This window comes from Leptosomus discolor, chromosome 4 (assembly GCF_034619465.1).
Source record: "Leptosomus discolor isolate bLepDis1 chromosome 4, bLepDis1.hap2, whole genome shotgun sequence".
Classification (NCBI taxonomy): domain Eukaryota; kingdom Metazoa; phylum Chordata; class Aves; order Leptosomiformes; family Leptosomidae; genus Leptosomus; species Leptosomus discolor.
In genome coordinates, this window is record NC_141394.1 from 47,167,443 (window position 1) to 47,239,531 (window position 72,089).

General features: G+C 41.7%; 1 protein-coding gene across 2 annotated transcripts; it reads right to left on the reverse strand.

Moving 5' to 3' along the window:
* Positions 1-599: 599 nt before the first annotated feature.
* Positions 600-31,689, reverse strand: ACSL1 (acyl-CoA synthetase long chain family member 1). Of its 2 annotated transcripts, XM_009953664.2 has the most exons (20): positions 31,489-31,689; positions 24,878-24,992; positions 24,435-24,499; positions 23,037-23,138; positions 19,126-19,225; positions 18,780-18,958; positions 15,946-15,978; positions 15,717-15,768; positions 14,835-14,908; positions 13,713-13,790; positions 10,603-10,737; positions 8,885-9,019; positions 7,841-7,936; positions 6,744-6,816; positions 5,962-6,050; positions 2,584-2,700; positions 2,077-2,220; positions 1,448-1,549; positions 1,298-1,369; positions 600-1,092 (listed from the first exon to the last, which is right to left on the reverse strand). In XM_009953664.2, the coding sequence occupies exons 1-20, from the start codon at positions 31,681-31,683 to the stop codon at positions 952-954; spliced, it is 2,097 nt and encodes a 698-aa protein (XP_009951966.1). In that variant the 5' UTR covers positions 31,684-31,689; the 3' UTR covers positions 600-951. The 2 variants fall into 2 exon arrangements, with proteins under 2 accessions (XP_009951966.1, XP_009951967.1); XM_009953665.2 differs by lacking the exon at positions 23,037-23,138.
* Between the last annotated feature and the right edge of the window lie 40,400 nt (positions 31,690-72,089).

The following is a 72,089-nucleotide window of genomic DNA, read 5'->3' on the forward strand; positions in this document are numbered from 1 at the left end:
TTATAGAGGACCTGGCACATTTTTTAAAAATGCATTTTAAGTACACAGTTGTTACAGGGAAACAAGTGGCTAATACAGGGGCAGTGTTTATCTGTTAGCATAGCCCAGCCTCCTGGGTGGTCGTGGTTTTAGGTCTCTTAGTGTTCTTGCCAGAGTTAGGATCTGGTCACTTACAGGGCTGGCATTACTCTGGATTTGTGTTAATGTAGCAAAGGCTACACTGGCTGGATTAACTGTGTCTGCACTTGTAGTGCGGAACCACCAAATGCAGACTTACTCTGAGGAACTCGTACTCATCAGTCTCCTTTGTGGGGGGTTCTGACTTCTACCTTATAAAGTACATCTCAGAACTGGCTGCGGATATAGAAGGGAGAAAAAAGCCCCACTTGGAAGCTTTGCCCCGGTTAATACTAGGATTAATGCAAGACGTGATACCAGCTACACAACTGTGAGGGGTTGGGTTTTTTTGGTGGTTGGTTTGGTTTGTTTTGTTGTTTTGTTGTTTTTTTTTTTTTCTTTTTTGAAGAGATTAAGTAATCCTTCTGAGGGTGCAAGATGCTTAGAGGCATTTCAAACTTGCCAAATCCCCTTGTGGAATTGACAACTGCAAAATACACTGCAGACAGCAAACGTGCTGGCAATAAGAAAACCTTAGCTCCTTGATGAAGGAGAGTCCCATTTTTGGCCGAGGAAGTCTTAAATAACTTACATATAGTTACCATTTATAGTTAAGGCTCTTTTTTGGAAATTGTAGGTCACCATAAAAACAGTATGCAACACAACTTGACAGTAAGGCAGTGTTCCATTTCTTCAATGTTCCTATGGCAAGTACCCATTTTAGTACAAGTTAATGATTGCACAGTTTCCTTCCCTATGTTTGCTGTAGTCAAATTACAGATATCAAGGCCAACAGTAGACAGACATGTGCCACTTTCCTCATTCCATCCCCAGTTACATTTTGGCATTAGCATAGAGTTCATCTATCTGTGACTGGAAATATTTTCGCAGTTCTGGTCTCTTCGCCTTCAGTGTTGGTGTCAGCAGGCCGTTTTCAATAGAAAACATTTCAGTGTGCAAGACAATGTCTTTGACCTGGAAAGTAAACAGTTACTAGTTAAGCTGCGTTCCCTGAAATAGATACGGCTATTAAAAAATTGCCCAGACATCACAACAACAAAAAAAAAAACACTTCAAAAAACTTTCCAGATGCAAGTTAAAAGCAGTTTCTGGGGAGTCAGATTATATTGGTGTTGAGAAGTTTAATGAATTGGGTGTTTGGTTCTCACATGCATCTTACCTGTTCAAATGACTTCAATCCAGATTCTTTCCCAATCCTCACCATGTCTTCCAGAATGTGTTTTTTGAGGTCCTGTGGATACAGGAATACATTGTATAGCTCGAAAAAGCTGATGCCAAACAACTAACTGTTCAGGTAGGTATGACTCACCTTGTTTTTGCATAGCTCTTCATACGAGCCTTCAAATCCCTTTTTCTTGGCCCAGTTGCGCAAAGTCTCAGGATCAGGTACCACAACAGCTACTAAGAAGGCCTAAAAAGGAATTTTTATCAAGCTTTTTTCTTTCAAAGTCAACTCTTTAGTTCCTACACATTTCTCACTAGTCCGTGTTAGGTTTTTGGACAGCATTTCTTATCCTGCTGAAATTCATCAGCTTTCTGCTACTTGAACACAGGAGTGCAGCTCAAGGTTGCACTTGAGAGAATTACTCTTGTTAAGACTCACATTTCAGTTTACACTTGCAGAAACCTCCACATCTTGGTTTGTTTTGGTTTGGTTTTTTTTTTGTTTGTTTGTTTGTTTTATTTTCCCTGCATACTGTTAGCAATTTATGTACAGTCATTAATACTCAAATTAATCCAGCTCCACTACATGGTCTGAAACTAAATCCAGAAACATGCTGTATTAACTGCTGGAGTCCAAAGTACATTCAGAACCAAAATGTGTAATGTTGAATTTTTTTTTTAGTATTTCAGTCCCAAAGTTTGGGGGTGGGGAAGGATGACTTTTCTGCAGTGGTCTCTTGCATTCATTTTTAAAGTTACCTGAAGAATGCTTACCTGCAAGCTCTCTCCATGGACAAACACCTGAGCGACTGCTTCACATCTCAGATACACATTTTCTATTTTCTCTGGTGCTATGTACTCTCCCTGGGCTAGTTTAAATATGTGTTTTTTCCGGTCAATGATCTTCAACGTACCATTCTGTTGACAGAAATAACTTCCACTCAGAAGAGGCACTTCAAGTGAAAAACCAATCTACGTAGCTTAAGCATGCCACATTAGTACAGTAACACAGTGCTAGAGCCTGAGTATGGTCAAATTAACATCAGAAGGAAACAGGCTCTGCACCCAACTAATCTAAACTAGGGAAAGCCTCAGGATTGGCACTGCTAATACTTTCTTAGCCCCAGGCACACAGATTTATCTGCAACAGTAATTATCCTCCTCCTAAAATTACTTGTCTCACCTAATTCATTGTGTTCAATACCAAGTATTTTCCATTTTATTTGTTTGGTTACTGCTAATAACTACAGAAGTACATTTCAGCTATGTAAGTTAACTTACCGGTAGCCATTTCCCAATATCTCCTGTATGAAGCCAGCCATCTTTGTCCAGAGCTTCTGCTGTTTTTTCTGGATCTTTCAAATAGCCACGAAACACACTTGGCCCTTTTACACACACCTGAAAACAGCCATTTGTTAACATATGCTACTATGAAGGGAAGTCAAACAACACTATTTGCAATGAATGCTTTCTCCAATGGTTCTCAATAACCCCCCCACAAAAGATTAAATTTATGCGTTAGTACAGAAATATCTAGTCATGGTTTTTTGGAGGCCTAACACTTTCCATTGGTATAAAGTATAAGAAGCAATTGGAAGCATCTGTTCCAGTCTATCAGCATGTTCCTACCTGCTATTTGAACGACCTGAATTTATCAGAGGAAGTTTATTTTTATTTATCCAAAGAAATTCTACTGAATCCAGAAATATGACCCCTAAGCCTGGCAACGTATTTGTTTCAGCTTTGGTAAGCAGCACTAGTGATGAAAAAGCTGTATATACAGCAAGTTATGCGTTTGTTGTCCAAAAGTAAACCAGTTAATACCTTAGAGCACTCAAGACTTATCTGTAAGGGAAACCTGCATTTTCTTTAAATTAAAGGTTATCTGGATTTGTGTATCAAGCAGAAAACCAGGAACAACTTCTTTGGATGTAACTGGATGCATAGGCATTATTAGGATCAAAAAAATGTGCTTACAAGGTATGAGAAAAGAATCAACAAGGTTAGAGGTTTATTGGTGAAGAGGTTGCAAGAGAATCAGGTCAGACCTTACGAGCTAAATTAGAACAGTTAGTAGTTCATCTGTCAGTAGAGAACACAAAAGTAAAGCAACTAGTCAGGAACATGGAGTAGAGCCTGAAGCATCCAAAGATGATCCCAGATTTAAGTATTTTCTTCTCTATATAACACCCAATGTTGCATAAGTTTTCTTTGGTGGGGAAAGGGAGGACACAGGATAGGACTTCTGTTATTTAAGGATCAGGAGGATTATGAAATACCTCCGTAGAAGTAAGGACAGAAAGAAAGGCAAAATAAACAAGGTTGAAGCAAAAAACTTAAAGACGCCTGCTGCACACAACTTTTGTGGAAGCGGGAGTCCAAAACCCCTGAAACTCTACACAAAAGTCCTCAAAAACAAGAAAGGATTCAAACCATTGCACCAGCTTGGGAGGGGCTTCGCAATGCACAGGTGACAAAAGACAATAAGAAGGGTCTGGTCTGGGCAATATTATCAGGACTCTAGAACAAATCTAGAAGAATGGGATAGAAAATCCAGTTTTAAGTTAAGGCCAAATGGATAATAAATATCAATGGGGCTGATAAAATACTAGGCCAACTATTGGTCTAGGGGATTAGTACAATTGTAAAGTGAGCCAGGAACTCTTACTAAAGACTCTTCAGGCGCTAATGTAAATTCTCAGACTAGAAGAAATTACTAGTAGTTTGGAGACCAACTCTTGAAAAACTCATCCCAAGTATTTTCAGTGCTTACCTCAGCATAGAAATACATGCATGCTGGTGAACTATAGTACAATGAGCAGCAGATGTTGCCAACAGGAGGGAGATCAAAGTATTAGTGAGGGTTCTAATGACCTTGAAGGAACAGTATCAAGCTCATGATCAAACCAAGGTCATGTTTTAAGAACCAAGTTATTTCTGCTATAAAACAGAGCTTATCTGGAAGGATAACAGTAGAGGAAGATTCCACATGTCCCAGTCAAGTTAAAGGCTGACTGATCAAAATGTTTCATTTTTCATGGCTCCTGCAATCACAGGATGGCTGTAGGTGACAGCTTTTCCCAGTAGAAACAGCAAACCATTTATCTTTTTCCTGCTCACTGGCACCAAGACCTCATCTGCATATAAGCATATATATTCTACTCACAAATTTATCCTTCTTGAACATGAATAACTGGCAAAAGTGGAAAGTAAGGCTGACAGAACACAGAACATTGAAAGCTTACTTTCAGAAAGGAGGACTAGAAGTGTTTAACCTAGCTGTAGGGCAGACAGACCATGAGGAAAAAGATCTATTTTAGGCAAAGGATGAGAGCAAGTTCTATAGCTATGGGCTTCAGTTCTGTGAAACAAGTTACAACACTTATTTGTTAAAGTCAGAATAGCTCACACTGAGGAAGCTAGGACTGAAAGACTAAGATAGGTCCTGATATATTAAGGAGCTACCATATTTATTCAAGTCCAAAGTAACTCCTAATGCAGCAAACTTTCACAATAATTGGAAGCAAAACATTTTTAGAAGTTTTTTTCAAGAACTACTTAACTTTCTCATTATGAGAATTTATACTCAGTTCCTCTAGCAGACCAAGCCTTAAAAGCATATTTAAAGCAAAGAAAAAATTTTTGGTGAATACTGAACATTGTGTTATACACAACACAGGAAAATCTTGACATTGCAAGTGGAGAGCAAGCAGTTTCCCACCACAAAGCCCAACTAAATCCTTATGTATTTCTGGCAATTAAAGCCCAATGATTTGTCTCTATAGTCTCATATGAATTACAACCAAAACGAAGACTATATATTGTTTGCAGTCACAAGTTAGTTACTCACTTAAGCTACTTTTTATTTATCTATTTCTTACACCCCAACTGCCCTCAAGGCCTCTCAAAAGCATATGAAAGATACCCCAGTTAGTTTGCTTCCAACGTTTGGGGAAAATAAATTATTTCATGGACATCTGTTTAAAGTGTATACCAAAGTTCAAGCTGTATATATTTTACTTTGAAAAAATATTGGAAGATATAACATATAGCATTACATATAAAGATACAAATCCGAGTCCTCAAAGTGCCATTTGTAAAACATACGTGTTCGGTTTGTGCAGGCTGCAGAAAATGTTTCAGAAGAATTTGCAGGCAGTTGTCACAAATCATTAGCAGCCTTCATGGCATTTTGTCTCCATTTCTCTTAACAGTGTTCCAGCCACTTTGAATTACCTCATCTCGCAGATCACAAGCTGGGTAACAAGCTACATGCATCAGCTGTCCTCCAGCACTTGGCAGTGGGGGTGAGGGAGGAGCCCTCTGCTAGCTTTTACTGAAGGATAAATGCAGGAGGAGATAGCTAGCTTCTCAGCTGTCCCACAGCTGGAAGATGGCACATTGGTCACACAACCATAAATACTTAGTAATCTGTTATCCCACAGTAAGCTGCTTTTTCTCCCCTCCAATACACTATTTTCTGGTTTGCTTCTGTGAATTGTTGGCTGACATCTCATGCAGGCAAGGCAGGCATCTTTGATTTTAGACAGTAGGCCATGTTTAGCATTTCACTAAACTCAGACAGTTGTTATTTTAGGAACAAAAAACATTTTCCAAGATTTCATAAGAGGCTCATGTTGACCTTTGGAAATTACTTACCTCACCCTCTCCTTTGGCAGCCAAGTAATTCATTTCTTGTACATCAACAAGCTTGATGATACTGCATGGCATTGGTGCTCCAACATGACCTATTAAATAGAATAACACTTCAATAGCCTGAACTGCTTTTTACTCAGCTCCTTAAAACAATAAGCTGGTTACATGCTAAAGCAAAAAAAGATTGAAAACTGATTTCTGGTACCGTACTACACCAATACCAGCACAGTAATAGCTTACATTTGCTGGGACTGAAACATTAAATTCTCAGATATCCCTAGAATGTCACAAGCTGAACTATGTACTCAGGCTTGCTTTTTCTTACAATCAGGATCCTCACTCTATGGACACATTTAAGTAGCAAAAGTCCCACTATAGTTTCAATTATCAGTATTATTTCAGTTAGGGAGCTAGAGATGTAACAGCTGACAGAAATGCAGACTGTTTGCTCCAACACCAAAAAATGCCATTTAAATTTCCAGCACTGTGTTTATATACAGAAGACTCATATTCTGTACAAGATACAAGGGTTGATATTATGACTTCCCCTCTCCTAAATCCACTTCAATTTACAAGGACAAAGCCTATCAGAAGTTTAGATTACTGAACATTCCTAGCTATTTAGGGGCAGAAACTTCAAGTGATCCCTTCAAAGCTTTTTTACTTCAGTTGAAGACAAACAGAATTTTATGCTTCATGATAGATACTGAAGACTAAGTAATGTGATAAGAGACCTCTATAGCATCCTGAAATTTAAAAGACAGGTAGACCCTTAAACTCCATACCCGCTGTCCAGTCACCAGGCAGTGACAGTGAGCATCCAGCTGTGCATTCAGTCTGTCCATAGCCTTCATAGAACTAGGACATGAAACCAAAACATTTAAGATTTACTTTTCAATATAGTTTCTTCAATAAAATTAAATTACTATTTTGCTTCTTTTTCTAGTTGTTTAAATTTGAGTTTAGCAAAATCCCCAGCATCTTCTAAAAAGATTATCACTGCGTTAGAGTTTTATCACAATATACAATTTTAAGTGCTAACATTCCACCTTCAGTTCCAACATTTAACCTAAGTTCACATGCTATTTGACAGCTGTATAGATCAAACAGAAAGGGAGCAACAGGAAGAAACTAAGAACAGTGGTACTAGCAAGGACTTCATTCACATATTTTAAGGACAGGTTTGTCCAAGACAGCCAGGAATGGAATCCCTACACCCCATCACAGCTCTGTGATTATTACACACAAGACAGGCTTCCCTTTTCTGTGCAGAATGCATTGCTACACCAGCACACCATTGAAGAACTTCAAGAAGTCACAGAAGCCTCACATTTTAGAGTGTTTTTCATGTTTTCTATCCTTGAAATTTATTTTAACACATTTGCTCCATCCTGTGCCATTGTTCTCCAGATTTCACCTCAAAAAGCATATACTTTGAAGAGGCTCTGAAGATAAATGCAGTGTGTGCAACCTTATTCTCCCCAGTCTTATCTTCAAAGCAACAACGCCACAGTATCATCATCTTTATGACATTCTCTACAGTAGTTTTGAATACATCTGTAAGTAAGGCAAGTCACAGATACTTAATCCAAGAACATTAATTATTGCTTACAGCAGCCTCCCCCCCAAATCTTTCCCTTAAGACAGTTCAGCTGGATAATTCAGTTATTATAAAGACTGTGATGAATACAGAAATCTCAGGGGACTGAGAAACTCTGGAAAGGAGTACATACTTGTGTAGTCTCCATGAAGAAAGCCAGGAGTTATCCCTATAATCAGACTCCTAGAAATGTTCTAACAGACTCCTAGAAATGTTCTAACAAAGCTGGAACCAGGTATTAAAATCTTTTTTTTGTTTTAGGATTAAGGCCAGGAAACTCACCTGACAGCCAAGAGCTGTTCTCAAGAAGGTCAGTACACTTGCAGATACAGGTGCTGCCCCTGTAACCATCAGCCTTACTTTTCCTCCCAAACTTGCCTACAACAGACACAAGATACTGTGGACACCAAAAGCATTTTAGAGATATTTCCAGAGTCTTTTTCTGTCCCACCCTCAGCCACTATTCACCTACAGTGCCACCCACATATGTTAGAGATTAAGTTTAGTCTCCTAGTGCAAGCTGTCTTTCTTGCAGTATTTTTCATCTCATTAATGGCTGGAAGAAACGGTATCTCAAACATACAGTATCTGCAAAGACTGTTGTGGTGTAACTGCAATGCAGACTCTGCCAAAAGCCTGAAGAGCTTAAGTCATGTCCTTACAGCAATGGCTTTATTTTTAACTGCCTTGTATCAGCTTCTCATACATCCTGAATGCTATAAAAAGCAGCCACAGGGGCATGTTGTACAACCAAGGTTAAGGCCACAGCAAGTGAGTGCCAGATATAACAGCAGGAATAACTTACTAGTGACCAACAGTGAGGAGACAGTAGGGGCTACAGGTGGCACTGTGTCACATTTAGCATTCCTCCTTCGGAAGGACAGTGCTTGCTTTCAAAGTGGTAAGACAGGAGCACCAAACTGTTTTAGAGTAACTTCCCTAAGATAGTTAGCTGATACTATTAGAACAAAGGGAACTGAAAACACAAAGTTGGAAATAGGTTCTGCATTAACATGGGGAAAAACTTCTTTACTCTGAGGGTCACAGAGCACTGGAACAGGCTGCCCAGAGAGGTTGTGGAGTCTCCTTCTCTGGAGACTGGATGCGTTCCTGTGTGACCTACTCTAGGTGTAGTAGGCAGGGGGGTTGGACTAGATGATCTTTCGAGATCCCTTCCAACCCCTAACATTCTGTGAATAGACAGCTTTGATTTTTATTCTGAGTAGCCATGTAGTCTTTGATCAGTGATGAAAGCCATACCAGATACAACCATTCATATGAAATTCAGCAGTTGCAAACTTAAGACTCAAAGGCTTTCAAGCATACCTGTATTTTGCGGAAGATTACTTTATCCCAGAAACTGTTATTTCTAACTATACCACTTCTGAGTTCTGCTTCTTTCCTCTTGGAAGCAAAATCCAGCATCCACCTCTTTAATGAAGTATCTGCCTGTCCAAAAATCTATTAGGAAAGATGATCTGTGGTTAGAAGCCTCAGACTACCATTCCCTTTTTCTTACAGAAGCATGCATAGAGACTCTTTAACAGAAAACAAAGTAAATTAAACAACCTTTATTAGCAGGCATCTTAACTCTAGTAAGAAATACTTGTGGATTTTGATTTTGGCCTCTACCTCAGTTTAAGATACGTGCATCAAAATTAGCACTTAACTAATCCTTGCTTCCCAAACTGTGTGATGCTGTTTCAATGTATAGTTTCTTCATTAAAATGAATGAATATTCCAGTATGATCAAAATTAGAGTATAATCCTCAGCGTACGAAAAGCACACGACCATAATATGTGATGTAATGCAGGGTTTTCTGAGGAGATGCAGGTCCCTTCAGAAATATAAAATGGAGATCTGTCTTGTACATATAAAATTTCTTTTTAGATCACTTTTCAAAGGCTCCTAGTTATCCTCAAGAAGACAGAGCAAACCCAACAACAGACCACAGATTAGTATATTCACTTGGAAAACCCAGCAGCTTTTCTGCATTATGGCCTCCCTGCCACCCCAATTTCCTACTTGTTAACTTCACATGCTAGGTTGGGTGCAAGGTTGGGTGAGGTTGAAACAGTACCACAGAAGTGTGAAAGCCTCAAAGCACCAGAGTTAACAAGCAATAGGACATCATGAAAGGAGAAGAGAGTCCCCCAGCTTTGGCTCTGCTTCTCAAATTCCAGTACAGAATGCATGAGCAGAATGAGGGGCTATGTTTTAAGCACTACAGGCTGGTCTCAGGATTTCCTCCCCTCCAAATCTAACAGAGTTGCACTATTTGTTCCCGGGGCCAAGCAGAACCTTGTATTACTTGCTGTTCCTCTAGTCTCATGATTAGAACACTGTCCTGGCTAAGACAGCCTAGACAGCTCTGCCATTTCTTTAGCAGTCACATGACTTCTTGTTATATCCTTCAACTCCTCTGGCTGTATTCCAAGAAGAGTCAGTCATCCACATGGAAAAGGATGTTTAAAATCTGAAGTCCAAGAAAGAAAATCTGCTTTTGAATTCCCATCTCAGATGACCGTGAGAAGGCAATCAGCAAGCACAGGACCGACTAGGGCTGCTGACACACCCTCTCCCCAGCACTCCTGACTGGCTGGTTTATAGGTCTCCCTGCTACAACACACTGGCTGCTGCGTAGGAAACTGCCATGCAAACATAGGCAAACACCTGACCTTGGTTTGCAAATTCCACTCCATGAGTCAGATGCTAAAAGCGTGGCATGCAGCTACTAAGCCTCATGTTCATGTTGTATATGGGACTTAAATAACTTAAAGCAAAACTGTAAGGCATTAACCAAGCTAGAGAGAACCCAGTCCCCTAGTCAGACTTTTAAACACTAGTATTTGCTGCCTGAAAATGTTTTAATACAACCAGTACTACTCCCTTGGCACTTTCAGCTCTTTTAGAAAGAGATACACAAATTTGTTAACATGCCAATTTAACACCCCAGAGCACAGTTACTCCTGCCCTGGCAGCACAAACTTCATAAAGCCTTTTAAAACCCTACACAGGTCTAGACTCATGCCTGTAGACTTACCTTGTCAAACATTCTGTTCAACAGTCTTGGTACTACAGGAAATACAGTTGGCTGCAGTGTTTTTAGGTCATCCATAAGCAGTCTGATGTCCCCTTGAAAGAATCCTATCCGAGCTCCATGGCACAGAACCACACACTGTTAGAAAAAAAGTAAACACTGAAAACAGAGGATGTATAACATGTTCTAGCTGTATACGTATGACAATTCTAAGCAGAGTGGACTGTCCAGGATCCACCTTAAATCCTCTTGGCTTCTGGACTACAAGATGGGACTAGAAAGACCAAGTAGCAAGATATGCCTGGTGTACACATGTCAAGGACTTTGACAGAATAAAATACATCACAAAAGCCTCTATCCAAAAAGGGCGGTTGGCCAAATAAGGCAATGCCAGTGACTCAGAGGTAGCAAAAGACTGAAAAGCACAAGTTCTTTACTGTAAATACCAGTATTTTTAAATAGACCCTTGTTTGTTTCCCTGCTATATACTAAGCAATTCTGCACTTAAAAGTCAGCACATGCTATTTGCTGGTCCAGCAGGGATTTCGGTCTTATGCTACTTGATTTCCATTCTCTTGCACTCTGGTTTTCCTTCCTGTTTCACAGGTCTGATGTGAGCAGAGGATTTGTTGTTAGGTGATCAAGATGCTCTTTAGAAGATTCTAGCAGAGCCACAGCTTATTTCTGCATCTACACCAAGGAAGGCAGACCTAATCCTCTTGCATTCTATATTCTGAGTTTAGAAGCTCGACCCGCCACACCTAAACACACCTTTTTTTTTCTTATTCTGTTTGGGTTTCATTTGCTCTGTTTAACAACATCTCTACTCTTCTTGTGTTTATCTATACCTGTTTGGTTTTATTTCTTCTGCTTCCTCCGTAACACCTCTTCCTTCATTCCCTGCCATCCATTCTCATCTTTTCTGCACGAGACACGCTAGAGTGTCATTCTTCCCCTTCACCTGTTCTTTGCCACCATCTGCTAGAAAGCAGCAAATATATCAGTCCAGATGGACTGAGCAGCAACTGCCTTTGCTAGGTGGGAACACATTTCTTCTGCCAAGCTCACTGACCGTCTAACTCCCCTAGGAAGTCAAAAATCAGAAAACATCAACTCTACAACAGGAGTAGGACTCTGAAGACTGCTTCTCACAGCACCTATGTTCATACATACTCCAAATAATAACAAATCTTTTCTCCTTTCTACTAAAAATATTCTTGCTTATCTCTTTATGTAAATATACAAGTATCTTAGAATGGTTTGGGTTGGAAGGGACCTTAAAGAACATCTAGTTCCAGCTCCCCTGCCATGGACAGGGACACGTTCCACTAGACCAGGTTGCTCAGAGCCCGATCCAGCCTGGCCTTGAACACTGCCAGGGAGGGGGCAGCCACAGCTTCTCCAGGAAACCTGCGCCATTGTCTCACCACCATCACAGTGAAGAATTTCCTTATATCTATCTAATCTAAATCTACCCTCTTCCAGTTTAAAGCCTTGTCCTATCATTACCCTCCCTGATCAAGAATCCCTCCCCACCTTTCCTGCACACCCCCTTTAAGTACTGAAAGGCTGCTAGAAGGTCTCCCCAGAGCCAGGGGAACAAGCCTTCTCCAGGCTGAACAACCCCAACTCTCTCAGCCTGTCCTCATAGGGGAGGTGCTCCAGCCCCCAATAATCTTCGTGGCCCTACTCTGGACGCCCCAACAGGTCCATGTCTTTGTGCAGGGGGCCCCAGAGCTGGCACAGCACTCCAGGTGGGGTCTCATGAGAGTGGAGCAGAGGGGGAGAATTACCTCCCTCGACCTGCTGGCCACACTTCTCTTAATGCAGCCCAGAATGCAATTGGCTTTCTGGGCTGCAAGTGCACATTGCCAGGTCATGTTAAGATGCTCATCGACCAACACCTGCTAATCACCTACTTCATAAAGACCTCAAACAGCAGGAGGAATATAGACATCCAAACGCGTTCTTATTTATCTTTTAGAACACAAGTTCCCATCCTGTTTCTACTGCATAATCAAGAGCAGAGCTGTTACCTACAGAGCTTGTACCTTCTGGTGCAAGACAGATCAGTAAAACAGAAGCTGAAGTAGAACTGGTACCAGGTTACCAGGAGAGTGCTGAAAGTCTAAGGGCACCTGTACACCTCAGTTAAGCTCCACTCCCAATATTCATAACATACATATACACACACACATATGCATATATACATTTTTATATCTGTATATAAACACACTTTCACTAGAAAGCTCAGGCTTCCTAACAAAACACAGGACAATTTCTGGCTCCATGTGCCTTTTCACACTTGCACAGAGGCAGTTTATTTCACTGCACAAACTGGGACATGACTATCTTCAACATACATATTTGCAGTCTCACCTTTGGGAGAGGTGTTAATTCACCTTCAGTAAGTACAGTAATTAAATACCCATACCTCTATTCTATCTAAGAAATTTGAGGAATTGCATCCTTTCAATAATGCATACTACCCAACTATGGGCTCAAAGGTCCTTAAGACTGCCAGTATTAAGATAACCTGAACCCCCTCATCCTCAAAAATGAAGCACTAGGTTTCGCTACATGGTAGAACAATCTATCCAAGAAAACTCAAAAGTTTGTCATTAAATAGCATGAAAAGTCATTTTCATTTCCTAGAAGGGATTTTCAGTGGAGTTCTCTTCCTTTTTATTGAAGTTTTAGAAACAATGGTAAGTTTAACCAACAAAATTACTTTAAGCAAGCAGGATACCACATTATAAAATAAATTTTTAAAGTTTGCAGACTAAAGAATAGCATGATTTGTTAACAATGCACTGATTATATTAGAGGAAATTTCTAGGCAGCGTACATGTGCTAAAGTATTGTATCATGTTTCAGTAAATCAGTTTCTTATTAACCCCAGCTTTAAGGTGAATGTCTATATTTCAACATGAAAACCAATTGTCTAGTACTCACTGAAAGTTGTTTATGGGATACTGTTTTCCTTCCTTTCCTTTTCATACACATGTGCAAGAGTCAAAAAGGAACAGTGTGTATCATGGGGATTCAAGAGACATGCATTCTTTAAGAAAGGCAAGCTTCTCAATAGTTCAGTACAACAAACAGATGCTTACCTCAACGATTCTCTCAAACATATGAGCCAAGGGCAGAAATGATATCAGAATGTCATCAGGGGAAGGCATAAATGTTTTCTGAAAGTGTTAGCAAAATTAAATTCTCATGGGTTCTCCATTTTGCCTAAATTAAACACAACAATGAAATCTAGCATTGAAACTCTAGAGCATGGCCCTTGCTTCAGTTTTGTTATGAAGCTGCCTTGTCTTTCATTCATTAGAAAGATTACAGCAATGACTTCTAGCATGACTAAACACACACTGCAGAAATGGTAATCTTTTAAAATTGAGTACAGTGACCAGTTTATTACAGCTTATCATTCGTATGACTATGATCAGAATTTGTTTCTATTAGAAACCACAGGAAGTTCCTTTATGTGCCTTGGGAGGAAGAAGGAACAAAAAAGGTTAAAGTAGTATGCCTTAGGGGTTTAAAAGAGACACACTTTCATCTTGGATCAGAAGTTTGCTTGTCAAATTTACCATAAGGCTTATATCGAAAGTGCCTTACATGATGTAATTGTGAGACCAGTTGCTTAATTTAAAACCAATTCTATCTGCAGAGTACTTGGCATAATGAGCACAATTGTATTTTTAATTACATGTGTATATATTAGAACTTAGAATTGTCTTCTTAGCTAGCCTGCAGATGAACTGTAGTCTACTGTAAACTAAAAGTTAACACTGTATCAAGTAAAAATACAGTCGTGCTTCTTGCTAATTTATGCAAGGGCTTTAAGTATTTTGGGGGGTTAAAATACATTATAATTTCTCCCATCCTTAGTGGAAAAGGTTAGCTTCTGCACAAACCCTCTGATAGAAAGCTTGCACTAGTGACAAACACCATAAGCCCATGGCAGAATATAATGCAGATCCACATCAGAATTCACATAACATTTTGCTTGTATGAGACCAAGTTTTAAGTTTGTCAAGTTCTTGACCCTGACAGAAGAAACCAGGAAACACTGGCTTCTGACCTAGCATGGGCAGAGTGCTGTCAAGTTACATTTTCACTTGGATCTTACTAAGAGTTAAACCAAAGTTAATGATATTTCCATGTTGGTTTTACTCCCAAGATTCTTCCCTTCATGCAAATCCACAATGTTAACCTTTGCCATTTACCTCTGTGGTTTTCACAAAAGCTGAAGCATTGCTGACTATGTTTTGATGAGTGATCATAGCTCCTTTGGGGTTTCCTAAGGAAGAAGCACATCAGGATGCAACAGTGAAATTTTTAGATCCTTTAGTCACCAAGCAGTGTTAAAACTAATCTAATAGCATTTCAATCGATCAAATCCCTACTTTGATATTAATACCTTTCTTTGTATGTCAATTAAAGAAAGGCAGAGAACTTGCTAACATGCTGTCAAGAATAGCTGGTAACAATTAAGTAGGTTTGTGCTGAAATCCTCAATTTCACAAGGAAAGGAAATCCTTAAGAAATTGCTGTGTTTCTTGGATTAGCTTCTCTCATTCAAAAAAACTCATTTCTGTGAAGATCTAGCTTTCAAATCTAGACTAATTTCCGTTCTCACATCTGCTTTAAAAATATTAACTTCTTTTACTCTTCCCTTTTGCTTCCTGCCAGTGGTGCGTATTTACTCTCAAACGTAAAGTGTGTGACATCTAGCCAGTCTTCCTGTTTTGGTCTTACAAATTTTGCTAATACAGTACAAAAAAAAAGACTGTGGAAGAACTGGAAGTCTGAGGACTGATGCAGAGCCCTTATTATAATGGAAATGCAGGTTCAGTACTTATTTCCAAGCCCAAAAATGTAACACCTCCACCCCCAAAACTGCAACTCTGTATTAATCAGCTGGGAAGGAAAAAAAAAATTTAAAAAAATAAATCAAAAGGGAGCCTTACCATAAAACTTCCCCAGCTACTACTTGCCAAAAAGATGCAGCAGCAGGGGAGAGTCTTGAAAAAAAAACAGTAGGAGGGCTTCTGAATTAATTTTGCACATACAGGATAATAAATTCTGCATAATGTAATGAGGTGTACCTGTCGTTCCACTGGTGAAACAGATGACTGCTAGATCTTCTGGCTTTGGAGGCTATGAGAGTTAAGAAAGTATTAGTATGGTTAAGATAGCAAGGAAAAAGATTTTTCTGGACAAAACACTGAAATACTAGTGTTACTTTTGAACTACAGGAGATAGGGAGATTTGCTAGTTTGATCTACAGAATGCTATCCAGCTTCAGATTGTCACTTGAACTAATTTCATACTTACCATAGGTTTTTGCCTGTGTGCTCTTCCCAGCTCCTACAGAAAGGAGAGAAAGGGGAGAGAAACAGTTTAAACATGAGCACGTAACTTGTTTTGCTTTAAATTTGAGGCAAACATTACCAAACACCATAATACTCCATTATTTAGACTGTCTTGTTAAAGTATTTTAACTTTTATTATAAAAGTAACAAAAGGCTTTAAAGGACATTTTAAAGATATATAGACTAACTACCATGTTCTACAAATACAAAAGTGATAACTAATCTAAAATTCACTGGTTTTTTCCCAGCTAGTAAACCAGAAGTCACTCACTAAAGAAGCTCAAGGTTAAGCAGTATAAGGACAAGCCACAGCAGGCAATCATTCCTATACCTCATGCAGAAGACATGTGCCCCTGAAAATCGTTGAACAGATGAAGCAAGACTCATCTCAGTAAGCACCTTGCACTAACATCACTGCTTGTGAGAAGGAAGACCAAGTTTCCCCATGAAGGATCATTTTTGGTTTGTACTCCTTTTATACTGAAGAGTGGAGAGCACAAGATTCTGTCCTCCAGAACCTCTTCTTCCCTGTCTCTCCTTATGATTATTTAGGCCTGGCCATTCATGATGGCATAGTTCTTTAGGCAGAAGGGAATAGATACCAAGACAATGCTTTTATCATCAAGGATATAGTGATTAAGAGGAAAGATTTGAAAGCTGATGTTCAATATTTATGAGCTTTAAAGTTCGAAATCAAGACTTATTACTGTCATGTCTATTTAAAACTCAAAACAATACTAGCTTAAGGATTTACACAAATTAAAGTGGACCTTTTGTTAAGTATAGCTCTGTAAGCACCTTATGAGGGCAGACATCAGCTTCACCATTGCCTTTACATTCGAAGTACACAATAGCACTATGCATTCCTTTACTGGCCCTAGACTTCCTTTAGTATGATGAACTTCTTAGATTACCCAAAGAGGTTTCAGAAAAAAGGAGTGTCTGGAAACATAGTTACGATTCCCATACCTGTAAGTTTGTCCTTCTGAAACAGTGCCATTATGCAAAGATTTGCCACTATGACAATGCAGCTGCCTGCTCAAAACAGCATTTGCATTTCAAGTACCACCAGAAGCTAAATACTTCCCTCCAGCCTGTTTTGAGCAAGAGCTGTTATTTACTGAATATACAGCTAAGATCTCCACACACTTCCGATCTAAAACAGAACTCCAACATCTCTTCCTATTGAAGAGACATTTATTCACAGCTACTCATCTCTAAGTAACCACAGCATACATACAAATATTAGGCATCAGAAATCAAGCATATGGCATCTGGGAGATGCACAGAGGAACTGGTCACATAACATTTAAAGCACAGCTGAGCAATAAGCTCAAGCCAGAAATCCAGAAGACAAGCACTTGAAGCTAGAAGAGGTCATTCTATTCTAATCTAAGGTCCTCAACAGTTGATAGTTGCCTTTAGTAGACACTAAAAGCCTTTAGTAGACACTAAAAGCCTTTACCCCTAAAAAAACCAGTAGTGACAAAACTTATTCCTGCTTATGGAAACATTATTAGAAATATTTAAAGCATGCCTAACTTCTGAAATTTAGACAAAAGGCTGTTGGAGCACCTAATACTGCATTAATTCAAACATCAAGTGTTGCTCAGTAACAGCTACAATGAAGTCACACTACTGAAGCATCTAAACTTCTAACTTAAGGTAACATTCACCTCCTGGTTTTGTTTTTCTGTAGCTAGAAGATCCAGTGGAAAGCATCTTCCTCTGCCAAAAACTGGAGCTCAACTCAAGGAAAGAAGCCAACTTTAATGTACTAACTTGCAGTTGGGCCAATCTTTTTCCAAGTTTAACCCAACCCTTTTGCTGGTGAGCTATACAAGTCACTCTGCATAACATTTACAGCCCCATTTCAGCCTGGCAGTCTTACTGAGGCTAGTTAGCTACGATACAGTTAATCATCTTTTAAAAGACATGCTGGCATTTTTGTGTCTTTACCAGAAGGTGGCCCTGTTAACATAGCAGTTAAGACAGCTGTGAAAACAAGTTCAAGGAAATGAAGTATTTCACACTAGTTACTGACACCTGCACAAGACAAGTATACTTATTTGGAGATACTCAAGCCCTAGTGAGCCAAGCCTTTACCAGAACTCTAGCTGGAACCAGGCTAAACCTAGTTTCATAATCTCACAGTAAAGATGTACTCCAAATAATGAGTGGAGTTATGAAATAAACTTGCATAAGAGATCTGTGCAGACAGAATAACTACAAGCAAAGCCAAGACTCAAACATTAAGTGGCTAATCAAACTGCTTTCTACTTCCAACACCTAAAAGTCTCATTCCCCCACATTACCATAAGCTTACCCTGGAACAGTTTACTGCCATTTTCCTCCTCCCCTAGAAAACATTTTGTAGATTCAGCTTACAGGGAAAGATGCCATTCTTTTTGCAAGACCAAAGCTACACAGGCTCTTTTTGAAATAAGTATTTCTGAAGTATTAGTCATGGTATATAATTATCATGTTACTGCTTCACAGGGGCAAGCCTTAACACTCCGATCTGATGTTCAGTCTGGACTATGTTAACAAGCTTTCATTCTGTCATCTTGACATACACACGTCTACATTTTCAGCACTGTGATATACGATCAGCAAGTTGTCTTCTTCCTATTTTTTTTTAATAATTTTTTGTATAAACATCTATCCAAGAGATTAAGTATTTTGAAACTAATCCACCACATTTTGTTCAGTCCTAAAAATCTGTTCAACAGACACTGTCTTCTTCCTCCACGAGTAAATGTGATGAAAGCAGTAAAGCAGGTTAAGTTTGCTTACCTCTATTTCTCTCATGCTGAAGACTTCCACCCCACACTTTTTGCCACGTTCCACAAGATCCATGCCAAAAGACTCCATGATAACAATGGTGTTGAGTATTGGAGTTTCACCCTTTTCCACACTGGTTAGCAGAAGTTTGGCCTTGTCAGGTTTGTCACAGAAAACCAATGACAAGTCAGCTGATGAAAGAGAACAACATTATCAATAAGAGAAGTTGAGTTTAGACTAGATCCATACACACTGCAGAACATGCTAATGGAAGACTTTTCTGAAGAAGGCTACAGTTCTGCCCTCAGTCTGCTCTGCCATCACACATTCAGTTGCTGAACTACTGAAAGTGTCCTACCTTTGTTCACAATGTACGTAATTGCTTCAGTTCCCAGTGTATCATAGAGTGGCACCACCACCATGGAGAACGCATAACATCCCTGTTCAATGATAACCCACTGCACAGAAAGAAGAGATGCAAGTCACTGTGTTTGTTATCGTAACAGATCTCCAAGAAAGACTCATATTTGGATTCTAACAAGGAAGCTAGTAGGACAGACCTCATTTGGACAAGTCTTTCTAAAAATCAAGTGGCAGTTTGTATCATTTGTTTACTTCAAAAACCTACTAAATTTCCACCTGTGGAAGGAGGAAAAAAAAAAAAAGGAGCTATGGGAAAGAATCCAATCCAATAAAGTTAAACTCTGCCCTTAAGAGTAATTTTAAGTACCTTTGAAAAACATTAACTGTCCCCTTAGTTCACCTATTAACAGAAAGATATTTGAATAAGAGTACAGTATTTTTTCTTGTGTTTAGGTTATTGAGGTAGCCAGCGCCTTCAATATTCTATGTTACCATGACACATGAATCGGTGAAAGGCTTGCTCATGTCTTGACACACACTGAATTTATACACACACAGTATTCTTACCTCTACATTGTCTGCATCTCATTAGATGGCCAGACATGCAACACAGTTAAACCAGAGGTCCTTTGGAAAGCCAGGCCCAGAAAGTTTCTCAGCATTTCCCAAGACTAACCACTCTTCTTTAAAGGAATCTAATCTGAAGACTTCTATTAAAAAAATGCAATTGCATCCCTGCAAGCTGCAATAAGACAGATTTGCCTGCTAACAAGTGCAGTACTCAAAAACCATAACGGATGTTGCAGCTATATTGTGCATGATGCAAGCTGACAATACTTTACAGCAAGCCTGATTTCATCTGAAGTACTATCAAGGTAAGATAGTCAGATAGTAGCTATTTGGTATAGTTTGTAAACCACTAGCTACACTGAAATACTGATTACTGTGCCGCTCCTGAAATAGGAGCCTCCAAACATGTGAAGACGACAGTGGAACTGGAACATTTCAGTTTCTCCCACCAAAGAAGAGTGACAAAAATTCTCAGACACCATACCTTTATTCAGTTCCAGTTACAGGAACAAAACATGCATCTTTAAAAGTTACCAGATCTTACAACTCAACAAGGATTGCATTAACAAGGGTGCTTGTTCCCCTTCCCCATTCCCAAACTCTGTCACTTTCTAGTGCTTTTGCAGGACGTTGGCCAGCTACCTCACCCCTGTATGATGACAATTTTAAGCATCATTCAGCTTGTTAGTCTATGTAATATCTAATATAGAGGCTATGTTAACAGAGTTGCTAAATCTCAGGTTTACGAACTGTTTATTAGGGGCAAATTTCCTGAAGTTCTCTACTGATTGAGACAGCCTTAAAAACACAGGGAATTTTCTTGAACACATTTATGCAATAGGTAAGTTGTACACCTCTTGTCCAAAAAGATCTCTTGCAGAACTACTACAAGGCCAGCTAACAGGTAACTAGACTTTCATGCAGACAGACATACTGGTAAGCCTAAGCAGGCACACCTATACCAGTCAGGAAAGGGTCAACTGAATATTTCTTCCTAGATAGCATCCACCCGTACATGTAACAAGAGGGCAGCTGTATTGCTGTTCAGCAGCCTGAAGTTTAGTAGTTGTTTTAATAGGGTGTGGGTCTACTACAGTAGACTTCAGAAGCTGCACACAGTGATAAGAGCTGGTGTTGCCTCCAACAATTCTTGCACACCATCATTCTCACTACATCAACGAGCATCTTTACTTTCTGGACTACAAGACATTTTTCTTCCATTTTAGCTTCTAAAGCCAAGAGTATTTAAATACAAGCATCAAACCTTGACCTCAAGTTCTCTCTCAAAGCCCAAGCAAGCAACTAGTACTGAATACAGACAACAGTCTGAAAGTTTCAATTTGTTTTCTGACATGGCTCTGATCTTCTGTAAAGGAACACTGTATATTTCACTGCCCTGTTTTCTCAAGCTGAAACACAACTTGCAGAAGAGATCATCTGTTTTCCAGTTGCTCAGAGAAAGTAATATTTTTATTTATAAATCCAAGTTTGGTTTTTTAGTGAATATTTAAGCAAGTAACATACTAGGATTTTCCCCATTAGGGGATTTCCCCAGCAGTTGTTCCCTGAACTGACAAATGCGAGTCATTTCACACAAAAAAAACTTCACATAATCTCCTGTCTGCATTAGTGATTATGTTGGGGATGTCACAACACCCATCCATTGGTTTTCAGCAGGGAAAATCCCAGATTTAAAATTGCTGGTTTAAACAAGTCTTTCCAGCTCATTCCTGACCCAATTCAGAGCCTGCTGGAGCAATGCAACTCAAGCACATTTTGTCTCTGTCATCCAAGAGCAGACCACACTACAGTGCTCTCCTTCAGAGAATCCACTAACCCAGCAGTCAAACACTTTGCACCCAAAAGTCTAGAGAGAAACAGTTCAAACTGGCACAATACCAACATCTGGCTCCTTTTTACTTCCAGTTATAATGTTACAAGCACAGGACACTGAACTGAAGAGTCTGTAACACCATGTCATTTAACAGCTTCCTAGCTGGAGATATCGCAGCCTTTTTTATTACAGAAATAAAACTGCAGCTGTTAGAACCAGAATTCCAGCAGAAAAATCCAAGCAGCAAACTACTGCAGATTTAAGAGTCTGGAAAAATTGTTTTTTCTTCAGCTGTACAAGGCTAGAGTTAGGATTTTTATTTTTTTTTGTGTTGTAAGTTGAGAGAGGAGGAAGGGGGTCAAGGTCACTTGTCACACAGCTTGCATTTTAATGACACCAGGGAAGGCTTAGCAACAAACTGAAGACAGAAGAGATCCAACAGCAAGCTGTTGTCCAGCACGATTGAGACCCAGACACAACTTCTAACCCTGTCAACACTGTAGATGGCTCTAGACAATGGCATCCAGCTGAAAGTGTTTAATCAAGAGGGACAGCATATTTTTGACAAAACTTAAGGACTGGTCTCCTGTCTTAAAACAGGTTTGGTTTGAACTAGCTTAATGCAGCAAGCACAAGCTCAAGCTACCAGGCACACAAACATATGTTGGAGAAATTCAGTCCTATTCAATAGCTTTAATAAACAAGTCTAGATAATAAGTATTTACCAAATATTTAATAATATTTTTAGAAACAGCAATCTAGAACCACTTGTGGGTTAAATGGATAGACAACAGCTAATCAATCTAAATATCCCCATAGTTGTCTCAGGTTCATAACATAGTTTCGCTTCTTCAGGTGCTTATCTTTAATTATGTCACTTTTTTTAGTCTTTCTGCCCCTTTATTAAACTACAATTAATTTTCAATTTTTGCCTTCATCAGCAGTTCTCCCTCCCAGAATCTTTATCTCCCAGGACATCTGGCAGAGATAGAATTAGCCATCTTCTATTTGTCCAAATATTTAATCCCTAAGTGTTTCTTCAGGTTTTGAAGGGTTTAAACACCATGTGACTTCCAACCAATTTCAATCACCTTGTAATCCAATGTCACTTTTTAAGAGAACGCAAATGGTGATTACATTCACTAAGTATTACATCAGCTTCCCATTAAACAGGCCTCCTCTATAAACTGGGAGGAGAAGAGAATGAGTTAAATTCTCCTGGATTGGTTCTCCTCCTGCTTTCCAGCCTTCTGTATTCAGCTCTGGGAGCAAAAAACAATACAAGGCACTAACAGTTCTGTCAATTATTAGTTTGGATTCTCAGCTAAAGATGCCATATCTATGGCTTGTGGGTCTACAATGTCAGCCTTCAGCCTTTTCCCAACACCAAATGGACTCTTAGTAGGGAATCTCAGTTACACTGCCAAAGAGCAACAGATATAAGGGCGGGCCACTTCAATAACAGCTAGACCACCAATACTAGATACTGTCAGTCAAATTACCTCAGGTCTGTTTTGTGAGAAGATTCCTATATACTGAACTTGAGATGGTTTGAAGCCTCGGTGGAGTAATGCAGAGCCCACACACTCAGCTCTGTCTGAAACCTGGAAAGGCAAAAAAGAAGGAGAAGATAAAAAAAAAAAAAAAAGAGAGCAAGCTCATCAGTATATACCCCTCAACATTATTTTACCTTGTCTTACAAAAAGGCGGCCAATAACTGATATGAAGTAGACAGAAGTTTTCTAGGCTATTTTGGATGTCCTCTGTGACTTTGATAGCCTAAACACTGCAGTGCCATTACATCACACTGATCGTAGATACTGAACTCGCACCCAATATGCGGCAAAAGCAACACTTAATCCAGTTGGACTGGAAAGTGTTAAGTGTAAGTTTATATGTTAAGCTCATTTGTTGAAGAGGCCATTTGTTGTATCTGTATTGAACCCCAGAAGTGACCTGGAACGATTCAGCATTATATTCCTGCTCAGTCACAAGCAGGATGTATGCCACCCTTCTCCTTTATTTGGTGCCTATAGGAATAGCATTTCTCCCTTCAAAAAGCAAGGGAATAAATAGGCAAACCCTAGCTAGTTCCACAAAGTTTGGGAAGCAGTTTTCTAAATTCTTTCCATATAGCACGTGACCTGAATCCATGTTAGTCACATGACTCAAACAGCAAAGCTTTATTAAAGAGAGGTTGCACCTAACAAGCGCCCAGCAAAATCACCTTGGGAAAAGCGGTCTGCTACACACAAAATGTGTTTAATGACCTCAACAGCATGCAATAGGGAACGTTTATGCAAATTTGAAGACAATAACTGATTAAATCAGGAATGACCTAAAAGTGCACAGCTGTTAAAGATTTGCATAAAGATATTTTTAGCAATCATGAAGGTGCAGACTACTGGTTCGAAGCATATCTGTTAACACTCTATACAACTATCATTCAGCACTATGGAGACAAGTTGTCAAAACGCACAAGTAACATCCGTAGCCTGGACTTTTCTTAGTGTAAAATGAGCCTCTCTGAAGCAAGCACCTAAAGTAGTAGCAGTCCAAGTCCCTGAATAGTACATCAAAGCCCTTCAAAGGCTATGTCCAAGTTCCAAGCAATTCAGCAATGAAATACTAAAAGCTGCCAGGATAACCCCAAGAAAATTCCAAACTAAAACTGTTAATAAACCAAGTAAGTGCAGGAGGTACTCTTTCCTCCCTTGCACATATTTGAGGCTGTTCCTTTAAGATATTCTAATAGGAACTAGAACCTTTCTGCAATATTCTGCTGCTACTATAAGACATCTATAAGTAACTGAGATTCATTATATCATATTACTGGATGTTGTATCAGTGGTCTCAGCAAGCAAAAGTAGGTCTAGCACTAAGCTGGAGAGACTACTTACCTCTTTATAAGAGATCCACTCATACGGCTGGTTTGGTTTTCTAACACCTAGACATGGACCATTATCTAAAAAAAGATAATCAAAAGTTACTCAAAACTTAACCCCAGACTCCTCTGTCCTGACACCACACTAACTACACTTTTGGTGTTAAGCCTCCGGATTCTTTGCAGACACCCTCAGAAGACAAACTTTAAGAGGGGGAGCAGGGAGGGAAGCTGGGGAAAGACACACAAGCAATAAGGTTGGTTTAGGCTAAGTAACACAGCACTGACTTTATTCATACAATTCTGCTTCACAAGAGGTCACAGCTAAACTTGCCTTCAAGAAAGCTCACATCATATCATACTGCTACATAGACATCCCCTATGCCCAACTGCATTTCAGAAGAGCCCAGACATTTAGTTCTTGACATTGTTGAAAAAATTCTTTAATTTTAGACTTACTTGATACTTGCATACCCCTTTGGAAGATATCATAAACTGTTCTCACATCATCATAGTAGTAAATCAACAGTTCATCGCTGTTAAGAAGAGAGGACCTTCGAGCATGCTCACCACCCTAAGAAAACCAATTAGAAGGGTTAGACACACTTCTTGGTTATAAATGAACAGGAATTTCCTGAAGGAATAAAAACATCTCATCCATTAAGTTTTGATGTGAGACTTGGCAAATTCTGCTTCAGGGAACTTCAGTTCTTTTCACCACCAGGGGAGAGATCTGCAAGGTTTCCCAGGACACTGTTTAAAGAGTCAGACTGCTCCCTGCATTACTAAAAACCTGTCAGGCAAAAATCTTATTCCTCAGCCACCTACGATAGCACAGAACAAATGAGAATGTCAAAGTGCCCTCTGACACTCCTTACTAGACAGGGTTTTTCTTAAGAAACATTTTACTCTATTAGTACAATATACAGCATAATTAATTCCATTAAGCTTTCTAAATCACTCCAGCCTCAGAGCTCACTAGATACAATATTAATGCTGAGATCCTAATCTACTTTTCTAATTAAGATTACAAAACACAATCACAGTTCAAACTGTGGTTTCAAAACCTAAATGATTTTAAGCGTGGTCAACAACACCCTAAACAAGTGTTCTTATAGGTAAAATACTCTGTACCAGATAAAAGTTTCATCCTTTAATCCAATTTGAAGTTCCATCTTACATAAAAAATTTCCTCCTGATCTAATTAGAGGCAGTCAACACACTACTACTTGGACTATATTAAAATCAGTATTTTTCAGGAGGTGATCATTTACATAGGCTACAATTGGAAGAATTATTTAGTAGTTCATTGTTTAAATATAGGGGGGTTTTAGCATGATCGATTAAATAATCTCATTTTATATCAATCAAGTTTCACAAATTGCAGTTATACAGGTACTACTGGGCCACATTTATTAGTCCTGCTATGATGACAGACACCTACAAGCAAGTTCTTAGCAGGAAGAGCTTAGCTGATTAAACAGAGGGTCTTGGGTAAACACTGCATAAGATTCTCTATCAGTGGCTGTAGTCAACTCCTGGCTCTTCTATAAAGTCAAATCCTGGACTAACTCTGTGCCTGAATTGTGCCATCATCCACAATGTCAAAAAAAACTATTCATATGCAATCATAGGCTCTTCCCAGCCATTGGTTTATTTTCCTGTTTTCAAAGTACCCTGGAAGATCAGAGAACATTTGTTCATATATGTTAGATAAACACAAGTTTATCTGCAGAAGGTGTCATATTGCCCATGCACTCAGAAAGGAGCTAGCACGTTAAAGGCAATCAGAGGAAAATATATTTTAACACTAGAACAAGTCTAACCTGTTTTAGCAAAACGCTATGCGTAATGCAGTGCTTGCCACTCCTTTGACAGTAAGCAGAAACTTACACTGTGAACATGACCCAGAATATGTTAATGAGTGGCTTACCTCTAAAAGTTTGTAACATTAGAAATCCAAAAGCTACTTGCTTGCACTCAGACCAACATCTACTTTATAAGAAACAGGCAGATCCCTAGCACATGTCTCTGCCTGGGAAGAAAAGTAAGCCTGCTTGCTTTATTGGCACTGGTTCACAGATCTCAGATAACCAAGATCAGCTTCTAGATTTTCCCAGTTTTGCCACCTCTGGAGCTAACCTAAGGAAGATCACACAATGTAGTTTATAGCCACAATCATGGGTAACATCAACAAGTGCAGTGTATCAGCACCATGTTTGACGTGCTACAATTCCTGCATCAGGTGAAATAAAATATCCTAAGCCATTCCTTGGCAACAGCCAAGAAGTATTTGTTTTCTCCTTATCTGAGCTACTACCGTTTTGTTTACACACCCTATTACTCAGCACCACAACAGCAGTTTTTGCAGGGCCTGAGGGACTAACCAAATTGGAGGATGAGACTTATCAGACAGACAGCACACTGCTTAGACAGAAGACTGACTGCACTGTCCTTCTGAAAAAACAGAAACTCTGTAACAGACTACTATCGAAAACACCTCCTCAGTTCTCATATTTTCAGTAAAGGAAAACATAACCAATTTATGGTTCTGCTTACTTTATTCTTCCCCCCCTCAAAAGTAAAGTGAAATTAACAGAGTTTAACAGCCCTAGAATAAGACTTTTGCTGAAAAACACCCAGCTCTGTGTGAAGACCATCAGGAGTTCGATGTTATTTTTCAGAGATAGAGTGGAATACATCTGGACATGCTGAAGATCATTTAGATCTTACCTTACGCTCCCAGTTTGAACTCATCTACTAGGAAATATTATGGTATTCATTTACATTTTGCTTGAGTAGCAAGAACTACTATTTTAAGAGCCTGTCCAAAGAGTCTTTGTCCAGGATATTCATGTAATATCAGGGAAAGTTCTGCTTGCAGCAAACTTTTCTAAAAATCACTGGTCATTACAACCACCAAACATCTGAATCTCAGGACTGGACTGTCTAGCTGATTTCACACTAGTTATTTGAATGGAATCTAACAGATCTGTCCAGTACAAAGGTAAGCACACAAAAGGGTTGTCAGTTTTACCATAGCGTTCTTAAGCAGCCAGGCAATAAAGTCTAATTAATGTGAGAACAGCCTCTGGTTACTCATGTAAGGCAGACCTTGCAGCAGCTCAGGGAGTTGCAGGAAATTGACCCATTACACAGCAAGTACTGGACATTAAGTAAAACCTTGGCATTCGTTCAGAATAGCAGCAGCTGAAGGAAACAAACTTACTCTACAACAGAGGCACATATTACTCTATCAATGCCTATTTGGGTCACATAAAAGATAGCTGCTTTTGTTCAAGCCATGGGTTTGCTTCTTGTTGACACAGGCTGCTTAGGATTAGCAGTAATGTCAAAACACACTGTTGGCTCCACTATGCCTGAGGCAAGAGACCCAATTTCCATTTTCCTGAGAGGGAAAGTATACTAGCAAGCGGTGCTTAGGTCACCGTCATGCATATTCTGAGCAGCAAGAAGTATAAACTAGAGTTTGCAAACCAGCCATCTAATTTTAAGCATGCTAATCACTAGGTGAGCACACAACAGCTAAAATTCATCACTTAATAGGGAAACAAGCACACGTCTAATCAAGTGATTCTTGAAAGATAAGGCAAGCTAGAATTCTGGTAATGTATCAGAAGAATGTAAGTAGGTTTAAAAGTTTTCATGAGCTGAATATCTTTCTCCATATTTGAATATCTTTATAAACAAACACATCCTGGTGTTTATTTATATCCTATCCTTATACATGCTCTAGCAGAACTTGAGCCAAACAACAGTATTTGGGGTTTTAAAGCAAGATTTAATATATTTGAAAGCCATATACCTGCACTCAAATCAATAGCCAAAGTTATTCAGCTATCAGTCACCAATGGAAAGAGCAACCTACAAGCAGACAGACCCAGATGTGCCTACCACTACAGACATTCAGGGTGCACAGGCTTTGCAAAACGCAGGACAAATGTCCTATTTCTACCACATAGCACTGAAATTCTCAACAATATCTTATGCATGATGGAGTATAGCATGAGTCTCAGCAATGCAGTCTCACACTAGTCAGACTTTATATTTAGAGTTACTCTTCATTAATCTTGTCTCCTCTCCTACAGACAAGTGATTCAAGTGGATCCTGAAACTTTTTCACCTATACCTCTGAGAAGATTCCCTGAATTGAGATCAGGTTGGGAGCTTTGAAGACAAGAGGGGTTTGTTTGGGTTTTTTTCCCCAGTGAAATGTAACTGTAGTATGCATAATTTAAAGATCAAACTCCACATCTTTTCATTGTGGGATCTACTCTAGAAGAGCTGATACTTTCAGTAACTTTTTGTACCAATACTCAACTAAGTGTGCAATCTTTATGCTCACTCAGTGATGGTTAAAATGGGTCACTAGGTGCTGGCCTACCAAATCAAAGCTTTACAGAGATGGGAAGTGACCTGGAACAACAACAAACAGGATCTTTTTCTTCCCATATAAAGTTACAAAGACTTACCAGAACATGTAGAAACCCTACTCCAGTCACTGACTTCATTTAACTTTGTTAAAGGCCAAGGAAATAAGTCACAAGTAAAAATTAAGGAGACGCTTGTTTATAGTTCAGAGTTGTTATTATTAATGAATAGGTAGATTAGATACTAAAACAGCAGAGAAGAAGAATTGCCTCCTGCCATGTGTTTTTTTAGAGCACATTGCTTACTCCCTAGACCTTTTAATATTGTATTGCTTAGCCAGAAAAAAATATGTTAAGACATAATTTGAAAGCAGTATTAGATATTTTTCTTCTGTGGAAGTGACAATCCATCTTAACACACATGTGAGAGAATGGAGGAAGTGAAGTGAAACTATGCAAAATCTAGTGAGAAACCGCACCCACAAGTATTACACTCTTGTTACTGTTATAAAAATACCAACTCTAACAGACACTTGAAACTCATTTCAAAACATACATTCTCAATTGATTACAGTTTGAAACAGTTTACAACATTACATTAAGGGCTGTATCTGAACTATCAATAAACAAGACTGGATAGATCTTGCTCATTTCAACATGTTCCCAAAGTTTGAGCTCTTATCACCAAGACATTCTAACACTCAGCTGTTTTCATGTAAGTTTTAATACTGTTCAGTCTTCCTATTAAAATGTACTTTCTGAAGACTCAATGAAAAGTAGTGCCATTATACCTATCTTGTTCTGATCAAAGAGCTGATGTTAATTAGTACAATATGGATCAATAATGCATCAAGTAGTTTAGTAAAGTCTCATACTACCAAACAATTATTTCAATCACAGAATCCAGTTTAGCTTGCAGAGGCAAAGGCAGTGAACTGAGACTGCTGTCACAAGTCTTAAGCAATAACTGCTTGTCACTGGTTTTATGGCTAGTTAAGAGCAACTGTTTTACCATCATCCAAAGCAAAGCCCCCCAAATCTGCTGAAGTCTATACTGACTAGTGAGGCCCTCCACAGATGGAAAGCTTTCGCTGCCACCAAAACACACTGCTCTACAAGACTACTCCACCCACTGAGTAGCTGCTGTCAGGATTAGGAAAGCTCACCAAGAGAACCAAGATCTAACCTCTGGATCCTTACTCGACACATGTTCCTTAAAAAGAGGTATTTTTGGCAATTCCCACATTGCCACAGTATATTTTTGTTTCCCTTTATGTACTTCTAATAGCAGACCATTACTTGCTATAACATAACATGTCAGTAAGCTTACTGTATACCATACTGGGAAAAAGATTAGGAAATAAATGGTACTAGCTAAACTTTTGAATGGAGGTGCCAACTAATGCTTCATTCGTCAATCTCAGCATCATGAAACACTGAAAAAAAAAGTGCCTGGTTTGAGGCCATCACAGTAGTTTGCTTTGCTAAAGTTCATGAAAGTTTACTTACTGTAAATTTCAAACTGCTCTGCCACATTTGTTTACATCAGTTTGTAGTCACATCTACTCTTAAGTATAAGAAGTCATGTTAATTGCATTTGATAGGGGACAATTAGATGCAGCCTATCCACACAGAAGACCATGGTGTAAAGGGAGACTTCAGATGCAAGTATATATATATATATAAAAATCTATAGTGGTATTTTCCAACTATTAAGAGCAATGCAAGAAACTGTTAGCCTTACAATCTTACATTTTGGAAGTATCTCCCTTGAAGATCACAACCTTTCAAAGCTGTCTCCCTCCTTCAAAAGGAGAAAACACCTTGTCCACCCTGAAGAACAACAAAAGGCACTCTTGAAAGAATTAAATAAGTGGCAAAATCTTGACTCTGTAGTGAACAGGAGAACTGATACAACTGCTGCTCAGGAAACCCCAGCCATGTAGTCAGTTGCCTTTATTTGCCTCCAAGCAACAGTTCCTCTCAGTCAGACTGTTTCCATATTTGACTTCACTATTAAAAAACACCACCTAACATTAACTCTGACTGCCTCTAAAAAGCACAAGAGAAAAGCTAAGCTAGGATATCCAGAGCTTATAGCAGGTGGTTGCTTTAATTTCAACTTACTCTATGGCTGGGATCTCTTGGCAGGACTAATATATTTTTCCACAGATCATCTGAGGACCATCAGTACCCTCTTCATGCTTGTAACCTGATACAAAGTCTCATCTGTCAGCTATTATGGACTAAATATTGTAACAGAAGAGTATAGCCTAATCAGTATACACCAGCATACATACTCTGACCTCAAGACCCAATTTAATAGGTCATCATTAAACACACGGCCAGGACTTTAAAACTACACTGCGTCAATTCTAACACGTGCAAGTTTCCTGCCACCAGTCACATCAGAAGCTCAGTTTTCTCAGCACGACGTCTTTTTCTCCCATGCTAGTTACAATCACTATGACCTCAACCCTCAAACTGGTTTTCAAATTCAGAACACCAAAAAACTGAGTTCAAACCATATTTCAGAAAACACACACAAACAAGCATGCCCTGAAATGTATATCCCCCCCAGTTTAGAAACACTTATGTAAATCAGTGTTTAGTCCCTCTCAATGCTGCCTTTAGGCTTCAAAATTCAGTGAATGACAGCATCCATCAGATGACACTTACCTCTACTTCCACAGACTGCATTGCTAAATCACATGGCGGTTTTAGAGCTTTCGGTCTTGTTGCATACCAGTAGGTCGTGAGAGCTGCGAAAGCACCAAAGCCCATCAGCGTATTTGTCGGAAGGGTGCGCACGTACTGTCTGACATCCCCAAGTTCTGGCATTCGTAGGTGTCTAAACAACTCATGTGCTTGCATCGCAGTTCAGCGCAGTTGTCCCGATGCTGGAATCTGTTGATATCAAAGAAAGTTACACACAAAGATTTGAAGTCCTCTTTCGACTTACTGTTGTTGTGGGAGGGCGACATATGCTTTGTCCTACTGGCTTCCCACTACCAAAATAATTTTATCTGCCACTAGGTAGGCAATACCTTGAGACATCTGTGCTGCAATTAAGCAAGCAAGCAATTACTGGTTCATACATACTCCAGAAAAACCCCAGCCCTAGCTGGGGCTGACAGGGGGCAACTTCTTCAGGATTTTAATATTGCTTTTAACAGACACTGCGTTGTAACAAAACTTTTGCCTTTTTTTGGACGGCATTTCACAAATGCAAAATAGTTATTTGCAAAGTAGCTGTACTGTAAGATTGTTTGAAGACTAAGTATCAAACAGGGAAGTCTGGGAGAGGAAGGGCAGGGTTGTAAGATGTTAACTTGTCTGCATTAACGTAACAGAGCATCCTAATCTTATAGTGGCATAGCAGAAGAAGGATTTTTCATCTCCTAAATCCAGTAAAATAAACTCTCTCATTTCTACTCTCCCTTCAATCACGCAGAAAGCTCACTACAGCAAGCTGCCTTCAAAGCCAATATCCTCCCATAGCTCCTCTACACTAGCAAGCTTCCCATTTGTCCCAGCACCACGCCAGCAATTTATCTCTGGTCATGAGGCAGCCTAAAACGGCATCTAAGGAGGCCCAAGGCAGCAGCACACAGCCATGTAATCAAGCACAGGAAGCACATTTGATTTGTCACGTTCACACAGAAGAAAGAGCCGAAGGAGGCTGCTCCCCGCCGGCGCTCGCTGACAGGGCTATTCCACTGCCAGAACCAGCCGCGGAATAAAAAAGGGACTGCAGTCAGCTCAGCTGGTGCTCCCCTCCACAGTCAAGGTCTCCCGGGACGTTAGTCACATGCCGAACCCACCGGCTCCTGCCCATTAGGTGAGAGGTAAGCAGCAGGCAGCCGGCCTGCCGGGGCCAATGGCAGCCCGCACCCCCTCGCCCCGCCGAAGGGGGCCCCTGCCCGACCTGCCCTGCCCTGCCCTGCCCGCCGGCGGGCAGCCGCGCTCACAGGCGCCTGTCACCAGCTCAGCCTCCTGCCACCCAGGGACGGCTGGCGGTGGCGGGGGGGGTCGGGAAAGCAACGCCTTCCTGCTTGCCTGAAGGGCTGAGATGTATTTACTCAGATAATTTAGGTCCAGCCATTTCCTAAGGGCAATAAAATTAAACAAAGGACCTAAAGAATGTCAAAATACGTGTTTAAACAGCTAGAACATACTGTGTAACAATACACCGCAGCGGGATGGCAGCGTAGGAGACGCGGGAACCCAAATAGGCAGATTATATATGCTTATTAGTTTTAAAACCAACCATATCAGACTAAGATTTCATATTTCTACAGGAAAAATCTCTAGTTTATAGTCGGCCCTTGAAATCTTTACTGCTGTGATCAGTTATTCAACCAGGCGCAGAAAAGTTGTCTAGTTCACAAAGTCTAACCAGCATTTGGACAAGAATTTGCTAAAGAGAGCAAAAAAAGCCATAAAATTAGTTCAAAGGGCCCATGGTTTCACAATGTTAGCAGAAGGACAGGCTGAAGTAAGGTCATGGATGGGGGCAGTGTCGGGATGGAATCAAGTTCCACCTCTGGAAGGGCCCCAGACCCACAGAACACTCCCCAGTCTGCAGGCACTGCCCTCCCTCCCCCCCCCCCCCCCCTTCCCTTTTCTTTTATGGCATAGCCTTAGGGTACAGGGCTGCATCACCTGGATATGCAGTGCAGGGCCACTACAGAAATGCCTTTTGGCTATTTGCACTGCGATACACAGCAGACTACTCAAAATCCACAACACATCAGGCTCTAGTAATGGAAGGTAGAGAAGAACTGAATATATTAACAAGGAACCTCTTCATCTTCCCTTGGTATAAAAAAAAATTTAAATAAATTCCTGACTTCGTAGTTAGGATGACCATGCTGTTGCTTTTAATGCATCAAATCATGCTCATTAGCATTGCATGGCATGAAAACTACATTGTAAGTTTTTATACACAGATGAAGACTAAGAATAAAAAGTCATTCCAACGAGGAAGTCTTGGCATACAAGTTAATTTTGTGTACATGATAGGCACCAGTTAGGAACCTAGACAAGTGGCTATAATGTATCTAAGGGCTAAGAGCAAACTTAGCTCTTTCCTCCTCAAGACCCACAAAAAGCACCTTTGACTTAAAACAACAAATACTTGTTTTCCTCTCTGCATTAGTCATGACATATCCTGCACACACACTATATGATTTAGGAATGCAAGGTAATTAGACAGTTACTCTTTCAAGAGGCTGTGGTGCCATTACAGCTAACAAAAACTGAAGTAAACATGATCAGATCATTTCGTTCACATAAGAGTCCCATTGTACTCAAGGCGCTGCTACAATTTCAGCCTAGGTGAAGAGATGCACACCGCTACTTCCCATTTCCTTGACCAGTTGTTTGTATAGCAGCCTGTAACAAAAATCTTTCTTGAGCAGTTATACTGAAAGTTATCAGTTACATAATGATATGTTTTACTGCTTAGGTTTATATTGAGACGACATTTTTATTACACATTCTGCCTTATCAGCAAAAAAAACAAGGTTAGGACAGTTTTCAGCAGGACTAAGCAATTCCTAGCTTTAACACTATCTGCCAAGTCATATCAATTCTTGTTTTCTGTATTTAAGACAAAGTCAAATACAACAGGGAGAATAAATTCACATTCTTAACATATGCATCCAGAATACACTCCATCAAGAAATGAGAGTTCAATGCCTCCCAGCCTTCTTTGACCCATCTCAGTATTCACTTGACTCATGCTCCAATCACATTAGACATCCAGGGTCTTTACCATGACCAGGGAGAGCAGTTTAGAGCCTTTAGACTGAGATACAAATATCTTCCCAGCGGAACTGGGATCTGGCTTTCAGTCCTTTTCATAGAACTGTTTGGGTTGGAAGGGACCTCAAAGATCATCTAGTTCCAACCCCCCTGCCATGGGCAGGGACACCTCCCACTAGACCAGGCTGCTCAAAGCTCCATCCAACCTTGATGGTCTTCAACACTTCCAGGGATGGAGCATCCACAACTTCCTTAGGCAACCTGTTCCAGTGTCTCACCACCCTCAGAGTGATGAACTTCTTCCTTATATCTAGTCTAAACCTGCCCTCTCCCAGCTTCCAACCATTACCCCTCATCCCATCACTGCAGGCCCTTGTAAAAAGACCCTCCCCAGCCTTCCTGCAGGCCCCCTTCAGGGACCGGAAGGCCGTCTCTCCAGAGCCTTCTCTCTTCCAGGCTGAAGAAGCCCAACTCTCCCAGCCTGTCCTTGTAGTAAAGGTGTTCCAACCCTCTGACCATCTTGGTAGCCCTCCTCTGGGGGCTACCAAGGAAATGGCTTCCTCAAGGAAGGACCCAGCTAAGTCTGCTTGCTCAAGACAAGCAAAAAAGCCACGCTCCCTTCACAAACCCAGGTCTTGCAGTTGCTTCTTAACCAGACAGGATCTGGACCACAAGGAATCCATTCAAACTCAGCCCCACTGTAAGACAGGACATAGCAAACGGAAGTCACAGCTGGAAACCCAGAGGAAGAATCCCAGATAACAGAAGTACCAGTCTGTGACACTCAGGTTGCTACATGCAAAAAAAACCTTTGAGCAGAGTGGACAACATATGAGGTCAAAAGCACTTTTTCCTCAATGTAACCAGTAGACCTTGGTTTGTTTCTAAGTTTAGAAACAATTCCAGACAGATAGGGGAAAGTGGTTTTATTAACAGGGCAAAACTGCTTCAGAAATAACTACCTGTCCTGGCCACCTCCACAGAAACAACAGTTCCCAAAATCCAGGCCATGAAAGCAGCCCTCTGAACTCATCGTATCAATCCAGTTCTGCACAGCTCAGACAAAGCCAGCTCTCTCTGCTCACACACACGCACACCCCACAGCACCCAAGACTCATTCTTTACAGCAGAGCCAGTATCTCAAGGCAACGACCCAAGTTGGCAGGACTCCGCCGTTCTTTGCAGCTCCTACTCTCGGCGTACAATGGGCTATTTACAGCGGGCAGCAGCCCGCCTATTGTCTATCCATAGCCAGACATCGTTCGAGTGCAACGGAAGAGAACAGGAGAGCAGCCGTCAGCTTCTGTATTGCAAAGAAAACAACCCCAAGAACCAATGGCCTCTCTTCCTCTCTATCCTAATATTTAGATGAACAGCACACTAGCACAGCAGCGGCCTGCCATAAAGGCAGGTCCATCACATGGTGTAAAAGTGGCAGTTTTGTTTCTACAGCCTCTTGCAGGCAGGAGAAAGCTATGAGATAAGTTGCCTATCTCTTATTATGAGCAATATGACTAAGATGTTTTCACTATGATACACTAGAACAGGGGATCAGCTACCCATATACCTTTGAGTTATCCTGACAGATACTTGCCATTGCAGGTTTTTTTGTTTTCTTACTATTATAGGTTACACTGCACAGCTCCCATGGATCTCCGTTTTATTTAAGTCTTTCTCTACTCATCCTTTGAAAGAGGAAGTGCAGAATCATGTTCTAGCTCCTTTATTGAATATAAAAGAGGGTGCAACAAATAGCTTTGGCTATTAACAAGATAAATCCTTTTGTACGAATAAAATACATAATCCTAATCTCAGAGTGCATTTACAATCAGCTTAAATTTGAGTCAGTCCAACCCGTCCCAGATACATACTCCCACAACCCTCTTCATGCCAGCCAGGGACTCATCTGGTTGTGCAGTCACACTAGAGAGATGATTCGGCAAACACCATTTTCCTGGGTTAGTTCTGACGCTAGCTCTCAGCTAGATCAACTCTTGTCTGGATGACCAGGCAGTCATTAGCTCCAGACAGAAACAAGACTCCACAGCTGGGGAAAGGGATGGACTACCGTAATACACCTTAAGCACGCAACTCCAAACACTGCATGCAAGTCCTCCCAGAATTTTCTCCCCCTGCCCTACAGTCAAAGCAGTAACCTCTGACAGAGCCAAACTGTAACCAGCAAGGAAACAACAACCAACCCTCTAGGTACAGCAAAAGAGCATAGGTAATTGAGATCTGAAGGAGAATCCTCAGTTTAAGCCTTGTATAACATGAATATAACAGCAAGATGCCTCCTCTGTCTCATGTAGGATGTGACAGTCTCTCCTTGGTCACAAAGGACTTTTCTGAGCAAACCAAGTACTGCTGAACTGTAATCCACTACTCTACTGCCCTCTCCCTGCTCCACCTACCCCCACCACCACCCCCCAACTAAAAAAATAAATATCTCATCTTACCCAGAATCACCTTGATCACCCAGCCAGGCTTCAGATCCATAAACCCTCCTTTTAAATAGTAACTGACAGATTCACTTTCCTACAACAGTAAAGCGGGGGGAACTAAAAAGCTGTTAGTGAGGAACCCATCCCATGCACAGAGAAGAACCACCAGGTCCTTAATATTTACCTCCAACCCCTCTGTAGCCCCCCAGTCTGGCTCTGCACAACCACAGGGCATCATGCAGTGGTTCAGGTTGCCTCTGTTCAGTTTTTGTTCCTGCATTGGCACAAGGCAGGACTGGAGGGAAGTTGTCTACAATCTGGATTCAGCCCCATCAGTTGCACCACGGTGATTTACTTCATAAGCTGCATCTGAAGTTAAGACTCTTGCTGCAACTTTTAAGGAGCACTACATATGATATTGATGTGTCAAGGCTCTGTCCCCATCTACAAGGAAAGTCACATCCCTGTCCTCAGATGTTTAGCTGCAATCCTCTTGCAATCAAACAGAACAACACCTGGATTCTTGCCTCTTAATGATGGCCAACAAGTAATCTGAGTGCACACCAATGAGGTCACTGGTGTTTATTCAAGTTCAGGTGCTAAACCACTTGACAAGAACCTGCTCAATGCCTTTTGTGCAATTACAGTCCTCCAGCAGCACTTGGTAACCCTGTATATTAAGGAAAGCAAATACTTCCCATTAAAACCTTTGAGACAGTGATCAATTCAAGTTTTCTTTGATCCATGCCTATATATACACACACTAAAAAGTCTTATCAGTTTCTCATCTTCAAATACCACAGAAGATGCTTATAAATATCTATTTTGCAGCCTAAATTACTACCCATTAGAACTGCATCCCTACAACTCTGATTTGCAAGTACACCATGGCACTAGTCTGTTAATTTAACTTCAGTCCAAATACGGTTTAGATCACAATCACCTTACAGAAGCAAATTGCTACAAATCAGCAGCTTTCTTGTGGCATTAACGCCTTGAGCACATCATACAAACTTATTCTACCCCTCGCAGGAAAAGGCTAGTATGAGTAGTTCAAGCGCTCACCTGAGACTGCAGGAATGAGTTTCTTACTCATACTTCTGTCACCTGAAGTCTAGCAGAAGGCAACCTGGGTCAGGCACACTAAACCACATTGCAACACACTAGATAGTGTTTACATTCATAAGCATGTTTTTTTAAAACATAACCCTTAACACTATGAGACTGGACAGATCAGTTAAGTACTTAAGAGAAGCAACTGGTTCACTAAGTGACCTCCCAACATGAGCACCACAAGACAGTATGACAAACCAAGCAACCTCTTGACCTCAGGTATTAAGGTATCCCTGTATTTCCTCCAATTCAGTTATAGCAAGCATTTTCTTCCAGCTTTCCTAGGAAACGAACCCATCCCCACCAGGCTATTAATGCAGCCCAACTGCAGAAGCAAAGTTTTCAAAACAAGGCACATGCAGTGTCAAACTAAAAAGCATAGGAGCTCTGGGTTTAAGAACAAAGATTCACACAAAAAGCCAGAAGTCCTTTTCTTCAAGCAGGACATCATGCACTTCTGCTATACACCTTAAATGGTCCAACTACAAAATACTTTTCCTCTAAGTATCTATAAAACCATGCAAGCTGTTTTCAGTCAGTTTTGGACTAACTACCAGTGCTACTAAAATGCAAATCCTAAGGCGTTTTTAGTACCATTTTACTCTCTGTAGATGAATAACTCCCAACATGGAAGGCAGCAAGATAGTGCAGAAGCCTTGTGTTATCAAGTGTCCTTGTTTCAGAAGTCAGGAGAGAACTGCAGAAATGCAAGCCCCCCATCTGCAGCCAGGGTTCAGCCTACCGCCTGTAAAGGTCAATGGTGTACAGCAGTGCTTCCCTGAGCCACACAGCATTGTAAACTCCCACACAAAACCGTTCACCAATGAACAAACCATCTCCCCTCATTTGCGAGGGTTTCTGGGGAGTTACCACTAGCTATATTTAACATATTAAAATATTTAACAGATCTGAACTTCTTATTTAGCACAGCGGGGAAGTAGGATATGGCAGGCAGTCTATTCATCAGGCTACCAGAAGCCAGGTTTATCAAGCAACGTATCCCCTTGGCCAGAGTCTCTCTCCCTTTCTGCTGCACATTTGAAAAAATTTTGTGTCATTAGCCTTTTGAGTCTACCAATTTCAATCACAAGGCTTAGAAAAACAAAACAAAATCCCAAATCCTACTACTATCTTCTATTGGTCACATTAGTCAAAGTGTTGTTTTCTTGGAAGGAAGAGAGAGAAGAAACCATTTATTGTTCCCCACTGGAGATCAACACTCCCAAGACAGAGAAGGCATAACTCACATCTATCTTCTCCAAGAAATCCCATACAGTATTAATTTCTAGTGGAGCAATAAGGTAGGAGAATCAGCTACAGACTTCACTCAAGAAACAGGAGAGTCACTTACCCAGATAGCCATCTCAAAGCTGTCTTTTCTTCCATTTTGAATTACTGGCTTTGTTTTTCCACCAATACCAACCTTGTACTTGCCCTTGAAGCAAAAAGCTACTTGGGAATTTGCTTCTCAAGAACTGAAGACTTTACAACTACAAATCAGCGAACGTGAGGTTGGAAGTAAAACAGCATCTACCAAATTTGGAAGCTGCCTTTTAAATTCATTGTAATCATGCAGTCCTTAGAATAGGCTAAGGCCGTTTGCTCAAGACCTTGAATCGAGTACACTACTTGTAATTACAAGCTTTAGATTTCCCCATCAGCCATCTTCAGACATTTTTATATTCTAATACCAGCAAGCTAAATATTTTTGGACTTCAAAGAATCAGGCAATAACAGTACAGTTTCATGACAAACTTTGTATTTCAGTTTTTGCATTATTAATACAAGCTACTGTTGCAAGAGAAAGGTATTTTTCAGTAAATTCAATGCCTTCTTACACTCAGAATTTATTGATCCAAGAAATCTGATCCAAATCTCTTGAGCTGAGAAATCTCAGCTTGTGAGTTTGAGGACACATTCCAAGGCAGAACGGCGAATACAAACACTCCTGAGCAGGCTCAGGTGACTGCATGGTTCCCTGTAAAGCAATATTGATTAAAAAAACCTGTTAACACCACACAGAATACCTCTGTAGTCCAGGTACAGATATAGAACCGTGGGGGCTTGATAGCTGTTTCTTTAGATGTCACTCTTTCCTATCACAGGACCTGACCATCACATCTCAGACTCTAACCCAAGCGAGGCACATGTTTAGATGGATTACGAGGTCCGAGGTTGTCTACAATACCCTAGACAGCTCACAGACATGCCCTTTAGAAATTCAGAAGGCTTCAAGTGTTGCAATTCCTGTTCAACAGGAATGAGAAACGTATGCATCCTGGAACAAAAGCACCGTGTAACCAGGCTAAATCCCTGTGCCGTAGCACTGCAAGTCCTACCTAACAGCAGAGAGGAGGCCTGCAAAGTGAAAGTCACTCAACCTTCCATTTTAGGCCAGTTTACCTCATGCTGTATTTCCATACTCCCTCTCAACTGCTTAAGAAGAAAAAGAAAAGCTACTTCAAGTACATGCTGCATTCATGCCCGTAAGAACAACCGACTTCAAGACAAGGTCCGGCAACTACTAAACATCAAACCCCTCAGGTTAACACGCAGCCCTGCGCCCCCCAGCCTGCTACCTGCTGCTCGGCCGGGCAGTCCAGGGCTTTGCTTTCCCGGGACCGGCCGGGGCGACCACCCCGCGGCCCGAGTTGTTTACCCCGGGCCGGGCCGAGCCGTGCCGAGGGAGGGCAGCGCTGGAGCGGGAACAATGCCCTGCCAGCCGGAGCTGCCGCAGCGCTGGGAGGAGGCCGGAGACAGCCGGCTACGCTTTCCTGGAGGCTTTTGTGCCGAGGGGAAGCCAAGACGGCGCCAGGGGACGCCGACCCCACCGCGGGGCGGAAGGGAAAACCCCGCAGCGGCGGAGGGGCAGCCTCAGGGGATCAGCGGCGGGACTGCCCCGCCGGCACCCGCCGCCCCTCTCCGCCAACCGCCCGGTCCCGCAGGTGACAGCGGCGGCGGAGGCCGCCCTAGCCCCGCGGCGAAGGGCCGGGCGGCGACAGCGGCTCCCATAGGCCCCGGCGGAGCCAGCCCGCCTCGGCGGCAGCCGGGCAGGTCGCGGCCGCCGCGTCTCTGACAGCCCCCAGCCCTGCGCCGGCAGCAGCGCCGCCCGCCCCTCAGCGCGGCCGAGCCTGCGGCCTCGTCCTCCGCTCCCAGGCAGCGGCGGCAGCAGCGACGGCAGCAGCACCCCCAAGCCCCACTCACCTCCCGGCGACAGCAGCAACAACGACCACGGCTGTACGCGGTTTTCCCGGCGCCGCCCTATTTAAGCCGAGCACGGCAAGAGCGGCGTGTACGTGTGCCGAGCCCGCCTCCTGCGCCCGCCCGCCCTCCCGCGCCGTCTGGCGGGCACTAGGGCCCCGGCCCGCCACCGCGCCTCTCTCCCCGCCCCTGCCCGCGGGCCGTGGCTCAGCCCGGCCGCTCGCCTGGAGGCCTCCAGCGGACACCCTGCTGCCACCCCGGGGCGCCCCGCCGCCGCCCGGGGCATCGCTGGGGCGTCTCGGTCTGCGGGTGCCGCAGCAGTTCGTACAAAACCCCGGCGAGGGCGGTAGAAACACTGTACGTGCGGGCACAAGTTACAGGAAAGAGGAGAGAAGAGCATAGGCACTGCAGGGTGCATCGCTTTACGCCATCGCTTTACGCCTTACAAACCCGAGGTGACGGCTTGCGAGGGAAGTTTTTCTTACGGCTGCGCAAAAGGCACCCGCATCCGGTATAGACATGCTAAGAGGACGCGTGTGTCAGTACGTAAGCGCTGGAAGAGGACCTTGACCTTGTTGCGATCCGGGGAGTCATCTGCTCGCCGCCGCGGAGCTTTGTTTGTGAGGGGGCTGCGGGTTTGAGGCGCATCCTGGTAAAGCGGAGGCAGCTGGGGCCGTGCCAGCGACCTCTGACAGTTACCTTAACGGGGTTTGGGTTGGCCGTGGGCTTCATCAGCCCGGGTAAATAAATGATAAGCCCACATCTCAAAGTCCCACTATGTTGCACACTCTGCATTGCCATAGTTTTCACGTGTTTCGTGGGTATTATTTGGGCTATTTTAAGTGTGTACATGTGTTAAGACTGTACACATTCATATATATATTATATTTTGTAAATTATTGGAGGTATTTTTATTTTACATAAAGGCAACCACTGTTTCCCGATGCTTCAGTTTATACTGGAGTATACCAGGCATAGGACTTCCTGCAAAACAGAGTTTGTAACGAAGGAATGAGCCTATATTCACTTTTTAGCACAGAGGAGGAGGGCACTTGTGAAGCTGCTGATAGTCCCCACTTAACTGCACTTGGGTTCACACTGTGGAGGGGCTCACAAATGCAAATAAATTCCTTTCTCAGGAAAGGAAGTGGAAGCACGTAATCCAGGAGTGCATCTGGTTTACTGCAGCTGCTAATGGACATGGACTCCCCAGCACCACTAAAGCTAGTCCGAGTAAAGCCCCCGAAGCACAGGCAGCATGGATGTCAGCTGCTCTGCCACTGCTGGGCTCTGCTGGTTTGTTCCTATTGCACCACACTTCGTGCTCATGTAGCCAGACTCAGCCAAGTGATTTTTGCATTACATGAAGGGGTTTCGATGAGGGAATCAAGTGATGTAGAAATACACCGTCTCGGGCACTGGTGACTTCATGTGTTGTCCCAAATGCATCTAGGTTCCATCTGCCAAGGACCAAACCTCATTATCTACTATGCTAATTAATCATTATCACATCTTTCTCCACATGTGGGTTTCTAAAGGCCATAAAGCACATTTTAGCCCTCTCTGAGAGAAACTTCAGTGAACTGATTTCCTCTTGTCTCTCACAGAAAAGACAGTTTCTGAAAAGTCCCTCTCTCATACGTACCTTTTCATGAATCCTGTCATCAATATGATATTGCAAAAGTCCCAGCTACGCAATATTTAAACAGGCATCGCACTAGTGCCAGGTATCACCTCTCTACTCTTACTTGACACCCACCTGACTGTACAGCCAGAGACTACATTGTTGTCTGAAATCAGCTTTTTCCAGCTGATCAGAAAAGAGAGGGACCCAATCTCAACCAAACTACGTAGAAAAACATGTATAGACAACAGGGAAGTAGGAGCTGTATGTAAACAAAATCTACAATGATGATCCGATACTGGACTGTCGTACACAGGGAAGCTGAGGAAACCAGCTCCTGTGTGTCACCATGGGCTAGGACCCTTCAACAACCACATACGCATTTTTAATTATATTTGAGATGTCACCAACTCTTTTTATTGGTGTACAGGGCATATAGGCTTTGAACCCGTTTCTCTTGAGAAATCAGGTCTCATTAAGTACATCAGATAAACGAAGTAAGTAAATACAGAGATCCAAAAGGAGATTCTGACTTTCTTGTTTAAAGGGAATTCCCTGTATTCCACACTGTGCCCATTGCCTCTTGTACTTTCATTGGGCACCATTGAGAAGAGTCTGCCTCCAACTTCTTTCTCCTCAAAACAGTCATTTATACACACAGACAAGATCCCTCCTACCCTCAAGCTTTCCTTTCTTGAGGCTAAACATTCCCAGCTTGCTCAGCCTCCCTTCATATGACAAAAGCTCCAGTTCCGTCACCATATTCATGGCCCTTCACTGGACTCTCCAGTACATCCGTGTCTATCTCGTACTGGGGAGACCAGATTGGACCCAGCACTCCAGCTGTGCCCCCACTAGTGCTGAGCAGAGGGGAAGGATCATCTTTGCTTGACTGCCTGCACATGGGGATGGACGACTGTTAAGCTTGGAGAAGGTGATCCTTAAAAAAATCAACCAGCTTTCTTGGACCCCTCTTCTCTCCAGAACCATTATGTTAACAGGGAAATTGTCCTGTAAATAGATTACCCAAAACAGAGGATATAAATTTCATCAATGTATGGATATTACAGAACTCAGCACCAGCATTTGCTTTTCCCAATATTATTGATATTGAAGTACTGTTCTTATGTACATGTATTGGCTATCATTGACAATGTAAATTAAACGTCTGCCAGGAAAAAAATACTTAGCTGTGTTCTTTTTATTTTGATTTACAGGGCACGCACATCACTCTACTGAATTGGGTTATCCCAAGCGTACCATTTAAGAGCCATCCCAAGGGTATCATTTTTATAAAAACCAGACTGCCTAGCCTTCTACCATACTGTATCTGCATCTGCTAACACTTGCATGGAATCTCATGAGAAGAAAACCAAAGAAATGTTATGTAAATAAGCACTTCAAAATGTCTAGTATATATTGCAATTAAAAAACATGAGCTACCAGGTCCATGGAGCAGGCATAGTTACTTATGTCTTGTCAACTCTCTTCCTAGTGGGAAATGGAATAATTTTTATTTTGCATTTGTAACTGTTTCATGCACTTGAGAAAGGGAATATAAATCCTTACAGAAAATGCCAGGGAGAAGAAAGGGGGAGTGGGGTCACTCCACAGCACAGAGTGAGCAAGGAGCGGAGGGTGATTCTGGCAGAGGCAATGCTGTCCCCTGAGGAGCAGTCCCAGGGCATCCATGTAGGTGACACTGACCGGCTCTACCAACATCCCTCAGCAAAGGGAGATAACGAGTCAGGGCTGGGGTCCATGCAGAGACCCAGTGGGGGGCAGCAGGAGCCAGTGCCAGGACTGAATTCAAGGCTGGGACACATGTCTAGGGCTCATCCAGGAGACAGGGCTGGAGACAAGCTACCTGCAATGTCCCTCCAGGCTCCACCCATGAAAAACAAACCAGGAATCTGGGAGAGCAGGGGATGGGGCTGGGAATGGCATGGCCCAGGCCTGATCTTAAGTGGAGCCCCTGGAGCATTGGGCAGAGGCACAGATCTCAGGCAAGGCTGCTCAGGGCCATCAAGGTTTACAGGTGTCCCCAGGGCCCTGGCAGCCCCATGAGTGCTCCCCGCTCTGACAGAAATATATGGCATGTGTCTGGTTGTGTGTCACCTGGGGTATTCCTGCCACACGTTGAAAGACAGTGGTAACATGGGGACCCAATTTTCTTTGAGGTTATATGACAGCTAGAGCTGAAACAAAAAGGTACTGTGTGAAGAAGAGACTAAAATACAACAGGCTTGCAGCAGATGAACTGGTTTGTTGAGGACAACTGAATCTGATTATTTCTATGCCATTTTTTTTTCCAGGTCTATGTCATTGTATGGGTGCATTTTCGTCTAAGAAACAACACATCATATGGGGCACAACAGCAAATATCCCAAAGGTAAGAGCCTCCCAGAAGTAAGGAACTCTGTCCTAGGTCAGAAAGAAAAATATATTTGGGGGAATTCCTGAAGACCGCAGTCATCTGTCTTCCCTAACACGAACGCACACAAACTCAAACATAATGATCTCGTGAATGAGCTGTACTGGCAGGGCTCTGGATAAAGATCTGTGCAGAGCCAGCCTAAAATATGCTTTGGTCACACTTGTTATGTTACATCAAATAGTTCTTCAACTCAACAGAGTTCCATGGTCTTCTGAAGATTGAGATACCTAACCACGAAAATAAAATGTTTATGAAATCATCTGTATAAAAGCACAGGAAAAAAAAATAATTGCAAAACTTCTATTCCATACTAGAGAAGACACATGATATATATACACATACATACACAAATATAGAGAGATTTTTCAAAAAAAAAACCCACAAAAAAAAAAACCAGAACTAGAAAGGAACTTAAATAGCAACTACATGTTTTTAAACATGTAATGACTTTATTGGGTTTTGAAGATTTTGTGGAGTTTTTTAAATACAGGAAGGATTTTTCAGCTATGCCTACTATTCCTTCCACTTTCTGTTACTGTCTCTGTTTATTAAATATTTCTCCTTCTCCTGCTCCCTACTCCCTTGAAGATAAGTAGCTTATGGTTTGGGATCTTCTGATGACCAGCAGCTGTATGAACTGACAAAGTCCCCATGTAGTTCACACTCAGCACATAGGAACTGCCCTTCCCACGGCACTGCGATGTCAGTTTGAACCCCAGAAGATATGAAGGAGATAGAGGACTTCTATGGAAATAGTATTCTGCCCAGTAAAAAGAAGACAACCTGGCCATAACTGATTCAGCTTGCTTATGTCAGGCTAATGAAAATGTTATTTCCTGAAATCACAAGGTACCTGTGTAATGGCACAGGACTGGAAAAACCACCATAAAGCAACAGCGGATTAAACTGTGCTAAAGCCAGTTCATTTGCCACCAGTTCTTTTTCTTTCTCTGAACTTTGGTTCACAGGCTGCATTTCCCCCCACTCCTTCCTCCTCCAAGCTGTACATGAGTGCAAGTTTACTAGCAAGTTTACTACTTGCTTCATCCAAATGATCAACATAAAGCTTTTCAAATTGAGAGTTATTTAAGTAAAACCACAAACGTAAGAAGGATGTTCTGCTGGTTGTTTCTGCCAGGGCAATACAAACAGACCAACTTGTTCACTTTTCTTCTTGTAAGATATTTTCCCCAATCACCGTTCCTCTGTATGTATATCTATCTTTTTGAGGGTCAAAGGCATCACATGAAAAAGGTAAAGTTTACACGCTTTACTTCCAAAATCTACTTGAGAACAGAAGCGGCAATGTGTAAAGCTTTATTACAGAAATATATAAACCAACAAGAATGTTCCATCTGCCTAACTGAATATTGAGTAAAATATTATGCAGAGATAATCAGAGCAAGAAAGCTCAGAAGTTAAACATTTGTTATGTTTAAACTCCAACTAAGAAACAAAGTCTCCATGTCAAAAAATAAGATACCATCTCTTTTGCTGGAACATATCCCGAGTGCAATCTTTCCTGGCTGACAAAAGGAGTAAGTTGTTTTATTTGGTAGAGTTTACAGTTCACCAGCACACGTTTAACAGAAAACCAAACAGCAGAGCCCCAAGTATACTGACCACAGTATATTGAATGTTCCTCACCAGCAATGACCTCCAAATGCACAGCAAGTTTTCACATTCTTCACATACAGCTCCTTGCAACTATTTCTAATGAGTATTGGTGCACAAGCACAAGTTCAGCCCTGAGAGCAGGCCAGATGTCATGGCAAGGAACATCTGCTTTTAAAGGATATGTCAAGTTGAGCGTGCTCACCTCCCCAAGCCTGCCAGCTAAACAGCATGCTCTACCATTGCAAGGATTCATCTGGGCTCCTTCAATTCAATGTTAGTGCCTACAGGGGCCAGAAAGGCAACACAGAAAGAATTATTTAGGATCAAGCCCTTTCCAAAAGCCAAAGATCTTGCACATAGTGATTTTGATGCTGTGATTTTAAATTAGTGCCTAGCATTCAAAAAAGCCTCAACGAACCTTATTTCTTACAAAACACTTCTGGATACTGGAACACGTACATCAGTTCTGTCATATGCATTTTCATGTAACACCTATGTCACAACGCTTAAACCATGATTGTAAACATAGCTTTGCTTTTGAAAGGACAGCTCCTCATCTTGTCTGCCCGAGCCCATCAAGTGCCAAAAAAATGTGAGCAAGCAGATGCCAGTCCAAGGTGATGGGCGAGCAGGCCTTGGAGGTTAGCTTTAGCAGAGGGAGGAGATCCACAGGAGCCATCCATGTAAGGCACCGAGCACAAAAAGATGCTAAAGCATAGGCTTCTGGAAAAACCTTATGATTCCCAGGTACGGCAAGACCTGCTCCAGGCTTGGCTTCTGTAGGAAGGGGGGACTAAGTGCAGGGAGCTCAGGCTGGCAGTCCGAGTAGCTCAGGCTTTAGTTAATGCTCCTTTTTTGGCTACAAAACTGAGGTTGCATACTCCTTCATGCTTCGGTGCAAGGCTGTGTTTAGACAGGGAAAGAGCTAGAGCTAACACACAGGTTAATGTTATGAGGAAGACAAGCCCTGGGAATATTTTTAATAAAAGGATTGTAGGACACGGATAAGATCAGTGTGGCCAACATACACCCCATTAAAGTATTCCACAACAAGGTATGTCAGTAAACTATATCTTCATTTGGGATAAAAGCCAATTCAGGGATTAAAATAACAACTAGTCAAGGCCTTTCATCATAATCACCTGTATTGTCTGTGGAAATGGATGGAAACAATTCCATCCCCTGCACTGTGATGGGGTGATTCACAGAGTCGTTGCTGCACAGGAAAGAAATAGGTCTGGCTTGTGAATAACAAACCTTCCTATGCAAACTTGTGTTTATAGGAAAGAGACATGAAAAGCAGGCTAAATATGCCTCTGCCTGGTAAAACGATATTAATAAGTAGAAAATAAGCATTGTTGGTCCAGTCTATGTTATCAGGAACCACCATTAATCAAATCACACATTGAGCGTATATTCAGTTGTCTACACAAAATAGCTAGAAGGTATTGGCAGTTTCTCTGCCAGTGAGCACTGGCTAACATGCACTCTGCTGTCAATGCATGGACCCAAGCAAGCTTTAGCGTGGGGACGCTGAGTAGTTCTTGAAAATGAAGTTTCCCTGTCCCATTCCTGAACAGCATGAGCTGGTCAAGCCACCATTTCTGACCTGGTGCTTCCCCAGCCCATCCCACTGCCATGCTTACGACACCTACCACCCCTATAACCCACTGTGGAGACCTCATTTCATCATACCCCTGATCTTCCCTGGCTCCAGCCAAGGCCTGCCATCAGTGCCACCCTCCATCACCTCACACCGCACCGCAGCCCAGCTGGAGCAGAGGGATCCCTGGTATGGGATGCAGAAGCCTCTGCCCCACAAAGGAGCACATTTGTCCTTGCAAGCTGTCCTCCCCTAGCCAGTGTTCAAGTTTCTGCCCAGAGACACGGGCGAGGCTGCTTGAGGTTGTGTCCTTTCTCCTACCCTACAGAAGACAGGAGGTTGCACACCAGCAGTCACTACTGAGGGATGACTCAGTGAAGAGATGATGTGCAACCTCTTGTCTTGTGGGACGGGCTTATGATTATGTCTAGGGATATTTTAATGATCTAAGTTTATTCTCTATTTTGTTTTCTCATATTTTAAGATGCAAACCTGCTAGAGAGAGCTATATTCATCCCTGTTTAAAGCAATGGGTAAGCATTTGTCTTTGGAAAGATATCTTTTGTTATGCATCCTGGTAATTGAATTCCTATTTCTTATACAGGGATGGGCCTGGAGGAATACTTGAGTACTACTTCGTGAGACAAACTGCGCAATGATATTAAACATTATTATTTGAAGTGCTTAGCTTTATTTTTATGTAACATTCATGGACACCTACATATTGGTACTTTAGAAAACTGATTTTCCAAAATCTCTGTCTAGAAATATCTAGCAGCAACAAACTTTTACTAGACTCTAAAACCCCTTAATTTTCTCTATCTCAAAAATAACTAAGTTAAGTTCCTTCCTTATATTTTCTGCTATGAAACAGTGGCAGATCCTATTGCAAGGTTGTTTAATCTCTGTGTGATAATATAAATTTTATGTGACTACACCTCATGTATTTCTGAGGCTTTAATCACTACCAGATTAAGAGATCACTCAGATTAAGAGATCTGAGTCTCTTAATCACTACCACAAATTTGGAATCCATAAAGTACATGGAGACCCTAAAATGAAGTATGATGGCACTTACAGCATGTTACAGAACACACAGACAGGTTTCTGCTGGCTGCAAGTCCTGTGCAGTCCACCAGCAGACCAGGCAGACCAATGCTGGCCAGCTTCTGTGTGGAGCAACACACAAGCACCTCAAAATCCTAACAAGGCTCTCGCCATACTATTTTTTTCATTGCCTTTATGATACCTGAATCTTTTTGTTGTAAGCATCAATAAGGATGGTTGTCCTTGACTCTTTCAAACTTCCAGATACCAACTAAGGGAACAGAACCAGACCCTCTAGAACGGGCAGCTGAGTCCTGGACTCCACCAAACAACCCAGTACAATCACTGCTTCTCAGTGGCCAGGACCTGTTCTCAAGGAAACCATATAGACCTTCAAAAACAAGTGACTAGCCTGAATTTCGATATATAGGCAAAACACCCCAGTGGCTGGGTCACTATTTGGAGAATGACTTTTTTTTCCACAAGGCAAAGACAGCATGGCAGCATATATAGATTCTCCCTAGCTGTAGAGAGAAACAGAGTTAGGGGCTAAGAAATTAATAGATCAGTACCATGGGTGAAAAGAGCAATGATCTTAAGTTCAGACTTAAAGTTTAACGTCAAATGAAAATTATTTACGTTGATTAAGCCAAACTTAAGTTTAGATTAGCTAAACTAAAAGCAATTATTTTACTTCAAGATACGTGAACATTTTCCAGTTTACTTTCTTATTTGATTCCCTATTCATTATTTATATTTTGAAGTTAGTTAATGTTACAAATACATTTAAAGAGAAATCATACGACCGATCAATTTGCAAGACCGATTTTAATCTGTGTTCCCTGCAATAGCAGCCAGAACTGCACTGGAGTATCTGGTAGTGGTAAGAGCAGTGCTGGGTGCAGACAGTTGCAAGGCCAGCAGGCTGGGGCTCTGAGCAGCAGTGACAGCGGGTGAAGCCCAGGGTTCTTATGCCAGTCACAAGCATTTTGTGTGCTCTGAACCAGGCTGCTCTGCCAGGGTGCTTTGCTGTGCTCCTGGGCTCTGCTTCTCCCCGGAGAGGTCAGCGCTTGCTCTTGCTGGCTGGCACAGGCTGCTTTTGTGTAAAAAGGGCAACAGGTGGCAATGCTCACCCCAAGGTCATGGCAAGAGTCCGTGCCTTCCAGCTGCCTGCCACGGTGGTGGCCATGGAACGAAAAACTGCATTCACGTTCCCATCTCACCAGCGTGGCAGCAGGTACTGCTGGAGTTACACACAGTTTCCATTATATGAGGATTTGTTGACAGAACTTCAAAAAACCCCACATATTTAGGGCTTTTTTTTTTTTTTTAACTTTTATTTGCCTGAAGTGATCGTGCAGAATGAAGACCCAGGGGTATTAGTGTGGAGCACTGAGTACATTTGAAAAAAAGAATGCAAGATTAAAATAGACTTCCAGCTGAAATTACTAAAGGGTTGAAACATATGATTTGGCACAAATCATTGTCGAATGCAACAGATAAGAGTTTGGCTTGACTGAGTTAATGACAAGCTGAAAATTGACTAATAAACCCATACAAGGAAGCTTTTGCTTACTTGTTTTTGTGCTTCAGTTATTAACTGCACACCTACAAGGCTAAATACAGGTGCTGTTCTTTTCACTAAACCCACGGTGTCTTAGAGAGAAACCACAAACTTCATAATTGCTTAGCAAATCTCAAATACAGTAAGAGCTTCAGCATCCTATACTTTCCCTTCAGGTTTTGACATTAAAGTAATAATTGCAAACGTGCAGCTTGTGTAGGCTCTTTCTCATCACAAGAGCGGAAATGCAAACTTCCCTCTGCTCTCTTTGACTAACACACCTTAACAGGCAATATAAAGCAGAGGTAACATTTAGATAACAATTTAGAGATTAGCTGGTAACAAACCAGAAAATTTAGAAATTTTAAATTAACACTAAATAAAGGAAAAAAAATAATCCAAGAGCTAGTAACCTTTCCAGAAAGTGGGATAATATTTTTCCCCTCACGGCAGCTGCTTTATCCTCTGTAATGGCACAGCTCTGCTCTGCCTCCAGCTGGCCTATGACCTCCTCGGCCAGGGCTGCAGGGCACCCTGTGGGTGAGCACACACAATCCCTGTGTTCTGTCCCCCCTTTGGAAAGAAAGCAATGTTACACCAGGTGCATCCTGCAGCAAGTCCCTCTTATTAAGCACATAATCTTGAACCTTTGGTGGTAAGTGCTGAAGCTAAAAGGTATCTTTTAGCTTTGGAAAAATACAAGTTCATTCATTTTCCTTCAGTACACTCAATATTCTCTTTTTGCCTGCAAAGGCTTGTTGAATGCAACTTCCTCTTGACTGTTATCTACCCCACTAAGCACAGAAAAGAACCCTTTCAAAGCCCAGGCTATAAACCCTGGAGCAGCCACAGTCACAAACTACGCTGAGTTGTCAGAGAACTTGCTTTCACAGGGATGAAAGGACCTTTATCACATTCCCAGAAAGCGGTGGAGATCATGGCTTTTCCCCGTGCAGAAGGAGTTTTCCCTCCCCTGAGAAGGCAGTCCAAGCTTGCCTAGAATGCCACAAAAATGTGTCAGTGTCCAGTAGCATCAGGCAGTCTTCAGAACACAAAGTAAAAGCTACATCATCCTAAACTTTAGGAAAATTACCCAAGTAAAGCATTGCAACAGATGTTTCCTGAAATTTGTTATTGCCTCCTGTAGCATAGGGTGGTGAACCATGAGGATATTTCTGACAGGTTAACTGGATAAGAATTGTGAAATGGAAATACAAGGGCGGAGGAACGCAGAGATGGTCTTCAACTTTTTACAACCAGTCCAAAGAGGCCATACACAGTAATGGTCTCCTTCTTATCACTATAGTAACTGATGAGTCAGCACTCAATTTTTAGCAGTCCTTTAACACTGAGGCCATCTAATAGCATCATTCAGCTTCTTCTGGAGCTGATGAAAATTTTTCCCCTAGCTTCAACAGAATCTGGATTAGGATGTTAATAATTCACAATGGGTGCAGTGTACTGCCTGGAAGATCTATTGCTGCTTAGTGAGTTTTTACCTACAGTGAGATGGCACCGGTATTCCACACTCATATCTACCCTACGACCAGATTTTAAACACACATATAACTTACGAATGTGTATGTCTTAAAACGCAAGTTCTCCAGCAAGTAAAAAATTCCCTTCAGCATCCCATCCATAAAGGATTCCCACAGTATTTTACGGTATCAAAACAAATGGGTTTGACCAAAGTGTCTCTGACAATTTAAAAACTTCAAGTATCCAAACACTCCACGATATTGAAAAAAATTCAAAACAAGAACCACTATTGAGCTTTTTCATTGATAGAGCATGTGGCAGGTTGGCAGAGCAGCAGCACCCTCCTGCCAGGCAGGGACTTTTCTGCAGGACTTGCAAATACAAAAGGGCCTCTTCACCAAATTGCAATTGTGTAGCACCTCTGGTTAGAAAAGAAAGAGCAGTCCAAATCTTGGGAAGCAGAACTCTAGATATGTTTTTTTTTGGAGGAAGGGTCTTGGTTTTTACTCATTTGAGACCACAACTGTAAAACTGATTAGTTAATTATCCTTAAGAAATAACAATGTGAAAAAAAATCAAAGTTAAAGGTCAAAAATACTGTTTCAAATTTATAGGAAGCTCTCATATGTTTCAGATAACCAATTTTAAGATTTATGTGATTGTTTTTGTGCATCGAAATTCTTTACAAACTATTCCCAGTCCAACAGAAACAAGTTAACTTTTGGTACTGAGGGACTCAGGTTAGTCTGACTTTCCCAGCCCTGCTTCCACTGAAATCCAGGACAGGATTCCCCTGGCTTTCCACATGGTAAGGTCTGGCGAAAAGAAGACCATCTCCAATTTGCTTAATGTTTCCTCTTTGAATCAGAAACTCCAAATCCAGACCTAAATCCCTAATTTAAAAAGAAAAAAAAAAGAAAAAGAAAAAAGAAAAAGATCATTCTTCTTCCTCAGATACCCTTCCTCAGCTCAATGTATGCTTGCTCCTTCTTTCAGCAACTTTCTGGCACAATAGTGTTCCAGCTTCTCAGTTAGGGAAAGTGTGGGGTGTTTTTTAAAAAACCTTGTAACGGGAACCTTTTTTATTGCAAAATGGGAAGAGGGCCAAGAGCGAGAAGATGTGGTCAGTGGGGAGAACAAGGGGGAATTTGCAGCCCTGTTAAATTCCCCTTTCTTCTGCAGGAGTCACTTTTCTGTCCTGCTTCCTTCTATACAGAAAATCTGATTCTTTTCCAAAGCAAGCAAATAATTGGATTTTATTTCAGTCCTTCAGGTCACAGAAAAGCACTTGCTTGGCATAGATTAGTCAGGATTAGTAATTCTCTTTCCTGTTTGCAAGTATCAGAAATAAGTCTAGAACTCAACATGATGCCATCTTGTAGACTTTCATTTTCATTTATCTGTTTTATTCATACACAGTTTGTGTGCACAGATTTGAAGCAGACTTATTCAGAAAACTACATTTATTTAATAATATTAGACTTGCTATGAATTTCACAAGCTGTAAGAATATTTAGGTTGCGTGGCAAGAAAAAAAGATGTTCAACCAGTATCCAGGTTTGTCAAGGGACCGACAAAGCGGGGAATATTCTCGTTATGTGTACAGCACCTGAAAGTACATAGTGCAAATGAAATTTAGAAAGATTATGGAGAGAAGTTTAATCAAAAGATCTCTGCACAACTGAGAAGCATGCAATCAGTATCTTACCCTGACTGAATGGGCTTGCAGATAAGTACAGGATGTAGTGACTACATGCCTTATCAGTATTTTAACATCATAACTAAAGCTCCAGGCATCTAATGGTACACCCATCCTAAATTTCATCAGGCTATTTGTCCTGATAGTATCCGAAGTGCTTTCCAGGTAAAGTCAACAGCAACAGCAAAATCTTTGGACTGTGGATAGGAAGAAGATATTGTCAGAGTAAACCCATTAATTGATGAAAATTTGTTTTAATATTTTAATCATTACTTCCTAACTTGTTTTCTATTCCAGCAAGGGTCTGTGCATTGACAGTCTGCATGCTGTTGTCACACCACGACCTCATTTTCTGTGAGGAGCCCTTTCCTCTGCTACACTGCTACACCAGCACAATTATTCCACATGTCCCACACCAGGACAACAGGCCAGTCTCGGTATCAACATTTATTCTGTGCATTAGAAACGATCCATCTTACACAGTTTGCATAGCACATAGGTAAATTGTGGACCAAGTTGAAAGATGCAGTGTTTAAAACAACATTTATCTGAGGCTCCTGTAGGGGACTATGGTATGTAACCAATAACAGGGTTGAGTGACACATGCACTGCTGGGTAATCCAAAACCCAGAGTGAATAAAAGGAGCAAGAGCAAGGACTTCTGAGATCAACATCACCTGGTTACTTAAAACCATCCATGTACTCTGCTTCTCTCGGCAGCAGTGTCCCCTGGAGAGCTACTATCACATCTGGACTGGGAATCATTCCAAATTTGGCTCTTGGGAGCATGGCTGCGAGCCAGGAGACATTGAAAACCTTCATGAGCAGCTGCTGGGTTAAGCAAGGTTACAAGGAAAGAAAACCAAGGACCTTTCCGCAGGCTAGGGGAAGATCATCATTCATGTGACAAAGCCTCCAGGCCTGCACCTTGGGTACAAAACCCTGCCCCAGCGAAGCCTTCTCGATCCTTTCCATTCAGTTAACCCAGGCCCTGCAGGCAGCTCACATGCATCCTCACACACTTGAGCAAAATAAAAGGAGCATAGGTATAAACTGAGTAAAAACCACCCAGATGAATAATCTCTGCACTAGTGTTCTCAGTGGTATAAGACAATTAGATAATCAGGAAGATTAGCCCAGAGCCGACACTGTACTTAAATAGACAAACAAGTCCAGATGGCTTTGAATAGCTGATTTTCCAACATTGTGGCATAGAAGGAACACGATCTGAGAAGCGCAACAAACGCAGCTCCCTCTCTGTAGTCACTAGGAGCTGGAGAGGCTCAGCTTTTGGTGGCCATCTCCTTGTCACAGCAGAACACAGCACAGCACAGCTCTTAGGACAGTCGCTGTGCCCCAGACCGTGCTTTAGCTTTATTCCACTCCAATACAGCAGATCCAAGATTCCTTATAGCACGCTGCACAGAACTTGGCATGGATCACTTTCCAGGGAACAGCAGCAGATGAGCAATGAGCAAAGACTTGCCTTCACTTTAGGTTCCAAGCTGGCACCACTGCACAACTGCAGAGGGCTGTTCGTTATCATTTGTGGCCATTAGAAGACGGGAAGTTGGTTAGTGTTATTCCTACCACCCTGCAGGAAGGGAAAAGCAGAGGTGTCTCCAGCTTCAGGGAATTCTTCCAACATTGTCTACGTTCTGCAGCATGCAGTGCCTTCAGGCATAGTCAAATGCCTAATACTGGTCAGTACATTTGACTCCTCCCCAGTTCCTTCAGGAAAGCCTGCAATTTTCTTCTCAAAAATCTTGCAGGCTTCATTTACGTGAAGACAGACTGAACTTCTCCTTTAACCTTTAAGTTCTGGAAGAAATTAGGATCAATAATCATTCTTTCCAGCAATCCTGTCTTCTACCTAACGAGTTGAGACCAAAGCGAAGCTCAATCACTCCCCAGGTCTCCAAAGACATACGAAATCACACTGACCCTTTGCTGTAACAGGCTACTCTTCCCTAACCCCCTACTCAGCTTCACTTACACAGCAACTTAATTTTTGAAACCTCATACTTGCACAAGCATGCTGTGCTGCTTGCACACATCACCTGTTGAAAGACCAAACGCCTGAGCATTACTTTGATGAAAATGCTGTAATATTACCTCATCTGAATATTTATGTTTTGTTACCTTATGTTCCTCACAGCTATTTGTGGAAGGTCACATTCAGTCACATCCAAAACCAACATCAACTTCCATTATACAATGCAAGGCTCAACAACCCCTGGACTCATGAGGTTTGCTGACAAGCTTCCTTATTCTTTTCTACTGTTCTACCAGTCACATTACCTTTTTCCAGGAAATGCACTTCCATTTTCATCAGGAAATAACTAGAGCAAAACATCTATAGATAGGTGATCGATGAATTCTGAATAGTATGTTGATATCTGTATCTCAAAGATCTACAGTATTTTACCATCAAAGCACTTTACAAGCATCAGTAATAAACCCTCAGTGAGGCAGGAGTGGGTGATAAGTGCTAGGCTGGACCTGATGGCCCCAGATACCTTCTGACTGATAGGAAGGGCTGTTCTGGCAGTGTTACATTTAAGCAAACCATCAATGATCTTAACAGTTATTTAGAAGCTCCTTTCTATGGTAGGTCCTAACAGGCTAAAATGCAAGCCTGGATTTTATCATGAAGGCTCTATCACTTTAAACAAAACAAACCAAAAATCTCAAGCACACAGGAAAAAGAGCTCGGGTGAGATGGACAAGTTAAAAAGCAAGGCTGATTTTCAGCGAATTGTGGCATTGCAACAGTGGCAGGACACTAGATCACTATCCCTCATGGGAGACAGCATGGCAAAACCATAAAAACTGAAAGGAAATACCCACAAAGAGACGGGGAGCAATGTTTTAAGAACTGTGACATAGTCCATCACACACGATTGGCTAGAGCACAGCAGGAGAGGAGAGGAGAGCACAACAGTGAAGACAGTCATAACCGCATCTCCAAGCAAGCCCTTAATCTCCATAGGTAGCAACCCCAACTCTGACCTACCCTTTTACATGGCTCTGTACACAATAGTCCGTCTCTTACCTCTTGACTAGCCCAGCTAGGAGGAAAAACTCTATGACTACCCAAACAGAATGTTAGCTACAGCGACATGTTAAAAGAAGGTATTCAAGTAGCTCCTAGTCCCCTGGATTAACTTTATCAGCTTATTCAGTGTTTGAATGGTTACCCACTCACATCCACACCATACAGGCGTGGTGTCTACAGACAGAGTTGGGAACCTGCAAAGCTTACAAAGTAACGTAAAGATAATGGGATGGAAATTATTTTCCATTTTTAACTGTAACTGTCTGGTAATTACGTACATCTTGCCTCCTTTCTCTGTAACACAGGTGCACATACTGACAGGAACTGCATCAGAGGTTTAGCTCCCACTCTAAACCCACAACGTCCAAAGGCAGCTCTCTTAAGTTTCTCTACTACTGAACACAGCCATCAAAACCAGAGCATATTCTGCATAAATTCAACAACAGTGGTAAAGTCCACTGAACCCTTGGCACCTGCCCTCTCTTCTGGGTAAAAAATCTACTCTGGGGTCAGTTCAAGGATTTTATATACTAATAAATTGGGAAAGGGAAAAGTGCTTAGGGTTAATTTGTTTCCAGGTGGGCTATTCCCTCCCTTTCCTTGCTGGAGAGAGAGGAACTTCACTGAAATTTTATTTATAGAGCTGACACCTCTTCAGAAAGGATGGAGCAGCTGAGTTCTGAATTCACCGCCTCTCTCTGCAGTGGTGTTCCATAGCTTTGCCACTTAACAACCATGCTGCTGGGAAGCACTTCATGCCACAGCAGTCTAACACAGTGAGCACTTGAGCCACACATTCATCTGTGCTCCCTGTGAAAGTCCAAGAAATACAGTATTTGTTCATTGAACAAACAAAACTGGCATGTTTGTTCAAGGATGTGTCAAAGAAACAAGGAGTCCTGAGCTGTCCTCTGCAGTACAAAGATATCCTGATATTGCAGCTGCCTTTAAGCAGGAACTCCTTTGGCTTCAGAGCTCTTGTGGTGCAAGGTGAGAGTCTGAGGTCTGTCTGGATTAAGTTGTGCTACAACAATCCTGAGACCAAACTGCCCTGACTAGGCTGCAAGCACTCAGAAAGCTCAGCTAATTTACATGAGCGTGGGAGGAAGGGAGAAAACTTTCTATGCTACCAGAGAAGGATGAACAGAATAAGCAGCAGAAGACACCTGTGCACTGCAGTAAGGACAGAAAAGTTTGGACACACCTGAAAAACAAGTGCACAGACTCTGTATCTTAAAGTATTGATCACAGTTCTGAAACAGGAACAGAAATAACACCCAATGCAGAAATCAGGAATCTGGGAGATGGGGCAGTACCTGAGACCCTTGCACAAATCTAGGCTATAAAACTTGGTTGCTGACTTAACTGATTATTTGTTTTAAGTATGCAGTTTTGTTAATGGTCAGATAGCAGCAGAAAAATACTTTGGCTTTTCCCTCAGACCCACTGTGCCTGTGAGCACAAACCATCCAGCTGTTAAGCCTTCAGGCATCTTTCCAAGCAGGCTCCCCGTCAACAGACAACTTTTCACTCCCTTACTTTCATGTGCTATGTTGGGTCAGTGACCACAAATTTCATTTCAACACCAAGGGCTCCCTGATCTAGTCTCCTTCTCTTGGCAAATATTCCCTCTTCCTTGTCCTTTATTCCCAAGGCATAACCTTCCTCTCTCCTGGCAGTAGTTTTCCTACTTGCTCTCCCTCTAAAACTCCTGTCATCCGACCCCAGAACATACCTTAACCTCCCTTCCCACACCCAACTCTTCTCCCAAGCACAGCATCAACATGGTTTACACACCCTACCTTCAAGAAGACAACCCACAAACTTGCCATCACCCTTTTTGCCCCTGCTCTAAGCACCACGCCAGACGTACAGAGGGAAGAATAAACACCCAAGAAAAAGACCCCTAATTCCCTTCCCGCTTCAAATCAGAATTTGAACAACAAACTTCTGGCAGCAAGGGCGACATCAATGTGATGCACTTCCGCAGCAGAAGCTCTGGCCTCTGCTTTGTAGGGACCAAGCACACTGCAGTCAAAGCCCTGAGGACATCGTGGGGAGAAGCCACAGGGGGAGCACTAGTGTGATGCTCCTTGCAGCATGCTCCCTGGGCCCAGTTCTCCTATGTGCTATGGCTTACATTCTGTGAGGTTACACCTCCCCCTCCTCCCTTTTCAGTGAGATAACAAGGACTGGCGCTGACCCGTACAGCCCTGCATCGAGGCCAGCTCTGATCAGCACAGAGGTACAACCCGGGAGTAACTCTGGGACTAACTTCTGGAGACAGCTCTGCAGCAGTAGCGGCCAGGAGAAGCCACCTGCTTCCACTGCATGGTGCAATGGATCATAAGCCTCTTACACGTGTGATGCAGCAAGAGAGAAGAGGAAGTCCTGACCCATTCTGTGTCAGCACAAGTTTCTGGTACGTTAAGAAACTTCCTGGGTCTGTGCAGCCAGCTAATTCTGGTCAATGGGAGCTTGCAAATCCTAATGGCTTAAAACCGAAAGGAGACAACTTTCGGCTATAATTTCATTACTTATATGCGCTGGTTCTCTGATGACCCCTTCCTAACCCAAGCACCATTCAGAGAAAAACTGAGAGTATACCAGCTACATCGGCCACCACCTACGCAGCAAAAGCTCTGGCAGGGAGTCCTTGCAGGGCTTGTGTGGGGAATGGAGAGCTAGAAACAAGTACTTGTGAGGACATCAATCTCCTATCGCTCCAATAAACGCCCCTTGAGATTTTACTTTTCAGGCAACATGCCATGTTAAACCAAAGCCCTACAGTATGTTAAATCTCTTCTACAGAGATTTTGTCTGATCTCTTTTTGCTGCTAGGGTAGTTTTGAAAAAAGATACAACCTGCGTATAACCTGAAGTGGAGTCATTCAGATACTCTCTGTTCCCTTCAGAGAGGAATGAGAGCCTCCACTCTGGCAGAAAGACAGTTTCTCACAGTGCAGGCACTGCCTGCAGGTACAGCTATCTTTCCAGCATCTGCTCTGCATCTTAGTCAGGAGATGGTGGGGCTATAGACAAACACGGACTTTACAGGGCCACCCAGAGAGCAAGCTGGAGTGTGACTGAGGAGAGATTGGTATGACTGAGCCAGCCTTTCAAGAACTCTCTTTGAAGTTGAATATATCTTATTTCCAATCATTAAAGAAAACAGTCAGTTCCTATTTTCCTATAGAAAAGAAGGTAATTGTCTCCTAGTGCTCTCGTCAACATTTTTTTTTTCTTTCACAACCACATTTCCTAATTTCCTTCCAGATCTACAGCTACCACAGAACCAACCACAAGACACTTACATCTTTGATTACATCAAAAGCACGTCTCCTTTACCAATGCAGAGCTTTCCTTATATTTCACAGCATCAATCATCACTAGTAGAAAAGTCACAGTTTCAGACTTGCCCTCCTGAGGTCAACTTTTCTGCTGACACATACCCAGACCAAACCAGGACTGTTCCCAACTATGTCACAGTGATGCTAACTCCTTTAGGTTTCTGAAACTGCCCTGGGATTTAGCCTGCAATGGCACTGCCCAGCCATCTCAAATCTCAGAGCAGCGTTATCACCATTTCACAAATTGAGAAAGAAGGGCAAAGAGAAGTGGACTGATTTGCTTACACAGCAAAATGAATACCAAGAATAAGAGCAAAACCCCAAAATGTTTCTGCCTCTATGCCTACTACTAAGACTTCAATGAAGAGCTACAAGATAAAAGTATGTATTTGTTCTCTGTTACTCCAGTACCTACCTACTGACTAGTGAATAAGCTTGAAAAAAACCAAGGATATTTACTTCTATTTTGAATTAAACAGATCAGATCTATGTTGCAAAACTTCCCTGATGTAATTCAGGGAAATATGGCAAAAGATACAATCCCATATTAACATGATTTGCCAAGGGTCCCTGGTGTCAACATGATGACACTCAAAAGAGCTGGCATGGTTTATTTCACCCAGAAAAAAAAAAAAAAAGGAGTCTTGCCATGCCCTCACTGGTTAGTAAGTGCCCTGGCAAAACACTCCTTCCCCAGACTTGGCTGTGCTGCTCCAGTCAGGATGGACCACTGCAGCTGATATTTTCATAACTCCCTTTAGTACTAAAGTCACTTCTTGAGTACTAAAAAAACCCAAAACATACAACAAAAAACCCCCACAAAAACACCCACCCGTTCTCTGTACGCTCTCTTTTGCACATTTCCCAATATCAAGTATTTTTCTTAAAGAATACAAAAAAGTATAAAACAATTTTCAAAGCAGAACAATGTCAGTACTCTAGTTTACTTTGTAATTGTCAGCTTTGACCTTTTTCATTGTACAAAGTGTATTTGATATCTAAGATTATTGCAATAGGAGTCAATAAAAAACTATAGTCTTCCTTGCAATCATAGCACTGACTTTTTTACTTTCTTGTTGCTCACAGCTCGACCAATTCCTGAATTTCTTCTCTTGCAGACATCCTTAGAAATGATGTAGGGACACCATAACTTGAATCACATGGTTGACTCAGCATCAAAGGTAGCAGGCCTCATGTTCAAATGCACGACAAAGTCATGAACTTAACCCTTGGGCTTTCCTTACTTACTAATATACCAGCGTTGAGAACTCTTGTTTCTAAATGATACTTGGACATAACCTTTCAGGATTCCCACAGTGTAATTGGAGCCAGAGCACAAAATATGCTCATTCACTTCTGTATGGTGATCACAACAAAAGGAAGCAAAAAAGATTCTCTCCTCTAACTGTCAAGAAAAACGTCTACAATATCCATACTCAGGCAGAAACTACTGGTAGGACAGGATTTTGTGCTCTGGGGATTTTTAATTACTTTAAGCAGAATTATGTGTTGAAGCTGATGTTTTATCTTGAGCTTTCTCCATCAAAAAGAAAACCCATAACAATAAAACATCTGAAGGAATGAAGCTAATGCTGAATGTAGGGTGGCTAATGTCATCAACATTGCGCTAATACGTGACTAAACTTTGACTTACTTTGGACTGTCACACAAAGCTCTTCTGTGTTCCATTCCTCTTGAAGCTCCCTAGCCACTTTCAGCAGCACTTGCCCTTCCCAGGATTAGCCCGAATTAGGTCAGAGTTTATCTGAGGAGGGGAGGGACTCCTTTTTCTGCTTTCTGTTTGCCCACTGCCAAGGAAGAGAAGATCAGGGGCTCCTTCAAGCTGTAAAAATAAGAGCTAGCATTAGGATCTGTCAGATACCTTGGCATAAATCCAGAAAAACTCTCTGGAGTTAACGATAATTGAGTGATGATATGCAAATTGTAGAGTTCAGACTCAGATTCCCCCTTGTGACTATAAAACCCCAGTATAACAGCACTGAGCTCCAGGAATTGTTCTCCCTTCAAACTGATGAACAGAAATCTGGAGTTCCAGTGGTGACATTTATTTTTCATCATTTCATAAATTAATTTTTCTGGTAAACTTGGGGGTGTGGGTGTCACTTGTGCTCATTTTTTATTTTTTTTTTTTTAAGTGAATTTAAACTAATTTGAACACCCTGAGATATATTGTAAATTTCTTCAAATTAGTCTCTTTCCAGGGTAAAGCCTCCATCTTACACTGATCCACTGTGGACAAACCTCTTGGTCAGCCTGGAGACTTTCTGGACTTTCAGGAACAGCAAATTACAGAAGGAGGCAGACTTAAGTAAGCAGCATCACTTTCCTTTAATGACACACTAAAAATGACACAGTGCTGCAGGAAGGTATAGTGGAGACCATGCAAAGCCCAGGTGAAAACAGTAGTAAGAAGACTCCTAGATCAAGGTTTGGGTAAAAACTTGGGTATCATTTGTGTGATAAGAGGTTCTCCAGACCTTTACGTGGCTTTCCATGGACAGTTGTCCCACCACTGGGACAGGCTTGGGACCTTAGGCTGCATACAGGAAGAACATAAGAGATTATCACAGGAACAATTGGATCCTGGGAAAAACGTGTTAGATTTGAGATTTACCTGAAAAATATGGGGGGAGGGTGGGCAGGAAAGTGGGAAGGAAGCCAAATGCAGCCCCACAGGATGTGCAGTAAAAGTAGGTAAATGTAAACTTAGTTTATATACACAGTGCTGCTTCCTGAGCTGGTTTTCTCACAAGCAGAATAGGAGTCATGTTCAGTTTGAACAGAAATATTATTTTCCTAAAAACACACAAACTGCCTAATGAATAAAGAGAAGATCATGAACTGAAAATCTGTGTCCTTCAGGAGGTGGTAAAAATCCCTCCAAGTTACTACAATGCAACTGTTAGCAGTTCCTCACATACTTGGCATTGACTGTTTACAAAAATCTGCGAAGTAACAACACTGGTTAAAAATAAGCACAGAAATTTCACCCAGTTAAGTGTGCATGGTGGGAACCTTACTGTCATTGAAAAGCCAGCAATCTTCTTTTGAATGTGACACAGTTACAGCCAGATGAGAAAAAAAAAAAAAAAGAGAAAAGAAAAGAAAGAGAAAAAAATAAACTGTTAACTTCTGAATGTCACTGATAAGGCAATTTTGGTACGATACATCAGGAGACATTAGTGCAAGTGTACAATAATCCTAGGATTATAAAAAAGATGGCCTTAAGGAATTTTGGGCACAGACACATTCCAACTTTACTGCTTTGCAGAAAATAATGCCACCCTGTTCAAGGCAAAAAGTCTCTCCACAGCCAATTGCTGAAAAGGACAGACTTTATATAGGAACTTATATACAATAAAGTAGTTGTCAACACAAGCTAATGTAGATGCCTGTAATTCAGACCACTGCAACTGTTCAACTATTATTGCTTTCTGGAAGCAACACACAGTGACAATCAAAGACCAAGGCCTGGCAAAATAATCAGTGAGCAACACAGGCACAAAATCTAACTCTGATTCTGAGCAATTACTTGAAGGAGGGGGTAAAATCCACATCCAGAAAAAGTCATGCATAAAGTGATTTCAAATCCTTTTATATTATTGTCTTAGTGACATGAGCTCCCCTCCTGCCACCACCCATCCAAAAAAGGAAAAGAAAAAGATTGGGAATTTTCTGTGATCACTACAAGCATGTAACATCTGACCATCAGGGCATCTGCTACATCAGGGTGTAGTAGCAGAAGCAACTCTTCTGGTCTAAGCTCATACAGCGTATAGGCGCAGGCCCCAGTACTCAGCCCTGCAAGGGTGTGCTCACCACACTGTCTCCTCTCCAGCTTTTGATGATGAAGAACAAGGGAGCTGAGCTCAACAAATCCAAAACCAAATTATGAAGAGCAAAATAAATTCAGAATGTACTTTCTAATGCATTACCATCCAACTAATCTGCTGTAATTTCAGGGTATGTGCATCTTGCTCTTGCAGACAATATAGTTTAAGGGGAGCAATCCTGTTGCCTGCAGTCAGGTTACTTCTATGAATAAGTGTTTCTGGATCCTGCCTTAAGCAGAAAACAATTCAAGACACGTGCAGATTAGACCAAAAAGTGAAATAGCCACAGTACAGTTTGCAACTTCATTTCACATGGCTTGCCATTCATTACTTTTCTTCCCACAAGCCCACATTATTATCGCTTACTATGAAGGCTTATGATAATCTATGATTTAATAAACAAGAATTTTTTAAAATTACTTGGCCCTTTACAAGGAAAAAAGTCTCCCTACTCGCAGCCTACACAAATTTATGTAAATGTCAATCACCCGTTATTTTTAGGCAGAACTTATTATCAGTTTGTCAAACTCCTATTAAGTCATATATATACACATATATAGAGCTGATATATATATATACATAAATCAGACTGATGTTTCTGTAATATCCATTAGCAGTTTACAGAAATCCCAGATTCACTAAGGCCAAACAGTACTTTTCCTACAGACACTTCTTCCTAAGGAAAAGTAATTTCAGATGGTAAAGCTGAACTGGGGATTATCTTTATACAGCAAGATCTTGGCTGCATGACAGAAAAATTAAAGGAGCCTGCTGATCAGCTAAAACACCACAGCTCTAAGTATGTTTGGATGACAGCCAAAGTCTTGGAATTGTTTTGCCATGAAATCTGCTTTTAGACAGGAAGAACAGGAAAGTTTTCAGTCTGGAAGAGACTTCACGATGAAAAGCTTGGAAATCAAACCCATTATTCACATCCAATCAAGCCTGCCCCTCCCTGCTCCTTGCTCCCCTCTCCATCCTCAGGACAGGCATGCCCATGCATACAAGTGCACTCCACACATACTCCACAACACTTACATGCTTTTGGACTGTATTTTTGATAAAGTCGCTCAGTATTTAGTTCAAAATTATACCGCTGATTTGCCATTTGAGTGAGCTATGCTTCATTCACATAATGCATGTCATAGAGATGCCTGTCCTTTAAAATAAATTGTTTGCCAGCATTAGATGTAATTCAAACCTCCTGGCTCCTAAAGACAAAGTAAGTTCAGGTGTTACAAAGAGGCCTTACCTGCTTTTTCCTCTCTGCCTACACTGCATCCTTGATCTGCAGTTGCATTTCAGACATCACATACTCTTACCTGACACCTAGGTTTCTGTGCGGTCAGTACAGCACAGACACATATTTAAAATGCAGATGATGTATAGAACTGTACTGCTCTTGTAGCCGTAATGCAGGAAGCTCTCCAGGGCTGCTATTGCTGGTGAATTATTACAGTCATGCTCTCACTGAATTCAGCAAGAATACAGACCTAGGTCTAACCCTGTAAATCACAGACAATTAAAAAGCAGAGCCTGCACAGCTGTGGAACACTCCCTGAAGCAGAGTATTTGGCCAACTTTGCTTCACCTGGGACACCCAAGGAGTACCCTCTATCCCTACCCAGGCCTACGTGTAGCCGGGCATCCACCCTTAGCACCCAGCAAGGACTGGATGCAGTGAACAAACAGCCCCAGCAGTTGCAAGAACACTTTCTCTGCACTGATCTCATCTTTGCTTCCATGCAAAGTGTTCAAAAGCTTTTCATAACACCAGCTTGTCACCACCCTAGACACTAGACTATATAGCTGTTGTTGTGGTTTCGCAACAATAAATCTCATTTCACAACTCCTGCTATTGAATCAAAAATTACCTTGTATCAGGTGGTGTCAGCCTGAGGTTTGCTAAGCCAAAATTCTGTAAGAAGTTGTTAACACTGTAGTGGCAGGCTTTGGGCTAGCTCAGGTACTCTCCCCTCCTCTTTCACACTGGCATCAGAGCATGTGGATGCCATGAACTCCATGTCAGCTTCTCAAGTGCATTGGATGGAAACACAGCTGCCTGTCCTCAGCTGATCTGTGCTCTGCTATTACTGGCACAGCAGCGTTAGTGTGCTCGAGCCACGCTGAACCAGTGTGCCTGCCTTCCCGATATCAGTGTGGAAAGCCATGGTCACTGCTGCAGGGCACTGCCACCAGGGCTCCAACACTGCTATCTGGATTTGAATCCAAATGTGGTCAAGCCTGTCCACACCCAGTCTTGCCCTCTCTTCCTTTCTCCCTCTCACAGGACAACCACAATTTAAACTGGATCTTACCTTTGAATTCCAAGTGAACCACTCTTTCCCCACCTCCCCACAAGTGCTGTAATAGCCACTTGTTCTAGAAAATTAACTTCATTAAAAGATTTATTGGTGTAATTTGCATGACAAATACAGCTTTTAGACCCACAGGTGTAGAGAAAATAATTTCAAATTAACACATACAGACTATTTGCCTCCAAGTTATTTTTGTTCCAAGCTTGGGAGGGCATGAAAATTGTATTATACATGTATGGCAGGGAACTTGTCAGGGGTTTTAGTCACCAAAGCTTAAGCATGACTGAGAGACATTTAGGCATTTCTTTGAAGCCTTTTGTCTGTGCTATGTCTACACTTAGCAACCTATAGGCAATTTAATAATTACAGTTTTACCCAGCTGTTTCTAGGATCACTCACAGCTACTACAGAAATACTGAAGTGGTCACTCAATCCCTCATGGCTTTGAGAACTGAAGAGAGTTCATTATGACCCCAAATGTAGTTAATTCACAGCTACTGACCACCTTCTTGGCAAGCTGTGGGAGGCAAAGCCTACCTACCTTGGCTCACAGCAGCTGTTTACAGCCATCAGATGCTTGATCTCACCTTGTCCCTTCAGCCATCAGGAGGAACAGAGTCTGCAGAAAGGACAAGACAGCTCCTGTAGCTCTGAAAGAGGCTTACAGAGTCGAATGAGGAGCAAGTTACGCCTCCATGACCTGAAGGCCCTAAATGCTCCTGCCTCTGCTGCCCAGGCAGAGTACTCTCACCTACAGCCAGCCAAGATCTCATGAAGAACATCTTACAGGCTTTGAGGAGACTTCTTGATGGAACCCCTCTAGCACACTTCTCATTTGGCTATATGTTTGATCTATAAGCTACTCTCTTTTTGTTACAGAACCATCAGAATCCATGGATTTTATGCATATGCATCCTATACTATACTCCATCGAGGTCATCAAATCCATCATGTAGATTTTTCAAATTCTTCTGCCATCAGACTCAGGAAAGTGAGTGAAAAGGGAGGGGTGGCCACACCACTCTGTAGTCTAGCAGAGTTCAGCTAGAATGAGATACCTGGCTCTCCTGTTCCACTCTGCATTAGGGTGGAGCAGATTTATCAAGAGATGGCATTGATCAACTAACGGTAGATATAATGAGGCATGGACCACTTCCAAAGACATGAACTTTCACATCTTGGGCATGTTATTATAACATTCTCAGAGTAGTAGGGGAAATTCCCTCTATTCCTGACCTACTGCTGTCATGAAACCTATTTAGATTGTCCTAAAACCTGTTTGTGTTGAGAGGGATTCTTCCTGTTGCAAGAAGAGTGCTAGATTTCTGAAGATGTCCAGTTATTGACAACTTTTGTGTTACACAGGGTGATATGCTTTCATATTTTGTTGCATGCCTGCTAGGAATATTTTGTTTATGAAATTATTTTACTGCTTCATGACTTCTTTTTGATCCTGAATAACCTCAGGAAACAAATATGCCATTTAAATGCCTTGCCTGTCTTTTGAAACGTGCAGAATAAGACATTACAAGCGTTCCCAAAGGCAATGCCTTAAAGCATGGTTTATTTCCTCTGAGCTCCACTAAGTTTGCCTGAGTCATGGATTTTCTGCCTGTGTGTGTCGTCTGACTTTTACCCCTAAGTACAGTGCAGAAGTCCAGTGTTACAAGTCCAATGGTTTGTTTCCTTCTTACATGTAGCCAGAGGTTTGACTTTGCTCTGGCAGCCCCATCATACCAGTCACACACTGGTACTGAGTGCTCAGTGTATCTCAGCAGTCCAAGCAAACCTGAACTGTGTTTGCTCTGAGGATGAAGCGGAATGAAACCCCCTCTCCTCTTTGGAGGGGTCAAAATTAAACTGAACAGCAGTGGTAGAAGGGCTCTGACAGCCACTTGCTGCCTCAGAGAGGCTCACGGTACTAAAGCTAAGTGAGCTCCCCGGCTCCCAGGAACAGGAGTCCATGGTCTAGTTCAGCTCGTTGCATGCATAAATGCCCACAGTATTCAGCCTATTCTTGTTCCTCTCCTCATCACCTGCAAAAGACACAGATATGGTGCTGACCACCTGGGGAGAACAGAGAAGGGAAAAACAACTTGATGTGTTGTGTCCCCTGCAACTTCTCAGGGACATAATTTTTCCACCTATGTCAGTCTACCCTTGTGCAACTGGGAAATTTGCTTGCCTCTAATGCCAGATTTAGATACTACCAAATAGTTTAACATACTATAAAGACACAGAAACTCAGGTATGACCCTGAGACCTGGGGTTACCTCAGGATTCCTGACCAAGGCACCCAGTATCAGTTTTCCCCTTCTCTAAAATCGAGTACCAGCCAAGTTCTCCTTTGCAGACCACTGTGCTGGTACTACCTAAGAGTGATGAGGTACTCTGATAAAGTGGTATCAGAGCCCACAGAAATATGATGTACTTACTCTGGTCTTCAAAAGGGCTTATCTTTCCTGATTTATTGATTGGCTTTGTAGTTTATTGAGTGTGACACTAATTTTATGCTTATATGTATTTGTACTTGTCACTCTCAAAGCATTTTGACATAGTAAGGTGCAAACTAACATGCCACTCCATGAAAACTGAAAGTTTGTCTGCATAAAGAAATCAAAATAATTAGACTAAAATAGCTTTCAAATCGGTTTCACTTGATAAATCTGTACAACTCTTCTGTGTGGATATTACTGAAAGGGTTTAAGAATACTTAAGGCTGGTGTCACAACATACACCACCAGCAGAGTTCTCACACAAAGAAATTCAGTTGTTGAGCTGTTACATATTAGCAGCTATCACTTTATTAAAACAGATTTCATCTCAAGAGAGGTTGGGAAAGAGAATGGGAAAGGGAGTGCTAGGTTATTATCATTCTCTGCATCTTTTTTGCATTGTTAAGTTGGTTTATGGAATGCTTATATAGGTATTCTTGCAAAACTAATTCTAATTCACTGCATAATCCTATTTGTTTACTTTGGTTCCAAAGAAAGCTGAGTGTACCGTGTCAGTGTATGTGTTCTCAACACTACGTCTCTCTTACATGTCACTACAGGTATATTTTATCTCACGGCTGGCATCTACATGTTTATTTTATTCCCCAAACAGTCATAAGAGAATGGTATCAGAGAGACAAAGGGAAAATATCTGGTTTAGAAGTCACAAGTTGTGCAGGAAAAACTTAAAAGTAAAAATATACTATGGGCGATAAGGTCGAAATGGAAACCAGACATTATTTTGTTTGCAGTTAAAGTCCAAAGCGATCCCAAATTATGCCAAAACCTAACCCATTTTGGCTGAAACAGGAACACTGTATTTGAAATTTAGTCAAGAAACGGATGCTTAATCACACTCAGGGCTTCTGCCTTCAAGCACTGCAGCCAGACTTACAAAGACAAATATACCCTGACCTGAAAATCCAGTACAGTACCTAATTTTTCTCACACTCCTCATCTTGGATCAAACCCAAGAAAGGGAGAACAGACTTAAGGAGGTGGGTAGTCTCTGCTGTATTGCTGCTGCTTTCAATCCCCACTGTCTCCATCGTCCTCATGTAGCCCTGTACAATCTCTTCTCTGCTATGTTATTACCTGAACTTCACCTAGCTCTTTCCTACCAGCCTTCTGACTCAAGACTTTCCTTCCCATGCCTTCTAAATTTGTCACAATCATCCACAGCAATTCCATTTTCCTATCAAGGAATCACCCCAACCCTTAGCTGTATGTTTTATCGCCATCACAACTTCATTCAAATCTCAGCCCTTTTTTCCTCCATTCAGTTCCTCATCTAATGTACAGTTGCTCTTTGGCCACCAGCTCCCTAAGCTTTTTCCTGAGACACTCCTTCATCCTGTGAGATATGGTTTGCAAGCAATGATTACACTTTGGCCCTTTCTTCTTGGCTTCACCCTCTCTTATCCACTACTTGGTGCTATTTCTCACCGTTCCATTCCTACATCCTTAAAAGCCTTTGCTCTTTGTTGCACTGCTCTTTTCTCTAATGCCTCACTTGCACTGGTGACCCCATCCCATCTGAGTGATGGAAGTAGCTCACACCTGCTCCCATCCCCTCCCCTCACCCTGATCCTAAACCTGCCATTCTCCCCTCCTAAGGCAGATCTAAAAGGCTCTCCCAACTACTGACATCCACACTTAGTCACTGCCTTCCTGGGATGCTTCCATATTTTCCTACTTCCTTCCATCTCAGTGCTTTCATAATGCACTGCTACACTAAGGTGGCCTTCAGAAAGACCTTTTGTAAAGGTCTGCTGGGACCACCACCTATCAAGCTGTACTACAGCTTCTCACTTTCCTTCTACCCTGTCAAAACACCTTTAGCCTTTGACCCAAACTGAGCTTCTTGGGGTGGGAATATTTGTTTGCTGAGAATGTATCAGCACCTGGTCCAAGAGCAACCTTCTAAGAGCTACAATAACTAATAACAGCAGTTCAGTCACCTATGACAGAAGATTTCACAGCTTGACTGTTTTACGAAAGAAGATATTTCCTTCCTATTTTAAGTATCTGTTTTACTTAACTGTCTTACTGGCCCTCAGGCTAAGTGGGAGGAAAGGAGAAGACTGCACAGAAATCTTAAGATGGATAAGAAGAATGGCAGTATCTCTTGCAGGTAACAGCATTCGTGCTGAAAATAGTTCTGTCCAAACAATTACCATTTTAATTCCTGGCTCAGTACACAGAGATTTCAAACTCATGATCTGTACGTCATTGTGTTTTTTCCTGCAGCTCAGTAAAATTAGTCATAAATTTGCATCAATTTCAACAGTTTCAGGCCTCCACCTCACCATTTACTCACCACTACATTTTCTTTGCTCCTTGTGGCATTTTCAATACAAAAGTTCAGCCTGTAATTTCAAACTACTCTTTCAAACTAAATTTAATTTGAAAATAGACCGAAAGCAAAAAGGAGTGTTATTTTCAAGCCAGTGCCAATTTGTGAGATCTGTTTCTGCAAAAAACCCTGAAGCCAAAATTACTTCCATCTCTCCAATTTTTTCCCATTCTCACCAACCCAAAAAATGTTATTAGCGTGACTGCAGTCTGCATAGTACATCATCTTCTCTTGGTTTCCAGTACCACAAAA

Excerpts from the sequence above, each read along its gene's own strand:
- ACSL1 (XM_009953664.2), bottom strand. The coding sequence starts at position 31,683 with ATGCAAGCACATGAGTTGTTTAGACACCTACGAATGCCAGAACTTGGG. Across the intron at positions 14,909-15,716 it reads TTTCACCAGTGGAACGACAG|GAAACCCCAAAGGAGCTATG; the intron begins GTACACCTCATT and ends CTTCTTCCTTAG. Across the intron at positions 9,020-10,602 it reads TGAACAGAATGTTTGACAAG|ATTTTTGGACAGGCAGATAC; the intron begins GTAAGTCTACAG and ends CTTTCCTAATAG.